The 69,431-nt window shown below is 46.9% G+C and overlaps 1 protein-coding gene across 3 annotated transcripts; it reads right to left on the reverse strand.

The window, feature by feature from the left end:
• Window positions 1-7,681: 7,681 nt before the first annotated feature.
• On the reverse strand, window positions 7,682-57,608 carry CNGA3 (cyclic nucleotide gated channel subunit alpha 3). 3 transcript variants are annotated; one of them, XM_047781498.1, is made up of 9 exons: window positions 57,305-57,608; window positions 38,144-38,280; window positions 30,468-30,581; window positions 28,102-28,281; window positions 24,990-25,043; window positions 16,991-17,059; window positions 15,882-15,989; window positions 14,197-14,303; window positions 7,682-9,436 (listed from the first exon to the last, which is right to left on the reverse strand). In XM_047781498.1, the coding sequence occupies exons 2-9, from the start codon at window positions 38,242-38,244 to the stop codon at window positions 8,022-8,024; spliced, it is 2,148 nt and encodes a 715-aa protein (XP_047637454.1). In that variant the 5' UTR covers window positions 38,245-38,280; window positions 57,305-57,608; the 3' UTR covers window positions 7,682-8,021. The 3 variants fall into 3 exon arrangements, with proteins under 3 accessions (XP_047637454.1, XP_047637452.1, XP_047637453.1); XM_047781496.1 differs by lacking the exon at window positions 24,990-25,043 and having other exon boundaries at window positions 57,305-57,607; XM_047781497.1 differs by lacking the exons at window positions 16,991-17,059; window positions 24,990-25,043 and having other exon boundaries at window positions 57,305-57,606.
• Window positions 57,609-69,431: the final 11,823 nt, after the last annotated feature.

Raw genomic sequence — 69,431 nt, forward strand, 5'->3', positions numbered from 1 at the left:
AACTGACTGGAAGGGCATGTGGGAAACTTTCTGGAGTGTTGGTAATCTCTATCTGGATGAGGAGTGTTGCAGGGTATATATGCTTATTAAAACTCAGACAGCATACACTTAATATTTGTATATTTCAATAGTTCACACATGCATTTTCCTTCAATAGAGAAAAAACTCTATAAACACGGAACTACAATGATATGCATATTGAAGTATTTGGGAGGAATACTGAGAGCTGCAATTTACTTTGAAATATGTTTTCAAATTAGGTGCACTAATGGATGGATAGATGGAAGTTACGTGATAAAATAAGTCTAGTAAAACGTAAATGGTAGAATCTAGGTGGTGAGTATATTGTTGTTCAGCCATACAATGAATTCTATTTTGCTATATGTTTGAAAATTTTCAAAATTTTCAAAATATAATATAAAATTTTCAAAATATAATATAATTTTCTGGGAGATTGACACCCAGAACCCAGACCTTGAAATGGTCCATTGAAATACCTGAATATCTTCCACACTGAACTAGCAATTCTCATTGGGTTGGATATAGAAAACATGATCACAGTAATAAGTAATCATTAGCTTTCTTCTGTCCCAACCATTGGCTTATCTAGTGAACTTCAACATCGTGGACAAGTCCAGATCAAAGATGGAGGTCCAGTGTCCTAGTGTAGTTTCAGGGCTCAGGTTCAGAACACAGTCTTACCTTGTTCTTCATCCTCACTCTCATCCTGGCCCTCATCATCAAACTCAGTGTTATGTTCACCCTCATTTTCGATTTGACCTTCACCCCCAGTGTGACCTTCATGCTTACTCTCATCCTGACCCTCATTCTCACATTGACTTCTACCCTCAACCTCAGTCTCAGCTTTATGCTCACCTAGACCCATCAACTTCATTTATTTACCCTGATATCCTCTCAACTTCACTTTCAACCTTCTCCTGACCCCAACTTTCACTTTCGCCATCATGTTCAAATAAATGAACAAATCTAGATCCAAGATCCAGGTCTCACAGCTCTGTTAAGATCTGAGGTGCAGCTCTACCATCTATGATCATGTCTTGGTCCACATCTGAGGTTAGAGGTCCAGGTCCATGATATGTGTTCCATGATCTGCCAAGGCAAGATCAGATCTTGGTCTAGAACTAGGTTACAGGTCTAATGTCAGGTCCAAGGTCCAGGTCAAATACATGTCCAGCTCCAGGTCAGCAGGGCTGGTCAAGGTAAATATTCATTACCAAAGTATAGAGGAACAGTTCAGCCACAGAGCCCTGAGGACTTTATGCAGGCCCAAAGTCCAAGTTCAGTATTCAAGTCTAGATCTAAGGTCCAGGTCCATGGCTATGACCAAGGTCAGGTCTAGGTCCAAATGTGAGGTTAAACCAAAGGTCTACATTCAAGTTTAGAAGTCCCGTTCTATATTCTAAGTTCTCTGTCCAAGGAATAATAATATCAAACACAAGTTCCATGTCAAACTCATGTCTAAGTCCCAGGTTCAATGCTCAAGGGCAGATCAAGTTTCAGGATGAATTTCCAGGTCTAATGTCATGCCTAGGTCTAGGACTCAGATCTAGGGTCCAGGTTTAAGGACAATGTATCAAGATACATATCTGTAACTAAAGATCAGATTTAAGGTCATATTCAAGGTTAAGGACAAATTCAAGCACACAGCTGAGGTATGGTGTCTGATTTCAGATCCAAGCCCATGTACAAAGACAGGGTCAATAGCCAAAGCCTATGACCAGGTTGACATCTGATTACAGTCCAAAAATCAGGTCAAGGTCTAGGTCTGAGTTCTGGCTTCAAGTCCAGGTTTAAGATTCAGGTGCAAAGTCTAAAGTTTACTTCCAATGTTCAAGTTCAGGGTTTGGTTCAAGGCCCATGACTATTTTTGAGATCTGAGACTCATATCCAAGGTTGAGGTACCAAAGTGTAGGTCAGATTTGAGAGGCTGAGGGGAGACTAGCCAAGATGGCAGAGTGGAAAAATCCTGAGCTCATTTCCTCTCAGGAGCTCACTATAATCACAACTATTTGCACTGATGAAAAAGACTAAAACCTATCAGAAATGATCTTTTACAACTAAAGACATAGGAAGGAAGCACAACTAGACAGGAGAGGTGGACTCGAGATATAATCAAACCCTATATTGGTGGGCAACCCACACACTGGAAAATAATTATATTGCAGAGGTTCTCCCACAGGAGTGAGAGTTCTGAGCCCTAACTAAGGCTCCCTAGCCTGGGCGTCCTGAACCAGGAAGAGGAGTTCCCAGAGCATTTAGCTTTGAAAGCCAGCAGGGCTTAATTTCAGGAGCCCTAAAGGACTGGACAGAATAGAGACTTCATTCTTTCTTTCTCTCCTTCCTTCTTTCTTGGCCACACCTTCAGCATATGGAAGTTCCTGGGCTAGGGATTGAATCAGAGCTGCAGCTGAGTCCCATACCACAGCCATGGCAACACCAGAGCTGAGCCTCATCTGTGCCCTATGCCGAAGCTTGGGGCAATGTGAGATCCTTAAAGCACCAAGGGAAGTCAGGGATGGAACAAACCCGCATCCTCACATCCTTAACCTGCAGAACCACAAGGGCTCTGAACTCCGAGACTTCAGTCTTAAAAGCTGCATACAAAACCTCTCACCTACGCCAGGACCCTGGGCAGAAGCAGTATTTGATAGGAGCCTGAGCCAGACCTACTTGCTGGTCTTGGAGAGTCTCCTGGAGAGGAGGGGTGAGTCGTTCAGCTGTGGCTTACCTGGGCGTCGTAGACACTGGCAGCAATGCTTGGGAGCATTCAACCAGGTGAACACACCTGATAGCTGCCATCTTAGCTAGTTGACCTCAGGGCCTGGCGCCATCCAACCATCTCATTCAACCGCCTATAGGCGCCAGTGTTGGGAAGCCTCAAGCATAGTCCTACCCACTAACAGACTGGCCGCCTAAAGACTTTCCCAGCCCACAGCTGCCTCTAGACACGCCCCTAGAAACGGCCCTGCCTACCAGAGGGCCCAGACCCAGCTCCACCCACTAGTGGGTGGCACCGGCCCCTCCCTTCAGAAAGCCTGCTCTAGCCTCTGCACCAACCTCACCCACCTGGGGCAGACACCAGACGCCAGAAACCCACAATCTAGGCTCCAAAAGCCACTTGCTTTTCTTTGCAGAGAAGAGGCTGCAGAGCTGAGAAGCCCCCCGGAGTGCTCCTTCTGCTTTTTCAGATTCCCTGTCTTGCACCAGAGCCCTCTGCAAACCATCTGTGCCCCAGCGGCGCTATGCAAACCCCATGAGCCTGGCAATTGCATGTCATTTTAAAAAACTTTTCTGGAGGGCTCTGGGAGTGTTGCTGGGCTTCAGGAGTGGTTCTCAGAGGCTTCCCCCGCTCGACGGTGTTTGTGTGCAGTTGAGCAAGAGGCCAACATCCAGCGGGGGGGGGAGTGAGGGTGGGGGTGGGTGGGCAAGTGTTGCTCAGGTTGCTCGCGCGTGATCTTGGAAGGCAGGCTGGACCCGGGGTGCAAAGTGGAATGCTCTTGTTTAAGACCAAGATGGCAGGATGTTTCTCGTTTTAAATAGAAAGGAGAGGGGTGCCCCCGCACTCTTATAACTGCAGGCTACAAGTGTGTCCATAGATTCTGGTATTTAGGGTATTTTCTTTTGTGTATTAAAACAATGCTGCACTAAACATTTGTGCAAGTCTCTGGGTACACAAATGTGAAAGCTATCCTATAATATGGAGCCAGAATTAGGGTTGCTAGGCAACAGGGATCAACTTTACTAGACAGAGTCACACCCTGAACTTCAGAGAAGCATTTTTCTTCCCCCTTTTACTGATCATGAATTGCATTTCTCCTCTTCCTCAGGGTCTCCAGACCCAGAGAAGGAAGCTGCCTTGGCTTCTATTTGATAGAAACATGGCAGGAGAGTCTGAGAGGAACACGTTTGCCTGATGAAGTTACAAGAGATTCCTGGCCCTCCTTAATGTTGGGAGTTGGTAGCCTCAGATGTCTGAGGGCCAGGGCTTCGGGGGGATGGAGCAGGTCTCTCCCATATTGAATCAGTTGAGTTAAATATTTTCAGATGATCTTTATACTGGTTACTGCCAAGGTATCTTTTGTTTAGCCCTGCATGGTTCCTTGAGGTCTGGCTACTTTGGGGCTTTCTAAGCTTGAGGCACTGGAAGCTTCGCCAGCTTGGGTTCCCCAGAGCCAAAGCTCCAGTCTGCTCCTCTGAGGTCCTACCACCTCCCCCTGCCCCCCAACAGTCCCGCCAGGGAACCTGCATCAGTCATAACTTGAGTGGTGCCCACCAACGTTTTCTTCCTTTCTTCTCAGAGACTGAGACACACACACACACACCCTGACCTCCTTGAGCTTATAGTCCCACCAAAAGCACAAAGGATGAGCTGTCGCCCAGCATGGATCCCCATGGCTGAACCCAATGCAGTGGGCCAGCCTCCAATGCCCAGCACGATGGCTGGAAGCCCACAAACTCTGTCTCAGCTTCCAAGACAGTGAATAGGAGTCCAGAAAACCACCTGAGACTCAACTCCCAACAGTCTTGGCAGCTGGAGGCTAATGACATGACATTGTATTCATGTACCCCTGTAGGAAAATAAGGTGATGTTCTCCTTTTCTTTTTTTTTTCTTTTTTTTCTTTTTGTCTTTTTACCTTTTCTTGAGCCGCTCCTGCGGCATATGGAGGTTCCCAGGCTAGGGGTCTAATTGGAGCTGTAGCGGCTGGCCTACACCAGAGCCACAGCAACACGGGATCCGAGCTGTGTCTGCAACCCACACCACAGCTCACGGCAATGCCAGATCCTTAACCCACTGAGCAAGGCCAGGTATTGAACCCGCAACCCCATGGTTCCTAGTCGGATTTGTTAACCACTGTGCCATGATGGGAACTCCTCCTTTTCTTTTCTTTTTTGTCTTTACTGCTGCACCTGCAGCCTATGGAAATTTCCAGGCTAGAGGTGGAATTGGAGCTGTAGCTGCCAGCCTACACCACAGCCACAGCAACAGCAACACGGGATCTGAGCTGCATCTGCGACTTAAACCGCAGCTCACGGCAACGCCAGATCTTTAACCCACTGAGTGATGCCAGGGATCGAATCCACAATCCTCATGGACACTGTGTCGGTTTCTTAACCTGGGTTCCCGCTGAGCCACAATGGGAACTCCAAGGCGATGTCTTCTGCACCCATGAGGTTGAACGGAACATCCCCGTTATACTGTGTTATTTAAAATTTCATTCACAATACCTCTGGGAGGTGGGCAATATCGCTCCCATTTTTCAGGAGAGGAAGGCGAGGTCTAGTGAGGTTAAAGAACTCACTCAAGGAGTTCCCAACGTGGCTCAGTGGTTAACGAATCTGACTAGGAACCATGAGGTTGCGGGTTCAATACCTGGCCTTGCTCAGTGGGTTAAGGATCTGGCGTTGCCGTGAGCTGTGGTTTAAGTCGCAGATGCAGCTCGGATCCCGTGTTGCTGTGGCTCTGGTGTAGGCCAGCCGCTACAGCTCCGATTAGACCCCTAGCCCGGGAACCTCCATATGCCGAGGGAGCGGCCCTAGAAGAGGCAAAAAGGCAAAAAGGCAAAACAAACAAACAAACAAACAAAAAACTCACTCAAGTGGCAGGGTTGTGACTTGAACCAGGGCAGTCCTGACTCCCTGAAGCTCTCATTCTAACTTACCATCCCAACTCCTTGAACAGAAACTTTAGGAAAAGCTGGGGAAATGCTTACCCAGCTTCCTGTGGATTCATGCCTTCCTGAACTGCCTGAACACCCCCATGGCGACCCTAGACAAATGATGCCAGGAAATTTAGCATTCGTCGTCGTCTTCTTTTTTTTTTTTGTGTGTGTGTGTGTGTGTGCTTTTTAGGGCCTCATGGCATACAGAAGTTCCCAGGCTAGGGGTGGAATTGAAGCTGTAGCTGCAGGCCTACACCACAGCTATGGCAACGTGGGATCCGAGCTGTGTCTATGACTTACACCATAGCTCATGGCAATGCCGGATCCTTAACCCACTGAGTGAGGCCAGGGATCGAACCTGCAACCTCATGGTTCCTAGTCGGGTTCGTTAACTACTGAGCCACAAGAGAACTCCTGGAATGCACTTCTTATAACCCCTGAATGCTTTGAATTATTCGCTCTGATAAGGGTTGCATTTTCTTACCTGCTTTTGTACACATTTCCTCACATGGAGCGTGTCCTGTCCTGTTCTTTGTGGGGGAAGCAAGAGTTATTGCCCTAAACACAGACCCCAGGACTGAATCTTTCCTTATGACAAAATATGAAGCAGGAGTCATTCAGTATTTTTAAAATCCATGTCTCTATTTCTCCTGTGCAAACACGAACATAGGCATAATTAATAATTAAGGCTTTTTAAAACATATGCATTTTGATAACACATTGCTAGCTACATTTTTGCCAATGGTACAAGCTTGGAGCACACCTTCCTTTAAAAGGCCTTTTAAATTCATTTTTTTTAAAAAGCTAAAATGGTCAAATGAGCCATTTGAGACCCATGTAAATCCAAAATGCATACTTGAAAATCCAGCACCTTTTGTCCAAACTACATGAGGGCCCAGTTATGTAGCATATAGATGATAACATCAGACCACAGAGGCCAAAGTTGCCAAAGCAAATGGGGCATCTTGTCCGAGAAGAGGGAAGAAGAAGAGGAAGATAAGAGAAAGAAGGAAGAAGGGGAGACAGAGACAAAGACAGAAGCAGAGAGACTGAAGAAAAGTGCAGGAAAACCTGCGTGTATGGCTTCTCTGCATCAGGAGAGTGACTTGTCTCGGAGTTATTTACAATGTGTATTAAGGAAAGGATGGGCCGTTAAGGTAATAATTCACAATCACAGAACCCAAATCTATAGCTAGATTCTAAAATGAAATGTTAATGGAATTCTATTTACAGGATTAAACAAAAAGAGCTAGTTCTCCACTCAGTACATTTTTGGCTAGCTAAGGGCTTCGCCCCAGGAGGTAATAACCCAGGATTGAGAGGCTTCCTCTTCCGGGGTGGAGGAGCAGCCTGCAAAGTTATGGCCCCAAAGTCCTCACACTCAGCTTGTTTGAGGACCCCATTCTGACCCCAAACTGAGAGGCTCTGCTCTCAACAGAGCATGCTGCCCCAGAGCCCCGACTCAAGGACCAGGAGGGAGGCTGCCTTTGAGTCCAGGTGGTGATTTAGGTGGTGTCTCTTTCCCTAATGGATGCTCTTTTCTATGAATCAGGTTCCAGTTCCCCAGGGGTTGGATGGCTGGGAGCCTGCGTTTGCTTCTCAGACTTGAAGTAACATCAGCTGGGGCGACCTGGCTTCAACCCTGTTGTTTGTCAGAGTGCCACCAAAGGCCAGGGTTGCTAGGATCCCAGAGAGCACAGGAGGAGATACCAGAGTCAGAAACATGCCCCAAACTGTCTCATGCATCAAACTTGATGTCCATGAATATTTGGGGTCTATTACATCTCCCTCATCAGAAAGAAGGTGGCGGGTTCAGGGGCGGAAGGGGGTGGGTGACTAAATAATCTTCCATTTACAAAAAAAGTATAAGTTCAGGGAGTTCTCTGATGGCGCCATGGATTAAGGATCCAGCATCATCACCCCAGTGGCTTGGGTCACTGCTGTGGCGAGGGTTCAATTCCTAGCCTGGGAAATTCCACATGCCACGGGTGTGGCAAAAACCAAAAAAAGTTCAAAAGTCTAAATATTCATGGATAAAAAAATAAGAGTTCTGTGCTCACACTTTCATACTCTTGCATTGGGGACATCTCACACTGTACAAAGGCCCCCCCGCCCGCAGCATCTCACATGGAGCTCACAGCAGCCTGCCACTTAACTGGGGACTTAACGAGGTCCCTTTTCTAGATGAGGAAACTGAGGATCTCTCCCAAGGCCCCAGGGCTTGCAAAGGGTAAGGAAATCTGGAATTCAACCCCAGCCAAATCCAGCACCATGGAGCCGGGGCCACACAGCATCACGAGGACGGCTGACTCTGGGAAGCCGGAGACAGAGCTGCATTTTCACTGCTGTTTGGTCTCCGTTTGGGGCTCGTCCCCCTGCACATCCCCAGGCACATCCCCTTCAGGCGGAAGGCTGATCTTCACCTGGCTTTCCAGCTGGCTGAGCCGCTGCTTGACTTTCATCTGGGTGGCGTTGTACTCAGCCAGGAGCCTCGCAAACCGGGTCTGCAGGGTGTCCAGGGAGGTCTCCAGGTGCTCCACCTTCTCCTCAAGGTCCTTGGGGTCCGCCCCGGCCTTGGCCAGCTCCTCGTCGATGAGGTTGTCCTTCATCAGGATCTGCCGCCCCTTCTCCTCTAGCGCCTTCTTGGCCTCTGGGTATTCAGTGAGCGCCTCCATCAAGTCGTCCTTGGAGAGGCAGAAGAGGTCCGAGTACCCAATGCTCCTGATGTTGGCCGTCCTGCGGTTCCCCGACTTGCTGCCCTTGATGTTCAAGATGCTGATCTCCCCAAAGTAACTGCCATCACTGAGCACCACGAACTGGGTGATCCCGTCCTCGGCCACCACGGCCAGCTTGCCCTCCTTGATGATGTACATCTCCCGCCCGATGTCCCCCTTCTTGCAGATGTAGTCCCCAGGGCTGAACACAGCAGGCCGCAGCTTCAGCACCAGCTCCACCAGCAGCCCTGCCTCACAGTCCTGGAAGATACGGACCTTCCGGAGCGTGTCCAGGTGCACGTTGATGGCGATCTCTGCTTTCAGCTTGTCCGGGAGGCTCTTGAGCACCTCCTTCTCATCCACCGTCTTCTTGTTGGCCCACAGGTAGTCGAACCACCGGATCACCCGCGTCTCCAGGTCCTTGGTCACCTTGCGGAACTGCATGTACTGCTTGATGGAGTCGATCTTGGCCTGGAACTCAGCCCGTGAGGCATTCATGTTCGAGATCATCGAGCCCACGTTGCCCACAATGGTGGCAAAAATCAGGACGCCCACCAGGAAGTCTACGACCACAAAGAGATACTCCTCATCTTTGACGGGGGGTGGGGTCTCGCCGATGGTGGTCAGGGTCAAGGTGGACCAATAGAGACTGTAGATGTACTTCCTGGAGAGGCGTCCATACTCCGGGATGGATATGTTTGGGTAGACCCAGGAATCTGTCCCAAAACCAATGAACTTGGAGATGGCAAAGTAGATGCAGGCGTTCCAGTGGATGATGATGAGGATATACAAGACCAGGTTCCCAATTCGGAACATGTTGGGGTAGTTGGTCCTCGTCTCCGTGCGGTCGAAGAATTCAAAGAGCCGGGCCAACTTCAGTAGGCGGTTGAACCTCAGTTCTGGGTAGTTCATGCCCATCTTGAAAAAAGCCAGGTCCGTGGGGACCAGGGACAATGTATCCAGCTTGAAGTGCACAGTCTTCCTGTAGTGCTTCCACAGCCGGTCGGCATCCGTGACCATCAAGCCTTGCTCCAGGAAGCCTAACGAAGAAGACAGATCATGTGGGCATCAAAGAGGTTGCTTTTGCATGACCATGGTCCACAGAAAGGTATTCTACCTTGGACTACACAAGATGCAGTTGTACATATATAATAGAAACAATTTCAAAAACCACACTTACCATTACTACGGAAAATGTATGCTGATATTTTCTAGTCAAAGATCTATTTTTTTTTTTTTTAATGGCTGCACCCATGGCATATGGAAGTTCCTGGGCCAGGGATTGAATCCAGGCTACAGCTGTCACCTACACTGCAACTGCAGCAATGCCGGATCCTTTAACCCACTGCGCCAGGCTGGGGATTGAACTTGTGCCTCTGCGGTGACCCGAGCTGCTACCATCGGATTCTTAACCCACTGCACCAGAGTAGGATACTCCTGATCTAGTTTATTTCATTCAATTAAAAATACGGATCAGGAGTTCCCATCATGGCTCAGTGGTTAACGAAACTGACTAGCATCCATGAGGACGCAGGTTTGATCCCTGGCTTTGCTTGGTGGGTGGGTTAAGGATCTGGCATTGCCATGAACTGTGGTGTGGGTCACAGATGTGCCTCAGGTCCCAAGTTGCTGTGGCTGTGGTGTAGGCCTGCAGCTGTAGCTCCGATTTGACCCCTAGCTTGGGAACCTCCATATGCCGCCAGTGTGGCCCAAAAGACAAAAACAAACAAACAAACAAACAAAAAAAACCCCCAAAAAACAAAAATACAGATCGGTTGGGTAAATTTGAATGTGGATTGGGCATCTGATGGTAATGAGGAATGATTGTTAAATTTTAAGAGATATACGGAAGTTATGTTTAAAAAAATGGGCCCCGGAGTTCCCGTCGTGGCGCAGTGGTTACCGAATCCGACTAGGAACCATGAGGTTGCGGGTTCGGTCCCTGCCCTTGCTCAGTGGGTTAACGATCTGGCGTTGCCGTGGGCTGTGGTGTAGGTTGAAGACGCGGCTCGGATCCCATGTTGCTGTGGCTGTGGCATAGGCCGGTGGCTACAGCTCCGATTGGACCCCTAGCCTGGGAACCTCCATATGCCACGGGAGCGGCCCAAAGAAATAGCAAAAAAAAAAAAAAAAAAAGACAAAAAAAAATGGGCCCCTAGTCAAAGCTACATGCTAATAGGTTACTGTATGAGATTTGCCTTAAAAACCTCCATCCAAGGGAGTTCCCTGGTGGCCTAGTGGTTAAGGATTTGGAATTGTCACTTCTGTGGCTCAGGTTTGATCCCTAACCCAGGAACTTCTGCATGCTGCAGGCACCACCAAACAAAGAAACAAAAACCCCTCCATCCAAGAACAGGCTTGGGAGGATAAATGAAACAAGATTGGCAAAATGTTGATAGCTGTTGGGGCTGGGTGAGGGTACATGGGAATTCTTTTTTTTTGTTGTTTTCGTTTTTGTTTTTCAGGGCCACACCCACAGCATATGGAGGTTCCCAGGCTAAGAGTCCAATCCGAGCTACAGCTCCTAGCCTACACCACAGCCATAACAACACTGGATCCTAGAGCTGCATCTGCAACCTATACCACAGCTCAAGGCCAGATCCTTAACCCACTGAACAAGGGCAGGGATCGAACCCACAACCTCATGGTTCCTAGTCAGATGTGCTTCTGCTGCACCACGATGGGAACTCCTACATGGGAATTCTTAATGCTACCACCTGTTCTGTGTAAGTCTGAAAATATTAATAATAAAATATTTAAAAACAATTGTCATGGCTTAGCAAATTGACTTTATCAGTCACTAACAGGGCACCACCAATTTTTTTTTTTTTTTCCATCTCTTCTAGGGCCGCACTCACGGCATACAGAGGTTCCCAGGCCAGGGGTCTAATTGGAGCTGTAGCCATTGGTCTACACCACAGCCACAGCAAAGTGGGATCCAAGCCACGTCTGCAACCTGCACCACAGCTCACGGCAACGCCAGATCCTTAACCCATTGAGCAAGGCCAGGGATCAAACCCACAACCTCATCCTTCCTAGTCAGATTCGTTAACCACAGTGCCACGACGGGAACTCCACCACCAGTCTTTTTAAAACATTGCTGAGGAGCACAGGCGTTCTTTTTCCTGGCTGCACATTACTGTCACCTAAGTGGCTTTTAAAACATATGAAGCCTGGGAGTTCCCATCCTGGCTCAATGGAAACAAATCTGACTAGTATCCATGAGCATTCGGGTTCGATCCCTGGCCTCTCTTGGTGGGTTGAGCATCCAGCATTGGCATGAGCTGTGGTATAGGTCTCAGATGTGTCTCGGATCTGGCATGACTGTGGCTGTGGTATAGGCTGGCGGCTACAGTTCCAAATCGAGCCCTAGCCTAGGAACCTCCATATGTTGCGGATGTGGCCCTAAAAAGAAAGAAACAAACAAAACTTATGAAGCCTGGGTCCCAACCCCTGGAACTCAGCCTGGTCTGGAGATGAGCTGGTCCGTGGGTGTCCTGAGGCATTCTTACTGGTGAAATCAATCAAATAGGCCACATCCTCTTCTTTTCTCTTTCTTTCTCTTCTTCTTCTCTTCTTTCGTTTTTCTTTCTCTCTCTCCTTCCCTCCCTCCCTTCCTTCCTCCCTCTTTCATTTTCAAACATGCACAAGAATAGACCAACATAATGAATGCTTTTTAGACTTGGGTAGCATCAGAACCACCCTGAGGGCTCTGTAAGATGCAGCACCAGATCCGACCCCAGAGGTTGGTCCCGTGGCACTGGAGCACGTCTAACAACTTTCAGGTGATGCTGCTGGTCCAGGGCCACACTTTCAAGGCCAGATAGAGGTAGGACTGCTTCCTCTGTGAAGAGCAAACATCCAGTCTGCGGTCACATGTTAAGGACTCCCTGGTTCCTGGCCCCCTTTCTCTATTTCATTCTTTGGTTACAGTCGTGTTTATGGGGTGCCTGGATCCTTACGTGGCACTCCTGTGCTTGGGACTCCCCATTACTTCCTTAACTATCTTCTCTCAAGTCTGACGATTTTGTCACTTGGAACATGATCCATGCCCTTTTGGTGTCTGTGCCCACCAGCCCCACTCTCCTCTGGCTTCCTGCTGAATCTGAGGTTGCCAAGGACAGTACCAAGCACAAAAAGGGGTGAGATCAATGTCTGAGTGAGAGCAGCCTGTCCCTGAAGCCTGACTGAGACAGGGAGTCCCCTCAATGAGTTGGTCACCCACCAAGCTCTGGCATCTCCATAGGCCGACCAGGGAGCCATGTGACCATGCATCTGTGTTCTTGAGATTGTCTAAGTTATGGGCACTAACCTGGAAGCAGAAGGGGTGCCGTCTGACCTGCTGGGGGGTCACGGTGGACTTTGGGCCAGCCACCTCGTATCATTTCTAAAGCAGTGTGATGGAGGTAATAGTGTCCACACTTCTTGTCTCTGTGGCAGTATTTTTTGTTTGTTTGTTTTTTGTTTTTTGGCAGCACCCACAGCGCCCAAATGTTCCTGGGCCAGGAACTGAACTCAAGCCACAGCAGGGTCAACATGGAATCCTTAACCTCTAGGCCCCCAGGAACTCTGTCATGCAGCAGTTCCGACGAGAAAACAGGATGTGTCTGGAAAACTTTGCTTGTCATGAAGCTACCTGAGGTTTTTCTGTGACCCAGTGGTCCACAACCATGGCACCATTTTAGCTTAAAAACCTTGGAAATGACAAGCAGGGCCTTTACCAGCTTATGCGATGTCTCTGTGAAATTAGAAAAATGGAGTTCCCGTCATGGTGCAGCAGAAACAAATCTGACTAGGAACCATGAGGTTTTGAGTTCGATCCCTGGCCCCGCTCAGTGGGTTAAGGATCTGGCGTTGCCGTGAGCTGTGGTGTAGGTCACAGACGCGACTCAGATCTGGTGTTGCTGTGGCTCTGGCGTAGGCTGGAGGCTACAACTCTAATTAGACCCCTAGCCTGGGAACCTCCATATGCTGCAGGTGCAGCCCTAAAAAGCAAAAGAAAAAAAGAAGAGGCCTGATGAGAAATTCAGGCCAGGCTTTACTGGGACTCCTGATCCAGCAGGAAGGAGCAAAAGCAAGTAGCAGGTGCTCATGTCTTGAGAATGGGGGAAGCTGGTCTCTTAAATGGGATGAGGGTGGGGGTGGATTGGTGGGTTGGGCTGGAGAACTGGCTTAGATAGTCTGTGCATGCTTGCATTTTTGGTCCCTTATAGGTTCTTTGTATTCTGTTGCTCAAGGAGACATTTGCCGGGGTGCCAGAGCGGGCACTCTGGTGAGGGTCCCGGGTCCTGGCCCATCTTAATCTGAAGGATTCATCAACTGCCTGGGCCCTGTTTCCGATTTTAGTTCTCTCTATACCACAACTCTTCCTCTAAAAGCCACAGGGTAGGAGTCCCCATTGTGCCTCAGCAGTAACAAACCCAACTAGTATCCGTGAGGACGTGGATTCGATCCCCGGCCTTGCTCAGTGGGTTAAGGATCTGATGTTGCCGTGAACCGTGGTATAAGTTGCAGATGTGGCTCGATCTGGTGTTGCTGTGGCTGTGTTGTAGGCCGGTGGCTGCAGCTTTGATTTGACCCATAGCCTTTGAACCTCACTATGCCACAGGTATGGCCCTAAAAAAAAAAAAAAAAAAAAAGCCACAGGGTAACATGTCCTGGTAACTCTGACTGTCCAAGAAGAGGCACTCCAAGGGCTCCCGTCCTAGATCTCCCTGAGCCTTCCCTGTGGCCCCCAGGTCCCCTCCTTCCCATGCTGTGGGGTCTGCCAGCTGGCCCAGAGAAGGCCTGACACACTCACCTGTCCGGGCTCGGACTAGCAAATCCAAGCCGTAGAGGATGTCTGCTGAGTAGTCCAGGACCAGCCAAAGCATCAGGTGCTCAGACTGAAGCTCATCGAAACAGGCCCTAAACCAGTGTGAGAAGGAGGACAGATGGGCCTGGGGCAGGGGCTCATGAGGGCAGCAGCTCTCTGCTACAAACCCTGGCTGGTCAGTCCAACCCACTAACAGCCCTGCCTGCAGGGTTGCACCCCCACGTCAGCACCCCAGGCTCTGATGAGGAGCCTTAGGCTCCCAGAAACTTTTCTGTCCCAAGGTCACAGAGCTCCTAAGAAGAGCTAGGATTGACCCCAAAGAGTGGGCCCTGTTGTCTCAGCAGAAAGTGACAAGACCCCCCAACCCCCAGGGAAGGGCAGCTTTTCCAGGCCCAGTGGTAGAGTCAGAGAAAGGGCTGAGGACTCGCCCTTTCTGGGGAAAAATGCCAACAAAGATACAGTCGTTTCTGAGAGATCAGCAATGGAAGGAGCCACATCTACCCCACAGAGGACAGCTCGTTCTCCACCCCCGTCCTAAAGGTGAGCTTGGGACACCCTGAGGCCCCTCCTTCGCCCTCACAAGAGCTCAGCCTGCACCCTGGACCAGCAGCCAACTTGGAAATCCCAAGCCCACTACCAACAGAGACCCTCTGTCCTGCAGGTCTGCTCAGGAATGGCGCCCTTCCCTTCCCCTGAGAGGAGCAGCAACTCCTCCCTGCATCTTCCTTCTGCAACCCAATTAAGAAGGCTCCATGGGAGTTCCTGCTGTGGTGCAAGGGGACTGGTGGAGTCTTGGGAGCACTGAAATGCAGGTTCGATCCTTGGCTTGGTGCAGTGGGCTGAAGGTCTGTCATTGCCACAGCTGTAACTTGGGTCACAACTGCGGCTTGGATCTGATCCCTGGCCCAGGAACTCCATATGCCGAAAGGTGGTCAAAAAGGAAAAAAAAAAAAGAAGGCTCCTGGGTGCCAGGACTTACTTTCTTTCTTTCTTTCTTTCTCTCTCTCTCTCTTTCCTTCTCTCTCTCTCTTTCCTTCCTTCCTTCCTTTCTTTCTCTCTCTCTCCTTCCTTCCTTCCTTTTTCTTTCTTTCTTTCTTTCTTTCTTTCTTTCTTTCTTTCTTTCTTTCTTTCTTTCTTTCTTTCTTTCTTTCTTTCTCTTTCTTTCTTTCTTTCTTTCTTTCTTTCTTTCTTTCTTTCTTTCTTTCTTTCTTTCTTTCTTTCTTTCTTTCTTTCTTTCTTTCTTTCTTTCTTTCCTTCCTTCCTTCTTTCCTTCTTTCTTTCTCTCTCTCTTTCTTCTTTCCTTCCTTCCTTTCTTCCTTTCTTCCGGCAGTACCCTCAGCATATGAAAGTTCCTAGGCCAGAGATTGACTCTAAGCCACAGCTGTGACCTTCGCCTGATTCTTTAACCCACTGCTCCAGACTGGGGATCAAACCTATGCCTCTGTATCGACTTGAGCCACTGCAGGCAGATTCTTAAGCCACTGTGCCACAGCAGGAACTCCCCAGGACCCTTGTTTTGATCTCAAACACAGGCCCCACCAGTGCCTCAGGGAACCCTGGTGGGCCTCTTTTAGGCCCTCCTGGAAGACAGGGACACTGAGGCACATACAGCTGGCTGGTGGCCGGTCCAGCTGCCTCTCTCAGGTGGAGGCCTCGGCCCACACTCCCACCTGCACACAAGCAGACACCAGTTGTAGAAGACTGGCACGGCGATGACAGTGAGCCAGTGGTAGTACAGGTTGCTGGACGGGTCCACCACGATGGTTTCCTTCTTCTTTCTGGAAACACCGACACACAAAGAGCACAGTGTGTTGTTGGATGACCACAGCTTTGCAGGGGCTTAGAGACACCAGGGCCACAGCAGGCCAAAGCTGAAGAGACGGGACAGGGTCCTGTCGGGCCTAGGGGGTCACGTGGGTGTATGGGTGCCCCCACACAGGCTGGGAGCAAAGGAGACTCAGAGGTCTTTCCTCCCAGCTCAGCTGCCCAGGAAGCCGAAGTGGACTATGAAACCATGGTGATGACACAGGTGATCCACACCCTGCAGGATGCTGGTGAAGAAGAAGGAGTTTGGTGATGTTGGAATTCCCTTGGAGAGCTTTGTGGAAATGCTGACACTCAGGCCCGCCCAGACCCCCTCTGGGGCTGGAGCCTGGAAATGCGCTAAATGCACATTTAGTCACCACCCCAGGTGGTTTTGAGGCAGCTCCTCTCTAGACTGAACTTGGGAGCCCCTGGCCCTCCCCTTGTGGGAGGGGGAGCTCTCCAGCTTGCTAAGGGCATCTGTGCCGATGTGCTTAAGACTCATTTGCAATGAGTACCAGGATCCTGCCTCTCCACCCAAATCTGCTACCGGGGAACCTTGGAAGTAGCGTCTGACAGCACTGAATGGGAGAAATAGCTTAGGAGGCTTTCTGGTTTCATTTTCAGGATTTTCGGAGGATTCGAATTTATAGGCTGTGCTGGAGGCGGGGGATGGAGCAGGCTCCCAACTGTTCCTCGGAAGCCGCAGACAACCCTGCCTACCCGTCCCCACCCCACCCTGTGGGTTCGCCCCCGCTGGGGCTCCCACACTCGCCCTGCGGAAGCATCTTCATACCATCTCAGGAGGCCTGATCCTCTCCTGACACCAACTCCTTTTCTGCAGCCCTAAGCAGCCCCGCTCCTGGGCTGACACTAAGTCCTCATGGCATCGCTCTCCTTCCTCGGAGGGGGTGGGGACCGGGCCTACTGTGTCCGGGGAACCCCCTCTTTGGAGGCGGTTTCTCTCAATACTTACTCCTCTTTTTTGGGGTTTTCCTTTTTGTCTTCTTCCTTTTTCTCTTTCTCCTCCTTTTTCGCCTTGTCACTGGACGACACAGTGTAACATTCAGCAATTTTTCACACACCAAGGTCACTACCATGGGGAGAGGGTAGGCCGCTCTGACACGGGGGAGGGGGCGTGGTGCAGGAAACAGATCTTTCCACCACACTGGGATGAAACGAGATCACTGATTTCATTAATAATAATAATGATATTATTATTATTCCTGAAGAGTGAAGTAAACCACCTCCACCAAAGTATCTGTATTATACATAGAAAGGTACACAGGGATTCAGGCTAATATGCCATGATTTCTGTCCTGTTTTCATAAGCCCTTAGGAAGTCTCAAGCAGCTTAAGATAGACAGCTGCTGGCCTATGCCACGGCCACGTTGCAGCCACACCACAGCCACAGCCACACCACAGCCACAGCCACAGCCACGCCAGATCTCAGCAGCCTCTGCAACCTGAGCACAGCTTACCGCAACGCGGGATCCTTGACTCCCTGAACAAGACCAGGGATCAAACCTGTGTCCTCACAGACACTATGTAAGGTTCTCAGCCTGCTGAGCCACAATGGGAACTCTGAGACTGGAAACGTTTTGAGGCAAATAAATGGGAAAATAAACCCCAATCCACACCTTTAGGACAGCAAAGTCACTGGCAGTTTTGGGAGTCACATGTGAAGCTCTTTGTTCTGCGGCCTTTCCATTGTTCTGGAATGAAATTAACACTTGGCCCTTGGTGAGAAGACTGGGGGACAGAAAGAAAGCGAGACCATCAGGCAGAGGTGTGGGGTATAGGGGCAAATCTTTTTGTCATCTGAGGCAAATGAGCCACACTCAGATGCTTCTAGATTTTGCTGGATGTGATGCTGTGGGTGGGACCGCAGCCCTCTGTCTGCATCTGCGGGAAGGTCCTGCGAGGGCAAGTGTCACCTCAATACACATCTTTCCTCTGCTTCCTCTTCTTGTTTTTTTTGGCTGCACCCATGGCATGTGCTGTGGCTGAACCCACGCCAAGCAGTGTCTATGCCAGATCCTTAACCCACCGAGCCACAGGAGAACTCCTGCTTCCTCCTCTTTATTGCATGTCTTATGGGCTGGACCTGGTTACAATGGTAACCTATTCATAGTTATGGTAGTTTTGCAAGGCAGGCAACAGCTGAGAAACAAGGTGGAAGGTAAAAGACCCTGCAGACCTCAAGTCTTCCCGTCCCCAGTCACCTTCAGGCCCTTCTAATTCCCCTGTTCTATGTCCTGGAGGAAGGAAGGTTGAGAAATAAGTGTCTGCTAATTAAATATTGGTCATAAAAGGATCAATACACTTTACACAGCACTTCATCAGGAAATAATCAGAGATGTGTGCAAACACATACAGAAAAATAATTACCATCATTATTTCTAATAGTCCAAAAGCGTAAGTAATCTCATCACATGACAGAGGAGTTTCAACAATCATGGAATTCTACGAGGCCTTTTTTTTTTTTGGCTTTTTTAGGGCTGCTTCCATGGCATATGGAAGTTCCCAGGCTAGGGGTCCAATTAGAGCCACAGCTGCCAGCCTACACCACAGCCACAGCAACCTAAGACCCGAGCCTCATCTGCGACCTACACCACAGCTCACAGCAATGCCGGATCCTTAACCCACTGATTGAGGCCAGGTATCAAACCCGCATCCTCATGGATCCTGGTTGGGTCCATTAACCACTGAGCCATGAAGGGAACTCCTACGAGGCCACTTATAATGATGTTGTGGCAGAATATTCAGTGATGGGATAAAGTTCCTCATATTGTGCTAAATTTAAAAAATAGACTACAAAATATTTTATAATAGCTGTATTCATTTTCTATGGCTTCCAGAACCAATTACCACACATTTCATGGCTTCGAATGGCCCAAATGTATTATCTTGCAGATCTGCAGGTCAGAGGTCTGGCGGGGTCTCAGGGACATCAAGTCGAGGCATGGGCAGGGCTGTGATCCTTCCTGAAGATGCTAGGGGAGAGTCTGTACCCTGCTCTTTTGCGTCTTTCTGATTTTTCTTTTTTTGGCTGCCCTGAGGCATATGGAGTTCCCAGGCCAGGGATCAGATCTGGACCACAGTTCTGACCTACACTGTAGCTGCAACAACACCGGATCCTTTAACCCACTGCTCCGGGTGGTGCTGCAGAGATGCTGCCATCCCATTGCACCACAGAGGGAACTCCTGTTTCCTGCTTATTTGGATGGTTGGCAAAATTCAGTTCTCTGAAATTATTGGGCCAATATCTTCATTTCTTGCTGGCTGTAAGCTGAGGACATTCCCAGCTTTTAGGGGCTGCTGCATCCTTGGTTCCTGATGGCCTTTCCCCATCTTCAAAGCCAGCAATGGCAGGCTGAGTCCTCAAGACATCATCTCTCTGATTTTCTGCTGCTGGGAAAGGTTCTCCACTTTTAAGGATGTATGTGACTAGAATTGGGCCCACCCTGATGATTCAGGCTAATCTCCCATCTCAAGGTCCTTCAGCTTTATCACATGGGCCAAGTTCCTTTTGCAGTGTAAGGTAACATAGTCACAGGATGTGGGGATTAGGACATGGATGCTGCCACCAGGAGCCATTATTCTACGTAGTACAGTCGACATTGGTCCTCAATGATGGACATCGTCTCTTATGCAAAAAGACCTCATCCCTATTCCAAGATCCCCCAGCCTCATTCCATTACAGCATCGATGCAAAGTACCAAATTATCATCTGAGTCTCATTAGCTCAGAAGTCCCGAATCTCATCATCTAAATCAGATGCAGGCGGACTCTGGGGGTGCATCATCCTAGGGCATGAGTCCCCACTGCCTGTGAAACTCTAGAAGCAAATCTTCTGCTCCAAAAACACCAGGCAGGGGAAGAAGTGGGATAACACATGTAGATATTCTAGTTAACCAAGGGAGGAGATAGAAAGACAAAAGGAGTAACTGGTTCCAAGCAGTTTTGATATCCAGCCGGCAATCAGCACTATCCTCAAGGCAGGACAATGATGCCCTGAAGTTCATGGCTTTGGCTGCCCAAGGCATCCTTCCTTTTTCCTAAAAGGAAGCATCTGTTGGTTTGTAGCTGAGTAGTTTTATCAGCCTGCTTCCCATAAATAGAACTTAGGGGTCCAACAGTCTTCCTTCATTTGTACTATTTTTGTCTTTCAGGTCCAATCTGGCAGTGTTTCTGCTGGTATAAATCTTCCAGAACTTCATGAATCATGTATACTAGAGGACCACTCAGCTGGCCAGGAGGATCATCCACTGATATTTCTGGAAATCTCTATTTTTGGCTTCTGCTGAGATGGCTAAGAGTAGCCATGCATCCCACCCTCCATTTCTTCAGAGGGTCTTTTATGTGACTGAATATTTGGAACTTTTTATCTTTCTAAGTTATTAGCTAAGGTGCACACTCATCTTTTTTCCAAAGGCATGCTTTCCTGACAGTGAGTTCTTTTTTTTTTTTTTTTTTCGTCTTTTTGCCTTTTCTAGGGCCGCTCCTGCAGCATATGGAGGTTCCCAGGCTAGGGGTCTAATCGGAGCTGTTGCTTCTGACCTACACCACAGCCACAGCAACATGGGATCCAAGCCGCGTCTGCGACCCACACCACAGCTCACAGCAATGCCGGATCCTTAACCCACTGAGCAAGGGCCAGGGATTGAACCCATAACCTCATGGTTCCTAGTTGGATTCGTTAACCATTGAGCCACGACGGGAACTCCTGACAGTGAGTTCTTAAAACTTACTATCTTTTGCCACTTGAGCAGGCGAGAATTTCCCAAATCATTAAGTCTTGTTTCCTTTTAACAGTTCTGCCCTTAATCTCTCTCCTTCCTCTCCGGTTTTATCATAAGCAGCAAGAATAAACCAGGCTGCACCTTCAATACCTTTGTTTGGAAATGTCCTCAGCTAAATATACGAGCTCATTGTATACAAGTTCTGCTTCCTGCATATTTGGGAGACATAACCCTGCTAAGCCTTGAGCCACAATATAAGAATCCCCTTTCCTTCAGTTTCCAGTAATCTCTTCCTCACTTCTGTATAAGCCCGCACCAGCAGCATCCCTAAGGTCCAGATTTCTATGAAGTCTGTTTCAACCATTTAGGTATTAGTTATGTAGGCAGTTTGAATTTTCTCTGTAATGCTCACCATTTCCTTCTGAACACTCACCGGTAGCGTCTTTAACATCACATTTCTTTTAACAACCTATTCAAAGGCTTTAAAAAAAAAAAGGTCTCCTTAAAATTCTTTGAGATCTGGCCTGATGTTCAATTCCAAGGCCATTTCTGCATGTTAGGCATTTGTTACAGTAGCACCCTACCTCTGGGACTGAAAGCTGTGTTATTAGTTTCCTACACCTGCTGTAACAAACAACCACAAATGTAGTACCTTGGAACAACCCAGATTTCTTATCTTACTCAAATCCTGGGGATCGGAAATCTGGTATGATCTGACTGGATGGAAATCAGGTTGTCAAAAGGCTGTGTTCCTTTCTGGAGGCTCTGGGGTTGCCGGTAGAATTCAGTTCCTTGAAGTTTCCGGCCAAGGTTGCTGTTTCCTGCTGGCTATAGGTGGAGGGCTATTCCTGGCTCTGGGGCGGGGACTGCAGCATCCAAGGCTCATCCCAGCCCCTACCCTGCTTCCTCCATCTTCAAAGCCAGCAATGACTCTCAGGGTTTCTCTCATACCTCGAATCTCCTCACCTCCTTTCATTTCATATCTCTGACTTGCTCTCCCTTCCGTTTCTGCTTTTTTTTTTCTTTTCCTTTTTGGTCTTTTTAGGGCCACACCAGCAGCATATGGAAGTTCCCAGGCTAGGGGTTGAGTCAGACCTACAGCTGCCAGCAACAGCAACACCAGATCTGAGTTGCTTCTGCAACCCACACCACAGCTCATGGCAATGCTGGATCCTTAACCAATTGAGTGAGGCCAGGGATGGAGCCTGCATCCTCATCGATACTAGTCAGGTTCATTACCACTGAGCCATGACAGGAACTCCCCACTTCTGCTTTTAAGAACTCATGGGACTACGCTGGGCCCACCTGGATAATCCAGGCTACTCTCTCCAGCTGAATGTCCTTCAACTTAATCATATTTTCAAAGTCTCCTCTGCCTTGTAAGGTAACCTCCTCATGGGTTCCAGAGATTAGGATGAAAACGTCTTTGATGGCATTGTGGGCATGAAATTATTCTGGTTACCACGCTAGGCAATATTTACTGATTGTTTACTATGTACCAGGCACTGCTGTAAGCACTTGATGCATATTAGAACAGTTAGTCTTAACACAACTCTGTAAGCAAGACACCAATTATAATCCTTGTTTTACAAGTCAGGGAAACTTATACACAGAGAGGTCAGGTAGTTTGCCCAAGGTCAAAGCTCTTAGGCGGCTGAGTTGGAATACAAATGCTATTAAGTATATTAAATATATTGCATCTATCTATCTATCTTTCCAGTATATATGCCTAGAGAAAACTTGGAGGGAAATTTGCCAACACATGAGGAGGGACTGTCTCTAATAATGGGGTTCAACTGTTAACATAAAGTGTTCTTTTTGTGGGTGTATTCCCATGGGTGCTTTTCTGTGTTTTCAAAGTTGTTGACAATGAGCATATTAATACACTGAGTAAGAACAAAAAGTTATCAGAATCGTTGAATAAGAAATCCTCTGTTCTCTTGAATCTCCTGCTCTGCCACTAAGTCTTAATGTCAAAACACCAGCAGAGGGCGCTGCCCACAAGCTTATCAGGCACACTTGGCCCTGCTGGGAGTTGAATTAGACCAGGCTCTGCCACCCTTGGTCAGGATTTGTGTCCCCAGGCTACAAGCCTTGGCCTTTCCTCTGTCTATCAACATACTGAAGGCCTAACAATGACCCTGCGCCATCCAACTGCGTCCTGGAGTCCACCCAGCTCTGCCCCAGCGGACCTACACAGACCTGAGAAACAGATGCTGGTTTTGCCTGGGAGAGTTTGATTGGGAGAAAGAAATTATTTGAGTCACACAGGACTGAGTGAAAATGCTAGAAATGTGGTGGGGAAATGGGGGAGGGTGTCCATACTTTTGTGTCTTTGTGCTAGGTGGCCCCCTTTGGGGATAGTCCCAAATTTTGTGCGTGTGTGTGGCGGGGGGGCGGGGGGGGGCACTTGCAGCATATGGAAGTTCCTGGGCCAGGGATTGAATCCGAGCCCCAGCTGAGACCCGCCCCAGATGCAGCAACACAAGATACTTAACCCATTGGGCCACAGGGGAACTCCCAGTCCTCAATTTTGTCCATCAGCCCTTGGCTGCAGCTGGGCCCAGGATATGAGCCCATCTGAAAAGATTTTCAAGAGCCTGATGGAGCCCATGCCATCCACCTCATCCCTGACCACATCCCAGCTCTGGGATAAAGAAGCCTGGAGACCCACCCACAGAACTTCTGTCCATGACTTCTGGGGCCCTGACCCTTTGTCTGTCTGACTCCAGGACTCAACACCAGTTTCCAAGGTGTTTAATGCCAGCTTTGCCTTTAAATCAAACATGTATCACAGATGTAGCTATCATTTCACAGATTACATCATTTCATTTTTTTGACTATTGGCATTTAGGTTTCTGGATTTGATGTCCAAATTCATGTGAATGGGAGTTCCCATCATGGTACAGCAGAAATGAATCCAACTAGGAACCATGAGATTGCGAGTTAGATCCCTGGCTTTGCTCAGTGGGTTAAGGATCTGGCATTGCCGTGAGCTGGGGTGTAGGTTGCAGATGTGGCTTGGATCTGGCATTGCTATGGCTGCGGCATAGGCCGGCAGCAACAGTTCCAATTCGACCCCTAACCTGGGAACCTCCATGTGCCACGGGTGTGGGCCCAAAAAGACAAAAGACAAAAGACAAAAAAAAAAAAGAAAATTCATGTGAACAAATGCAGCTAAGAGGGAAGGGTGGGACAGGGATGGACTGGGAGTGTGGGATTAACAGATGCAAACTAGTATGTATTGGGTAGATAAACAACAAGGTCCTACTGTGTAGCACAGGGAACTATCTTCAATTTCCTGTGACTAAACCATAATGGAAAAGAATATGAAAAAGAATATATAACTGACTCACCAGAAAGCAACAGCACATTGTACATCACCTATAATTTTAAAAAATTTAAAAAGCAAAAATACCCCAAAATGCAACCAACGTTCATAGACACAACAAGTTCTGTCCGAAGAACAAAGAGTCATAACAAGAAAAAGCCTCAGCACATTTCTCTTTCAACTGGAAGCCAAGAAATTGGCATTTCTTGCTGATACGGATGGTTTCCCCCTAAGCTCCCACTGAGGCCCCCTCTCCTATGTACCCCCGTGGCATTCCATAAAGGGAGGCTGGAGGACAAGGCACACGCGCATACGTGCTCACAGACGCATGTGATCACACGCACATACACGCACACTCCCTGCCCGGGCTCCTGGGTGGCATGGGCCAGAATCACACATCGAGCTGCTCTGCTAGCTCAGCATCGGTGGTAGGAGTAATTACAGGAGATCACAGTCTCAAGAGGCCCTTCTCTGGACATATTTAAATTTCCTCCTTCCACTGCCCTCATTACACCCTCCAGATTGGTCCGAATTGGCCTTAAGACAAGGGCATTCCGCTGGCACAGAGGAGCTCGAGGCTGGAAAGGGTATTTTCATCATGGAGGAGGTTATTCACTGCTCAGTCAAGGGGCTCCAGCTTGGCACCTTCAGACCTACGGCAGCAGGGGGTGGGAGCCCTGAAAACGACCCCTCTGCTTTGCAAAAGAGAGCAACCCGAGACCCAGAGATCCAAGTCACACAGACCACACCCCTCCTGGTTTGTCCAGGGGGCTGGGTTTCCAATGAAAGGAGTGGGATTCTACAGCAGTCTAGCGGGGGGTACCTAAGGGGGAGGCAAAGCTGGGGGGTCTGCCGGGAGGAGGGCAAGCGGGGCCCTGCTGGGGTGCAGAAGTACTCACTCCTTCTCTGTGTTGTTGCAGGCATTGGTGTTATTCCTGGCCAGGGGCCAGTCACTGCAGGGCAGGGGAGGCAAAGAGCACAGCTGGGGATCTGAGCTCATTTCCAGGTGGGGACCCCTTGCCCCCACGTGGTTCTTCTTAGGCTCCCATCCCCTGTCTCCCCGGCCCTTCACGCAGCTGGAACAGAGGGAGCTGCTCTTGTCAGAGACAAACCTTATTGGTGACTAGTTAGTGCTGCTGAAAGCCTTGAAGGGGAAGGAGGATGAAAACCTGGGTAAATGGAGGCTTCTGATTACATGAGGAGTAACTCTCTGAATCCCAATGCAGCACCTTGGCCTCAAACACCTCTTAATTTCCTCCAGGTTAAGACCGGAATGGACAGAGCCCCTCCCCAGGAAATCCCATCCCAGGGGCCACTTCCACAACTTCCCAGGGCCAAAAATAGACCCTGGGCAGAGCTGTCCCAGGTTCCAGCCTAGCCTTCCCCTCCCCCTGCCCCCCATTCATCTTACAACTTGAGGGCCTCCTGCCCCGGATATATGTGAGGATCTGGTAGAAGGCAGGGGGCTGGTTTTGCATCCATCTTCGTTTATTGAAAGCTGGATCGGGCAGCGCTTGCTGCTGTACTTTAGGAAAAGGCACAACCTCCCTGAGCTCAAATGCCAGTCCGAGTTTTGACAGGGTTTAAGAAAGCCAGCGTGACCTCTCAGAGCTGGAGGGTGGCCTGCCTCCAGTCACTGCAAACCATTCACAGCACAAAAGACCTCAGAGGCCAAAGCCAGTGGCTGGTGAGCTCCAGCCTGGCTTTCCTGGCACCTCTTCTATGATGATAAACATCCAGCCAAATGCCTTTTCAATACTTCTGCTCGCCCTGCCCCAACCTCCCTCTCTCATCTGGGATGTGGCTCTAATTGCTCGGGTTGCAGGATGGGTTTGGGGCGTCTGAAAATCCCCTGGGAAGTCATGACTGTGAGATTATAGAGGGAAGTTTAGCTCTCTAAGGGGTGGCCTGGGTTTGCCACACCCCTGCGCTCATAATCTTGCCAAGGCCACACCCACAGAAGGACTAAGACCCCTCTCTGCATACACTTTGCTTTGCGGATGGGACTTGGCCTTGAAAATTCAGTCTTCCTCCTACAGGAAGCCTCCCTGATGAATCAGCTCCCATCCTGCACTGTTGCATTCACCTGCCCACTCTGAACCTCCCAGCGAGGGACCAGGCTATGGTGGTATAGTCAGGGCCCAGCCCTGATGGGGTCTGAGTTCAACCCTCCAATCATCTGGTTACAAAGGGAAATGGACAGAATCGAACGTTCATCTCCATTTGTCTAAAGTCGTGGACAAGACAGTTTGATCAATTAAGCCAAGGAAGTCTTTGCTTGACCAAAAGGATGTGAACCTCTGAACCAGCCCGGCTGGCTTGCTAGCACACCTTTTCCTCCCCCACTCTTTCCCCCTTCTCTATCTTCCCTTTGTCCTTATCTGCCTTTCTTCCTGTCTTTCTGGCCCAGCGGAGAAGACTAATGCAGTCTCTTAATATGGTCACCAGCAAGAAACTTCTCTGAACACTCATATTTTATCTTAAATACATTTGTACATTTTGCAATCTATTGCAAAATCTATAATAAAAATACTCCCCCCAATAAATACAGAAATAAAATGCAGAAGTCATCCCGTTTTTCTCTGAGGCTTCTCTTGCCAGGGGCACTCTGCCTCTCTGAGGCGCCCACGTTGGAGTCCTCCTGGTTTTTTTGACACAGAAACAGATGGCATTTTCTCTAGCAAATTATATAGGGGCCATCTGTTCTGCAACAAGCATGCTTATTTTCACCTTTAGATTTTCCAAATCCTTGAATTACCTAGGGAATTCAGCCCGCAGAGCATTTTCAAGCCCCCGTGTTCCATTCCCCGGGTTCTGAGCAAGAGTCCTCCCATCTGTGAGGCTGAGACATGCAGGTTGGCTTCCCCTGCACACGTTACTTCTTGTCCCCTACCTGTCCCACGGGTCCTAAAGAGACCCTCTGCTGTTCAGGGACAATAGGCTCAACCTGTGGTAGCCCAGAGGTCTTCCTGCCCACAGGCCAGGGCGACTTCTCCAGAGCAAGAGGGGGAGGGGACGCAGCAGCCCCATGGTGGGGGGGCGGGTGTCATGGGTCCAGCCCCTGCAGATTTCTTGACATGTCCCCCCTGCTCTCAGATGGTACCAGCCACAAGCTCCCAACAGGGTAGTGGGCCAGGCAAGTTGTCAGCGCCCTTACTGTGCAGCCTCTCCTCCTACTGAACAGCCAACACTCTCCCCACCCCCACCCTGATCCCACCTGCTATGGTTCTCAGCCTAACCTGGGACAGGGATGATTCCCCTTGAAAATGCTTGCCCACCTTTGGGCTTTCTTCCCAGAACATTGAGGTATGTAGCCCACCCATAGAGCTGTGGGCATCACTTAGGCACTCCCTGAGGCTTGTGGTACAAAAGCCCCAGGTTTTTAGCAAGCTGGGTCCATGTGCAGTGTACATGAGGGTCCTCTGATGGAGAGACTGGTGAGGCTATTGTCCCCAGGTGCGATTCTTCTTTTTTTTTTTTTTTAGGACCGCACCTGCAGCATGTGGAAGTTCCTAGGCTAGGGGTCCAATCGGAGCTGCAGCTGCCGGCCTACACCACAGTCATAGCAACTTGAGACCTGAGCCACATCTGTAAAGTATGCTGCAGATTGTGGCAACACTGGATCCTTAACCCACTAAGTGAGTCCAGGAATGGAACCTGTGTCCTCACGGAGTTAGTAGTTGGGTTAACCGGCTGGGCCACAATGGGAACTCTGCCAGGTGCAGTTCTAAGAGCACCAGTTCCAGGAGGTGCTAGCGGGAGCTCCGTGAAGAACAAGGTCACTGGTCAAATGAGGTGGGGACTCCAGTTAAAGGGTTTCCTCTCCCTTGGGGCCTCTTGCACTCAGGCGGAGACTCAGACCTTGCACGGTCCCCCCTGCTACAGACCCCTCTTTAGGGAACAGCTGCGGGGACCAGGGCTCCAGGCTACCAGGGGCTGGATCCAAGCTGGATGGAGAGAGCAACAGATACTTTCTGCCCTGTCTAGTGCAGGTGGCCTTGCCAACCTTACCTTCTCCCTCTGTCTGGCGGCTCCTGGCTGCCCATGTTGGATGGGGCATGGCTGTCTCGGCTGGACACCTCCTTGAGCTCGGCTCCGTGGAAACTCTCCAGGAAGGAGTCCGGCCTCTGATCCTCACGGTGTAAGTGCCTGGTTGCCCAGGCGCGCAGTGAGATGATGAGACGTGACAACCTGGAAGGGCACAGACAGGCAGGGAGGGCAGAGGGGAGGGGCGGGGCAGAGGCAGAGATGCCGGCAGGAGGCAGGCCCCAGCCCCCCTCAGGTCTGCACCGTCACTCGCCATAGCCTTTTCTTCCCTCCCCTGGGACAGTGCTTCCCCCACAAGGGACATTGTCTTCATTATGGCTTTGTCCCTTTAACAGCTAGACTCCATCAGAGGCCTGATCCTTTCACTGGGGCATTAGCCAGCTTTTCTGCTCATCTTTCCTTTTGCCCCACGCAGAGTTCTTTGTTATGACTACTAAGCTTAGCGACAGTTAAAAAAAAAAAAATACAATTTGTAAACATTGGTAAAATTCAGAGCAGGGTGTAAAGGCACAAGCACCCAGATACAACTTAGGTTCTTCCCCAACTTTTGTCATAGGAACTACTTCTTATACAAACTCGTGTTTTCTCCCCAGGCTTGTGCAGGAGTTCCTTGGCAACTTGTTCTTGACATCTCTCCTGGACCCAGACCCCTCCAAGCACCTGAGCCTGGGCATCCACATCCCCAGAGGTCATCTTAGCTCCAGTTTTCTATGAGAAACCCTCCCTCAGCCCTGCCTCCTGACTCCTCATCTTGGCCAGGGCAGTGGCTCAGACACAGGAAGAGAGACTCCACTCTTGTTTCTTGGCATCTGGTTCCCCTGAGTTGGCATCTCCAGGGACCGTCACTGCACTGTCCCCACTAAAACCAGTTCTGAGCAAACTGGCACAGAGTCAGGAACTGTCACAAACCTTGATCCCCATCACCCCCTTGTGACCGTGACTATATCATAGCAAAGGAACAGCCAGAGAACAGGGAAATAGACATGCTTACAGCTGCTGCTGCAGAGGAATGCAGGTGCCTGTCCCGTCCAACCTCTCTGCTCCTGACACGGACCCCCCACCCATATCCTCTCCCTGCTAGTGGGTGGACCCAAGGTCATGCTTTCTGATCCAGCCTCTGCCAACAGGCTTGGGGTTGGATGGTTGACCCACAGCAAGTCACGTAAGCCTCTGAACTAAAAGCCACCCCAAGATGGGCTTGGGTGTTTCAACTCAGGATCCTAGGGCGAAGGCCATTTTCAGCCTGTGCCTGCTGAGGTGCGAGCAGAGAGCAGAAACGGAGGAGGCCGGCAAGAGAGAGCACAGAGATGATGAAGTGCTGAGAGAGACGGTGGCAGCCTCCAGCTCCGTTCACCAGCCTGACCAGCTCCATTTCCACAAGGGGGACTGAATCGCAGCTTGTCCCAGCCACTGCCCCAGCCTGACCCCTTCAGTGGGAGCTGGCTTCAAGCGTTCCTTACCATCAACAGGACTTAAGACGGTAATTTATTAGTCTGGCAGAAACTCTGGAAATCACTTCTGTGCCCAGCCACCAGGGGCTAGTGAAATAACTCATTCTCCCCAATGAACAGCCTGAAGCACAACTAGATAAAGTAATTTTTTGCAATAATCTTAAGCCGAAACTGTTGAACCCATATGTGTATGCAACTGTGGCTTTGGTAACAATGTCAGTGAAAGGAAATAATGGAGCCCAGCATTTGCTGCGTGCCCATCGTGAGTCATCAGCAGGCTCCCCTGCCACCCTCGCATTGCAAGAAGCATCTTTAGAGGAGACCTGAAAGGTGAGTGACTTCCTCCAGGTGCCATAGCTACTGAAGCCAGAGGACAGATGTCAGAAGAGGGTAGGGGCTCGGAGCCTAGTTAATCTTTCAAATGCTTTTGCAGGGACGTGGGCTATGAAGTCTAGACACCAACAAGTGAGGACCTGCCAGAGGCTGTTTCAGAGAGACCCATGACTGCCATCTACCTGGTGCCGTGTTCCACCCAACTGTCTCCCACAGCTGGCTGGTCTTTTTCCTGAATTCTTTTCTGAAACTTTCTTGGTTGGCTTTTTTTTTTTTTTAATGAATTCTTGCAGAATAGAGCAAGTACCTCATGATCATTTTTTTACTAGAGCAATTGCAGATAAAGGCAGTTTAGACTTTGCTGAGCTCCGAACACCGGACCCACCAGAAATTCCTCATGGATAGATTTCTGGCTGCGTTTTTCCTCCCCCTTTCTTCTCCAAATCTGCATCCCCACCTGAGCCACCAAAGCTTCCTGACACTTATCTACCTTCTCTCTGACTCCGTCTCCCCTTTCCCAAGCTCAGGGCTGAGATGGTCACTTACCTGGCTGGCCTCTGACTGGTGAAGGAGCTTCGCCTGGACTCAGCCAGTCCTCTGGTCTCCATGGCGATATCTTCCTGCAGTTCTGCAGATATCTCCTCGCCTGGCGAGTGGGTCCTGGGGAATCAAATATGAAGCAAGTGAAATTGATTTCAAGTGCATCCACCTCCTGGTTTCACTGGAGACTGAGTCAAGCAGATGTCCTGCTTAAATAGTGCCGTCCCAGATCCTCACCCCAGGCCTCTCCACTTGAGTCATACCTCAGGGGGATCCAGCAAATACCGACTTTTAGGATAAACATAGCCTCTCCCTCATGGCAAGCCTGACCCATGGCCTAGGTCGAGCGGCAGGAAATGGTCCTTATTAGAGCCCCTCCCCCACACTGAGGTAGGGGGAGGTCCCCTGCCCACATCTGAAACCAGAACAGCTATTTCCATACAAGGATTCTGTTTCCAAAACATCTCTGCCTACTGAAATCCTATCTTCTAAGGCTGGATTGAATGCCACCCTCATCAAGAGGCCTTCCCTAGCCCTCTGTCCCAGTGTGTGGGTGCTGGAGGAACCCACTGGTTAAAGAGGAAGGTCCTGGAATATTGCATGGAATTGGCCTAGTCCTTCATGTGAATTTGTCTAGTGCTTGCTTGCTTGCTTGCTTTCTTTCTTTCTTTCTTTCTTTCTTTCTTTCTTTCTTTCTTTCTTTCTTTCTTTTGGCTGTGCCCAGGGCATGTGAATTTCCTGGGCTAGGGATGGAACCCATGTCACAGCAGTGACAATGTTGGATCCTTAACTGCCAGGCCACAAGAGAAGTCCTGTTTAGTGCTTTCAAATGAAAGTCTACTTCTGCCATGCCCTTTTGCTAAGCCCTAACCTCTGTCCCCTGCAATGCAGAGGTACCTGGGGCAGGGACCTCACCTGTGCTTCAGGGCAGAAAGCAGGAGCACATAGAAGACAGGGTCCCACTGCTCAGCTGAGCAGCAGCAGAGCCTGGTATTTGTTGAGTTTCCTGGAATAAGACCACTGTGCTAGGGCATATTTTCCTTTCTTTCCCTTTCTTTTAAAACTGCCTAGGGCTGATGTTTGATCAGCCAGATTAAAAGCCACCCAGGCATTGGCCTCTAGGGATTTGCAGTTCATTCTGCAAGTCTTGAAGAGCCCAGGCAGGACAAATTAATTCTATCACGTGATCCATTCTGACCTAATCAGCCTTCTTAACAAGGTGGCAACACAGTCGAGGAAGTAAGCAAGAATTAATGTCAGGGTCAAGGCTCTCTCCCTCCCCAGTGTGTGATTAGATGTCAGAATCCCACATCCCAGCTGCTGCCTCCTCCTTTCTGCAACATCCCAGCCATCTCCAGCAGTGGGGAGCTCACTACCAAGCCATTTCTGCACAGCTCTGACAGCCAGGAGCTTCTCCCCGTTAGTGTTCTCATATCCAGGATACTTTTTTTTTTTTTTTTTTTTTTTTCTGTTGGAACTACTCAGAGCCAGGCAATCTCATCTTCTAAATGAGCACCTTCCATGGTGGGACAGCTCTCACACCTGTGCTGCCTCTCATCGTCATCTTTCCTTATCAGGTTCAAGTTTCTTCCTCGTCATGGTCATTCTCCAGTCAGCAGGTTTCTGTTTTCTTTCTTTTTCCCTTTTTAGGGCTACACCTGGGGCATATGGAAATTCCCAGGCTAGGGGTCGAATAAGAGCTGCAGCTGCAGCCTATGCCATAGCCACAGCAATGCCAGATCCGAGCTGCATCTAGGACCTCCACTGCAGCTGGTGGCAATGCCAGATCCTTAACCCACTGAGCGACACCAGGGATGGAACCCACATCCTCACGGAGACTACATCAGGTCCTTAACCCACTAAGCCACAAGGGGAACTCCGGTTTTTGTATTCTTGTCTGACTGGGAACAGAGACTGAGGCCACCATACTGTTGCTGGAGCCCAATCCCTGCTCTCAGTGAACCTGTTACCAACTCCCATTATCCCAAACCCAAAGTCTTATAACACGCACTGCTGCTAAGCCAGAGGCCCAATCTTATGCACGTACAACTGATTTGTTGGGAGAAAATGTTGGACCCTCCTATTTATCTGAGTCACTTGATGTTTTGGGACACTTGGTATGCAGGGTCTGTCTCAATCATAGATGCACAAGCTATACACCATTTGATTGCTTACTGTATGCCAGCTGTGTACATTTTATCATTTAATCTGCATCACAACCCTATAAGAGAGGGCACTGAGATTCAGAGAGGTTAAGTAACTTTTCCAAGGTCACACAGCCAAGTGGCAAAGCCAAGATTTGAATGCTTTTCCATTGCATTTTAAAGCCTGCTCTAACCCACTCCATAAATCCGCCTTCTGTATTTTCACATATGGCACTAATTAAAGCAAAGGTTGAATAGAACATGGCTGGGGACTGAGACCTGTGGCATTCCACAAGAGATATCCATGGCTCTTATTGCCCTGGCTGCACTCTGTGGGTATGTTCTGTTCTGTTTTGTTTGCTTTTTAGGGCCGCACCCACGGCATATGGAGGTTTCCAGGTTAGGGGTCAAATCAGAGCTCTATCTGCTGGCCTACACCACAGCCACAGCAACATGGGATCCAAGCCGAATCTGTGACCTATACCACAGCTCACAGCAATGCTGGATCCTTAACCCACTGAGCAAGGCCAGGGATTGAACCTGTGTCCTCATGTTGTGTTGGTAATCTGCAGAGCCACAACAGGAGGTCCCTTTTTTTGGAGGGGGGCAGATGTGGCTTTTTATTTCCAAACCATCTAATTGAATTCTTCCTCTAGACCCATAAGAGACCACTCACACTTCATCCTTATTCATCCAGATTTTTTTTTTTTTTTTTGCTTTTTAGGGCTGCACCCACAGCATATGGAGGTTCCCAGGCTAGGGATCCAATCACAGCTACAGCTGCCAGCCTATACTACAGCCATAGCAATGCAGGATCTGAGCCATGTCTGCGACCTATACCACAGCTCACGGCAACGCCAGATCCTTAACCCACTGAGCGAGGCCAGGGATCGAACCTGCAACCTCATGGTTCCTAGTCGGATTCTTTTCCACTGCACCATGATGGGAACTCTTGTTATTCATCCAGATTAGAGACCATGTCAGAGGCCCTGCTGCATTTAGGAGGGCACAGTCCCCCTGCCCTTCTAATATCCTGCCTACTACAAAGGTGGGATGCCTGGTACAAGGCACCCAGGTAAATGACAGGAGGAGGCCGCAGGGGAATGAGGGAGTCCATCCCTCCAGCCCCGGGATCCACGCAGCTGGCTGGTGTGGGGGTGGGGAGTGGAAGTGGGAGGTGGTGACTGACAGCTGGCCTGTTGCTCTGTCACATGGGTGTCTGGCAGCTCTGGAGGCAGTTCCAGGATGCAGGTGTTCTGTCCCCACCAGTGGCTCCTCAGGGAGCTCCAGGCACCAAGCAGTCGGCCCAGCACCACTGCTGAATCTGGTTTCTGTTAATTATGTGAGGGCACATCCTGAGACCAGATTTATTTGCATCAGCGGCCAAGGAATCAGGGCCCGTGGCATCAGGGCTTGTGGTAGGTGGCTTGCAGGGGGCAGGATTCACCCAGGGTTTCAAAGAAGGCCTGCAGCTGGCAGCAGTGAGCGAAGGGGAGGCCTGGATTCAAATCCCTTCCCTAGCACCTATTAGCTCAGTGTGCTCTGGGCTGCTCACTGACCCTCCCTGAATTTAAGTTTCCTGGTCTTCAAAAAAAAGGAAATAAAGGAAAAATTGGTGACTTCACCCTGATTAAAGTATTGTTCAAACACCCAAGTCCAGAAAGGCACATGTAGCCAGGAAGAAGAGTCTTAAGATAAAGTAAGTTCAAGGGCTTTTCTTCACTCATCTCCCACCACTTGTTTCTTTTCTTTTTTCTTTTTTTTTTTTCTTTTTTCAGGCTGCACCCTTGGCATATGGAATTTCCCTGGCTAGGGGTCAAATGAGAGTTGTAGCTTCCAGCCTACATCACAGACACAGCAACATGGGATCCCAGCCACATCTGCGAGCTACACCGCAGTTCACGCCAATGCCGGATCCTCAACCCACTGAGCAAGGCCAGGGATCAAACCCACATCCTCGTGGATACTAGTCAGGTTCATTTCTGCTGAGCCACAACAGAAACTCTTGATACCTTATTTTTCTTTTCCTCCTCCCAAGCCCTGAGGAACTGGAGTGACAGGCAGGTACTGCCCAGGCCACCTGTGACCAGGGAACTGAAGTCACTGCATTTTTGTCTTTGGCCTGTGGGAAGCAGGTTGAAAATGGTTTTCTTTTGTGATAATTGCTTTGGGCTCTGCTCAGGGAGCAGCATGAAAAAGTCTCCTCTTTGGTAGGACTCCACCCTATGCCCAGAAGCTCACCTAAAATAGCTACACCAGGAGATTGATCTAGGGTTTGGGGTACCCTCAAATCCTGACGGCAATTTTATGTAGCAGATTCTGAGCTCTTTCTCTACTGCCTCATCTGCAAAAATATGCCAGACCGCTCTTAGATACCTGAGTCAACAGATCAGAGCGAAATAGAAACAGCAAAACTCAAGACATTTTGATTTCTGCTACTTTCAAGGGGTAAACAAATTTTTTGGGTTCAAATGAAAAAATTTTCACCCTTCCTTATGACTCTTCACTAGGAAAATGTGTCCAATTATTTATTTATTTTATTTTATTTTTTGCTATTTTAGGGCCACACCTGAGGCATATGGAGGTTCCCAGGATAGGGGTCTAATGGGAGCTGTAGCTGCTGGCCTATGCCACAGCCACAGCAATGCCAGATCTTAATCCACTGAGTGAGGCCAGGGATCGAACCCGCAACCTCATGGTTCCTAGTTGGATTTGTTTCCGCTGTGCCACGACGGGAACTCCAAGCCCAGTAATTGAAAAAGAGAAACAGAAACCTGGGTCTCTCATTTAGTGAAAGACCTGGGAACAAAGATGTATCGGGGAAGGGGGGGCATCTTCCTTCTTTGGGGCTCCCAGCAAAGGACCATACCCACACGCAGGTAACCAGTACAACACTGGATATCACTGAGAATAAAGAGTGGTTAATATTTGAAGACGCACATTCACAATTATTTCTCCCAAAAGCTTTCTAAAAGGAGTGGACTATCTAGGCAAAGATTTGTGCAAACACCATTTCCTCCCCCCAAATAGCAATCTGAAACTTTAAAAATATTATGTTGTATGTGCCGAAGCCCTTTGCTTAAAGAAATCTTACAGGGAGAACCAGTCTGTGAAGAGACAGATGGTTGGTTGCTCTGGGACACAGAGGAGAGGCCTGGACCCAAACTCGGGGCCAAAGGCTGCTCCACCTCCAGTCTGAACTCAATTCGTGGTGATGCTAAGGAACCATTCTGGAAACTTCTATCTGTTACTCACTCCTGGCTGCATGAGATAAAGCACATTTCTCTCATGAAGGAAGCATTTTTCCATGGGACTATGTACTAATCTGGCAACCAGTTTTGTTTTGTTTATTTTCTGGGTTGTTTTTTTTTTTTTTTTTTTTTTTTTTGCTCTTCAGGGCTGCACCTGTGGCATGTGGATGTTCCCAGGCTAGGGATGAATTGGAGCTGCAGCTGCCGGCCTGCACCTCAGTCACAGCAATGCCGGATCCCAGCCACATCTTCGACCTACTGCCTACCAGGGGCTGTGCCAAGAGCTTTACCTGCTCTGACCTCACTACTGCCCTCTGAGGTCAGGATTAGTATGTTTGGCAGATGAGGAACCTGAAGCTTGGAGCTGGTGAGCAGCTTATCAGAGCCAGTTTTCTTTTTCTTTTCTCTTTTTTGCTTTTTAGGTCTACACCAGTGCATATCAAAGTTCCCGGGCCAGGGGTTAAATCAGAACTGCAGCTGCCAGCCTAGACCACAGCTCATGGCAATGTTGGATCCTTAACCCATTGAACGAGGCCAGGGACCAAACCCTCATCCTCACAGACACCATGTTGGGTTCTACTGAGCCACAACAGGAACTCCCTGCCACTGCATTTTTGGCCATTGGATAATATGCAGTTTTCATGGGAGGGAGGAGTTTACAGTATCATATGTGTGGGGTGACAATGAGGTAAATATTGGGAATAAAGTTTCTTTCCCTTCAATTCAATCGACTCACTGAGAATTTGAGAAACATAAAAATGTAAGTGTGCGGTTTCCCTTTGTGGCTTAGCGATTAACAAACACAACTAGGATCCATGAGGATGAGGGTTTGATCCCTGGCCACACTCAGTGGGTTAAGGATCTGGTGTTGCCGTGAGCTGTGGTGTAGGTCCCAGACACGGCTTGGATCTCAAGTTGTCATGGCTGTGGTGTCGGTCGGCAGCTATATCTCCAATTCAACCCTTAGCTTGGGAACCTCCATATGCCTCAGATGTGACCCTAGAAAGCAAAAAAAAAAAAAAGGAAGAAAAAAAGAAAAATTTAGTGCATTGCATTGCCTCTAATAGGTTCACTTCCATTTCCTCACTATTATGCCAGCAACTTGGAAAAGAATGCTGCTCCATTTTTTTTTGTCTTTTTAGGGCTGCACACGTGGCACATGGAGGTTCCCCAGCTAGGGGTCTAATCGGAGCTGCAGCAGCTGGCCTACGCCAGAGCCACAGCAACACCAGATCAGAGCCGAGTCTTCGACCTATAGCACAGCTCACGGCAATGCTGGATCCTTAACCCACTGAGCGAGACCAGGGATCGAACCCGCAACCTCATGGTTCCTAGTCGGATTCATTTCTGCTGCGCCATGATGGGAACTCGGAATGCTGCTCCATTTTGCAGCTGAAGAAATGGAGGCATGGAAGGGCTAGTGAGTTTTCCCAGGTCTACTGGTACATTAGGAAACAGGGCTCAATGTAGAACCCAGGGCCCCAGATTTCGATGCGGCTGCCTGTGTTGGGGCATAATTGATGGGGCTAATGGCTGTGCTGGCAAGTCACGGCTAGCTCCCCAAAGGTCCATGAACCTGGCAGGAATCCTGGCCATCCCCTGAAAATGAGGGACAGTACATCTGATTTGGACTCTGTCCCCAGTGCCCAGGACAGTGGTTAGTGCACAGACAGAGCCAGTAAATATTTGATATGTATGTGGGAAAGTGTGAGAATTTGGGAATGTTTTTACAGTAGAATCTAATTTGCTGCATTTGAATCTTCATTTTCTTGCCTTCCAGAAGCTATATAACTTTTGGAGCCTCTTTTCCCCAGATCTCTAAAGTGAGAATAAAAGGAGTTCCCATTATGGCTCAGCAATAGTGAACCCGACTAGTACCCATGAGGATGTGGGTTCGGTCCCTGGCCTTGCTCAGTGGGTTAAGGATCTGGCGTTGCCATGAGCTGTGGTGTAGGTCGCAGATGTGGCTCAGATCCCAAGTTGCTGTGGCTGTGGCCATGGCTGGCAGCTGCAGGTCCGATTCAACCCCTAGCCTGAAAACTTCATGTGCCACGGGTGTGGCCCTAAAAAGCAAAAAGTACAATAAAGTAAAACAAAATGAGAATAAAAGCTACTTCCCTGTGGGTTATGAGGAGTCAGGGACATGAAATATGGAGTGAGGAGTGCTGTGAACAGCCCCCGCACTCCAGCCTGTGCCTGTCCACAGGCTAAGGAGTTCTTTCCCCCGTCGTCTAGAGGAGCTATGGGAATAACCCATTCTAGACATGAAATTAAAAGCTTTTCGTACCTGCTGAGGCCATTTTCAATGTGATCGAGATCTCTGTCCGTGGTCCTTACCGCGAGGTGGTTCCTGGTGGGGTGGGAGTATTGGGTGCTAATCTTCGCCATGCTCTCGCTTTGTCACATGCAGCCCAAAGGTGGTTGCTGAAACATGAATACCAAGCAGATGTGTCATCAGGACCAGGAAGTGGCTGCAGACCCAGTGCATATGGGGGGGGGGCGACTCCCCCAGGCAAGTCCTGGTACACGTGCCCTCCTCCGTTTCCTCCCATGGTTCCTGCACACTGTGTTTTAATTGGATCCCTCTGGGCCCTTCTTCTCAGCCTGAAGCACAGACAAGGCCTTTCCCTCCTTTGTATATGCTGCTGGCCAAGATCTGCTCGAAGCTGTGTGCTGAACCAGCAAATGACCAAATGAGTGGCCAAATGGACGTAAGAAAGCTAAACCCAGAGTTCCCGTTGTGGTGCAGTGGAAATGAATCTGACTAGTATCCATGAGGATGCAGGTTCAATCCTTGACCTCGCTCAGTGGGTTAAGGATCCAGCATTGCTGTGAGCTGGGGTGTAGGTTGCAGACACGGCTCAAATCCTGTGTTGCTGTGGCTGTGGAGTAGGCCGGCAGCTGTAGCTCTGATTGGACCCCTAGCCTGGGAACTTCTATATGCAGCAGGTGTGGCCCTAAAAAGCCAAAAAAAAAAAAAAAACCCTAAAACCCTCATGATTCTCTTTGATGATGCAATGTCCCTCTTGACTCTAGTCTCTTATGCACTTTATTCTTAGCTTTTAAGTTTGCACATGTTTTAGTAGCTCCCTCAAATCTTGTTTGCAAACAAAGCATAAAGAGAACATATATGTACAACTGAATCTCTTTGTTTTATAGAAATTATCACAACCTTGTAAGTCAGCTATACTTCAATAAAACTTTTTTAAATAGCATAAAAAGCCTAAATACTTGACATTTATAAAAACTTTATAACATAATGTTAATCCCAATACACATTTCATCTAATTTAATCCTCACAATAAACTTAGCAGATATTTACAAAGATTTTCTCCATTTAAAGCTGGCTAAATTGAGACTCAGTGATGGCAAAGAAATAGATTTAAAAAAAACCTGCTGATGGCATGATTCTGGTGTTAGAAATCTGACCCTGAGTACTGTCCCTTTGGCAAACTTTGGAAGGTGTTCCTCTGATTGATAGGAAAAGAGAGCTTATGTGAGTGCCCGGCTGGTGTGATGGAGGCAAAGACAGGCCAGTTGTATGAGTTCTGACCAAAACCTTCCAGGAGGAAGATGAAGTCTGAGGACAGTTTCTCTGAAACAAATGCACACAGGTTCCCTTGAGCATTGGCTTAAATGTGTGAGAAGTCAGTAGAGACCACTCCAGAGAAAGATGGCAATTTCCAAAAATAGCCCAGTGACTCATTCCAGGACTAAATTAATTTCATATCAAAGGAAGGTCGATGCAAAGAGCTCAGAGCACTGCATCAAATACCCAACGTGGATCTGGTCCCTGCTCAAAATGAGTTACTCAGGGAGGGGCAGCTATGGCTCAGATGGTCCCTGTTCATCTCCGATGTCTGATAGTTTAAGATTTATTTTATTTTTTTTCTACCTATTCTATTCTATTCTATTCTAATTTTTCTTTTTAAGGCTGCACCCACGGCATATGGAAGTTTCCAGGCTAGGGGTCGAATTGGAGCTGCAGCTGCCAGCCTGTGCCACAGCCACGGGATCCAAGCCATGTCTGTGACCCACACCACAGCTCATGTTAATTCTGGATCCCTGACGCACTGAGGGGGGCCAGGGATTGAATCTGAATCCTCATGGATACTAGTTGGATTCCTTTCCGCTGTGACACAATGGGAACTTCTAAGTCTACCATTTTAAATTTTATAATTTTCTCAATAGGTAAAAAATCATTTTGTTTTTTAAAACCTGTATTCATTTATGTAAGTTAGGAAGTTTCTGGCTGACCACAGGAGATACAAAAGAAACATTAGACAAGATCTGTTCTCAAGGATCTAAAGTCTAGTGGGACAGATGATGGATACCAGAGGGTCCTGCAGGTGGTGTCAAGGGGTTTGGGCTCTACTCTGAGCCCAGCAGGGATGTGGTTAGATGTGTAAAGGCCACTTGGGCTACATTGGGGTGGATATATTCAAGGAACACAAGAAGGTGTGATGTGAGCCCCCAAGTGCTGCAGGATCTCAGGGGAGAGAGAACAGTTGCCTGAACTAGGTTTGTGGTGGGAAATTAAATAATTCAAAAACTAGCAAATGGGTGGACCCACAGGACATGGTGAGAGGCCAAGTATAAGGGGTGAGGAAGAGGGAGTCATGCTGCCATGAAGGCTGGACTGGGTTGGGAACTGGAGGAGGAGCAGGTCCGAGGAAGAGAATGGTTCCAGTTTGAGATGTCTGTGGAATCTTTGAAGTAAATATATGAAATGAGTCTCCCATCAAAAGAAATACCTCAATTTGAAATCATCCAACCAGTGCATTTTTACTGAGCACTTACTGTGTGCCAGGCACTATGCTAAGAGCTAGGGTTTTATCACCAAATAATATGAAGCTCTGTCCTCAAGGACCTTACAGTCCGGTGGGATCAAGACTCTTCTTTGTATCGAACAGAAAAAGTTCATTGCCTCCGGTCTGTGCTGCTTCCCTCAGCCTCCTCAGCTGTCCCCTCCACCCTGGGCACAAACTCTGGCCCCAGGTGCCACCAGATGGAGGCAGCATTTCTGGCCCTATCATAGACCTGTCATTGTGGAGGCTCTGACACGCAAGGCACAGAGTGGGTGCTTGCATAATATTGCCTCCTTTAATCCTCGCAATGGCCTCCCCTTCCCTTCTTCTTTCAGTGAAGAAATTTGAACAGTGAGCAGTCCCCGGTATGGCTTTGCATACTGAACCAGGGTTGACAGAGATCTGTGTGACTCCAGAGCCTGATCATGTGAAGTCAGTGGGTAGAAAAGAACTGGCATGGAGTTCTTGTCATGGCTCAGCAGTAATGAACCCGACTAGTATCCATGAGGACGCAGGTTCGACTCCTGGCCTTGCTCAGTGGGTTAAGGATCTGGCATTGCCATGAGCTGTGGTATAGAGCTCGATCCCGCTTTGCTGTGGTTGTGGTGTAGGCTGGCAACTGTAGCTCCAATTCAACCCCGAGCCTGGGAACTTCCCTATGCCGTGGGTGCAATCCTAAAAAGATTAAAAAAAAAAAAAAAAAAAAAGAAAGAAAGAAAGAAAGAAAGAAAAAAGGAAATGGAAAAGAAAAGAACTGGAATGGCTTTGGCCTGAGCACTAGGGTTTCCAGCCTGGGGAATGCTTTAGGGTTGGGGTAAGGGTTAGGGGGACCCCAGTTCCAGCCATTGCTCATGAGACCAAGGGCATGTGACCACCCAGAACTCTGCTCCCTGCTCTAGACTATGATTTGGGTGCCCAGAACTCCCCCCCCCCATTCTCTACCCAGGAGACTGTGGACTAGCTCTACAGCCTTCCTGGGCCTCTTCCCAGGTCCATCTTCCCACGAGGTCATTGCGGGGGTGGGGGGTGCAGGAGGAGCTGCTTGTGAGGGATGAGTGAATGGACCTTGGAGGTGTGGACACAGTATCCCCACGCACATGTGAAAAGCCCCCTGTGACATGGGGTGTACCCAGGGCTGGGAAGAGAAGGAGGCAGGCCATGGATGGGGGACAGAAAGCAAATTTCATCAGGCCCCCATGTTCTGAGGCTGAACTCAAAGGGGCTGGGAAGACCCATTTTGTACCTGGCCTCCAGGCCACTGTGAAAGTGATTTGTCAAGCTAGGAGGACAGGGCATGTGTGGTTTAGCAGTGTGCTAGCGTGGTCCCTGTAATGGCCATCTTTAGCCCTCTGCCTCACGTCCTGCCTGCCCATCTGTCAGTCTAGCTGTTGCTATGGTAACCAGAAGACTTCACCTTCTTCCCTGGGGCTTCCCATCCCCCAGGGAACAACTACTAGGACCATGGCAGCCATTTTGACTCATGTGCAAACACAGAAGTGCTTGAGGACTAATCCCCATTGGGTAGCCCTTGACTAACAGAACCTGGAACCATGGGTAAATACTTCCCTCAGGAAGATAATTCAAAGGTATGTTAGGAAAAGTCCTAGAAAAATCAAACCAGTTGCCCAGAGCGCTGATCAGTTGGGGGTGGTTTTTCCTTCTGCCCTTGTTTTCTTTGCCAAACCCCTTTTCTTGATTTTTTTTTCTTTTTAGGGCTACACCTGCAGCATATGGAAATTCCCATGCTAGGGGTCCAATTGGAGCTACAGCTGCCAGCCTGCATCACAGCCACAGCAATGCCAGATCCAAGTCACGTCTTCGACCTACACCACAGCTCACAGCAATGCTGGATCCTTAACCTACCGAGCAAGGCCAGGGATCAAACCCGCATCCTCAAGGATGCTAACTGGGCTCTTAGCTAGCTGAGCCATGACAGGAACTCCCCAAATGCCTTTTCTTCCTTGGAACCACTCCCCAGAAAACCCTGCCTGCTGACCTGTCCTGGCTTAAAGTTCTGTTTTGTGTGTGTGTGTGTTTTGTTTGTTTGTTTCTTGGGAAGAGGGGATTAGCTCAGCTGAGATTGGTTTTTTTTCTGTTTTTTAGTTACTAGACATGGTAAGTGGGCCCTGTGCAGTCTCAACCAGGCCCCTCAAGGGTTACAAGTAATCTAATTCCTTTTAATTTTTTCATTTTTTTTCTATGACCTTTATCCAGGAGAATGACATTGGGTAGGAGAGAGCAAAATGCACATCATGAAAGGAAAAGTTTAGTTTAAGATAAATCATAAGATCCCCCCCACCAACTGTTTCATAAACATCATAATGGTTATCTTTAAAATAATTTAAAAAAATCAGGATCCAAGTAGGGTCTATATGTTCTGACTGGTTGATACATTTTATTGATTTTTTTTGAATCTAAAATTTCTGTGCATTTCTCTTCTTTTTATGCAAGAAACATAATTGTGTCATAGAGTTTCCCACAATATGGATTTTTGCCATTTCCCAGTTTTACACTGTTTCCTCTAAATGGGCAGTTGTACTCAGGGCTTGGCCAAATTTGAGTTCCATCATTTTTTGCAAGTTTTTTGGGGTGATTTTAAGCAGCCATTGCTGAATACTGACTGGATCTGTTGGTTCATGAGACATTGCAAATGGGTGATATTCTCTCATTCCTTCAACACCAGCTGAAATATCCTAAAAAAGAATTTTTTTTTTGTCTTTTGTCTTTTCAGGGCTGCACCCACAGCATATGGAGGTCCCCAGGCTAGGGGTCTAATCAGAGCTACAGCTGCCGGCCTACACCACAGCCACAGCAATGCCAGATCCAAGCTGCGTCTGCGACCCACACCACAGCTCATGGCAATGCCGGATCCTTAACCCACTGAGCGAGGCCCAGGATCAAACCCGCAACCTCATGGTTCCTAGTTGGATTCGTTTCCTTTGCGCCATTGTGGGAATTCCCAAAAAAGAAAATTTGAAATTTTCTTATTATTTGGCTGCTCAGTGGTCCAGCTCATATAGGAAAGGCAGGATAAACACTTAATTCTTTCCCTTTATTGACCAGCTTTTAAGCCATTTCATCCTAAGTGATTCCCCAACTGTCCTGAGTGTTTTCACAACTCTTGGCCCCACAAACCCTAGGAAGACTCACAAATGAAATAATGAAATTATAATCAATGATCCTGAGCCTCTGTTGAAAAGGAAAACTGCCATCTAGCCAGGGTCCCCTAAGTCTGAGGCACTTGCATATCCATTACTCTTTTATCTTCAGGAAGCCCAAGAGGTAATAGTGATGATGATTTTGCAGATGAGGAAATGCAGGCTAAGGTCTGTCTGACCCTGAGGTCTGGGTTGTGGTTTGTTTTGTTTTGTTTATCATGCCCACCGCAGGAAATTGGAAGGGCACAAATGTAACTTTAATTTTCAAGCATCCTACTAACTACAAGGGTGACCTTGATGTCAATCCCAAGTGCGAGAGGTCTATGAGCATCTCCAGATGAATATGTGTTTTCTAGGGGAATTAAGAACACACCATTTCAGACAGTTCTCATTTTCTTTACAACATCACTAAACCAAACAGGTTTTCTTCCCACCGGCACACTTGCTGACTCTATTGATGTCCCAGTCATTGCACCTGGCTCTGAGGATTTTGAAGATGAAGAAGGCGGGTCCCTGCCTTTGAAAGCACAAAATCAAACACAGGGAAGCAGGCACGTCAGCACCAGGGGGAGGAAAGAGAGATGGTGAGATAGAGACAGAAGCCAGATGAAGAGCAATGTGGATGGAGGACACTGAGGTCTGAGCAGGCTCCTCACAGGAGGAGCAATCACAATCATTATTTTATGTTATTCAGCATTTACCATGTGTTAGCCATTGTGCTGTGCACCTGTAAGGATTTGACTGTCTTCTGTGCTCTGGAGCGTATCTTTACCTCTCTATACTCTTCTTGGCCTGGACCCCTAAGGAGGCAGGGATCTACCCAGCTCACCTGCATTCCAGTTATGCTTGTACTCTTCTCATTCCTTTATTTTTTTAATTATATTTTTAGTATTTATTTATTTGCTTTTTAGGGCCACACCTTCGGCACATGAAGGTTTCCAGGCTAGGGGTCAAATCGGAGCTGTAGCTGCCACCCTACACCACAGCCATGACGACTTGAGATCCAAGCTGTGTTTGGGACCTACACCACAGCTCACGGCAACGCCAGATCCTTAACCCACTGAGCAAAGCCAGGGATGAGACCTGCATCCTCATGGATCCTAGTTGCATTCATTTCTGCTGAGCCACAATGGGAACTCCTCATTCCTTTATTAACTCCAAAAGCCTCGAAGGCAATAATTGCTTCCTTTTACTTAAAAAAAATTGTCCTTTAAAACACTCAGCATGTACACATGGTAGGTAACAAAAAGTGAGAGGCATCATTGGAGGAGGAACAGGTGAGTAACTGTAATGATGACACTGATGATGACAATGGTATATTGGGAGCAGGAGACGGATGAGTCCCATGCTGAGCAACTGTCATCTAGTCCCTTGGGACAGATAATTTCAGGATAAAAGCTGCATCTTGCTAGGATAAAACAGAGACCACCCATTTCTCATTCTTGAGGTCAAGGAGACCTCAGGAAATATACACTCCCAGAAAGGCTGCTCAGGGGTCTGAGAAAGGAGGGAGACCAGACCACAGCACATCCTGCCAACTTCTCAGAGACCCTTGTGCTAGAATCCATCCTGATATAAGATGGGCGAGCACTCGGGGGAGGGCCCTGAGCCAGGCCAATGCCATGTAAAGCAAAGTGACGGGTCAGAGGAAGCCCAGAAGGACTGTCCCATACAAGTCATTTAAAAGACCTCCATAGCATGTGTTGCCCTCTTCCTCTCTTGCTCTTTCTCTCTGTCTTTCTCTCTCCCTCTCCATCACCCCCCAGCCTGCCTATGCTTGTGCTTTCGCTACACCTGTCTTCTCTCTCTTCTGTCTTTAAATAAACTTTTACTTGCCTCACTGAGGCCCTCAGTCTCTCTGCCAAGTTTTTTCTCCAAAGGCACAAAGTTTTGGGGACCATCAAGTGGTTAGGGTTCAGCATTCCCACCCAACAGCCACCCCACAACATATTAACTGAACATTTACTCTGCCTGGTACTGTTCTGAGAACGTTAAAAGTGTGTTAACTCATTTGATTCTCACAAGGCTCCTGGGAATGAGTCACACCAAGCATTTCCATCCTACTTAAAAAGAGATGGAGGGGTACCCGTTGTGGCTCAGCTGGTTAAGAACCTGATGAGTATCCATAAGGATGCAGGTTCGATCCCTGGCCTTGCTCAGTGGGTTAAGGATCTGGTATTGCTGCAAACTTCAGTGTAGGTCACAGATGCAGCTTAGATCCCATGTCGCTGTAGCTGTGGTATAAGCTGGCAGCTGCCACTCTGATTCAACCCCTAGCCTGGGAACTTCCATATGTTGCAGCTGCAGCAGTGAAATAAATAAATAAACAAAAACATAAAATAAATTAAAAAAATAGATGGGAATTTATGAGGGAGAGAGCAAGTAAGTAACAAAGGAGGTCAAAACACATAAAACCCTTTCTTCTAAATTGAAATGTGCTTCTAGAAAAAAAAGACTTGGTCCCCACATATAATGACTAAATTTCCAAAAAAATATTGTCCATGTTCTGCCCTCCTTTTTTTTTTTTTTAGCTATGGCCTAAACATGAAAACAAGTCCTGGTTCAATTTGTATCATTTGAAACATAATCATTTTCCAAACCCTGAAAGTAGCTCATCAGTACAGATGCCTTCACTAATTATAAAAGAAATGCAAATCAAAACTACAGTGAGGTACCATCTCACACTAGTCAGAATGGCCATCATTAACAAGTCAACAAATAACAAATATTGGAGAGGGTGTGGAGAAAAGGGAGCCCTCCTGCACTGTTCGTGGGAATGTAAATTGCTACAACCACTACGGAAAACAGTATGGAGGTTCCTCATAAAACAAAATGTAGAACTACCATATGACCCAGCAATCCCACTCCTGGGCATATATCCAGACAAAACTTTCCTTGAAAAAGATACATGCACCCATATGTTCATTGCAACACAATTCACAATAGTCAAGGCATGGAAACAACCTAAATGTCCATCGACAGATAAAAGGATTAAGAAGATGTGGTACATATACACAATGGAATACAACTCAGTCATAAAAAAGAACAAAATAATGCCATTTGTAGCAACATGGATGGAACTAGAGACTCTCTTACTAAGTGAAGTAAGTCAGAAAGAGAATGACAAATACCACACGATATCATATATCTGGAATCTAATATATGGCACAAATGAACCTATCTACAGAAAAGAAACAAACTCATGGACTTGGAGAACAGACTTGCGGTTGCCAAGGGGGAGGGAGTGGGATGGACTGGGAGTTTGGGGTTAGTAGATGCAAACTATTGCCTTTGGAATGGATAAGCAATGAGGTCCTGCTGTATAGCACAGGGAAATATATGTAGTTACTTGTGATGGAGCACGATGGAGGATAATGTGAGAAAAAGAATGTGTATATATGTGCAACTGGGTCACTTTTCTGTACAGCAGAACCTGACAGAACATTGACAATCAACTATAATAAAACATTTTAAAAATAAAAAATGATATGAAAAATAGAGAGGTCCCTGCAGCCCAGTGTGATGCCAGTCTAACCCACTGCAGGACTTTCTGAATTATCATTGTCCTGGGTTATAACGGCAGCTGACAGGTCCAATTAGTGGGGTACCAACTCTGGACACAAAGCCATGCCAATCAAATGGAAAGCGCATCAGAAAACAGCCTGAGGTCTTGGTGGATGGGCACCCTTGGCCCACATGAGATGGACCACTTTTACCACTTAGGGTCTTTGATCTTCTCAGAAGTAATCTCTCTCTGGGTTTCATCCATTTTAATCCTCCACCACTCAATTTTTTTCCACATTGCTCGAGGCAAAAGCACTCAGCAAATTCTCAGTAAGTGTGAGGTTGGACGGGCTCCCTTTGTCAAATTAAACTCCAGAGATAACTCCATAGCTCCCACAAGGTCTACATGCCTTGGAACTTTTGTCTCAAGCACACTTCTAATGGGCCTTTCCCTTCCCCCCTTCACCCCCACCTTCAACTTCAGGGCAGGAGGGAACATCTCCAATGCCAAGCCACTGAAGCACTTTAAGACCTGGGAATCCTGGACAGAACAAACACAAGGGCCAGAACAGACATGACTCCACTGAGCTAATGAGGAGGGCTGTGTGTTTTCAAGCAGTCCCCTGAGTAAAATACCTTTTGTTTGAGACGAACAACATTGGAGAGACAATATAGGAGGTCAAGGGCACTGCACTGAAAGGAGAACTGGGCTCCTTTCTCAGCTTTGCCTCCAATTTGGGCAAGTGACATGGCACTTTAGTTTCTTCATCCAACGATGGACACAGACTTATTGCAGATGAAATCTTCCACAGGAACCAAATGCACAAAACATTCATTTGTAGTATTTAATTTAAACATATTTGATAATTTTTATAAAGACAACTAGTGGGACATAAGTTAATTCTGACCATGATATCCAGTAGAGTAAAGTTTGGTATGGAACAGATGTCAACCAATGCTCTCTTTGTGGATTGGATTTTGTTTTGTTTGTTTGTTTGTTTGGTTGGTTTTTTAGGGCTACATCTGTGGCATATGGAAGTTCCTAGGCTAGGGGTCACATCAGAACTGCAGCTGCCAGCCTACGCCACAGCCACAGCAACTCGGGATCCAAGCCACGTCTTTGACCCACACCACAGCTCACAGCAAAGCTGGATCCTTAACCCACTGAACGAGGCCAGGGAATGAACCTGCATCCTCATGTATACTAGTTGGGGTTGTTACCACTGAGCCACAACTTCAGATTGGGGGATTTTAATATTTAAATATACATCTAAAAAAGCCTTAAAGTACGTACAGAATACCTTAGGAACCCTGTGGAATAGAGTTAAAGTCAAGACCTAGTTGTTTAATTTAAAGTTCTTTCCATTCCAGAAGTTCTAAGATGGGACAAAACTCTACAGTACAAATACTGTACCTGAGGGTCCTCTCCTACTTTATATGAATGTGCTCCTCTGTGGAGGAAGTAAAAAATATTCCAGAGGTTCAAAAATGAAAAGGGAAAAAAAGTATGGAATGTGAATATTCGTTGGACATGGTATAAGTATTAACAGCTTGAATATCAGAACTTATATGAGGGGGCATTTGGAAAATTATATTAAATACAAAGAGATTCAACAAATACTAACAAACCAAACCTAGCTTCATATGAAAAGGACTTTATACTGTGAGCATGTGATATCTATCCTAGGAATACAAAATTGATTTATTATCCTAAATCAATCCACATAATACACGCTATTAGTAGAATAAAGGGTAAAAACCACATGATCATCTTAATGGAAGCGAGAAAAGCATCTGACAAAATCTAACATCTTTTCATGTTGAAAGCAATCAATAAGCTAGGACTAGAAGGAAATTTCCTCAACCTGATTAAAGGTGTCCATGAAAAGCCACAGCTAACATCATACTTCATTGTGAGAGACTGAATGCTTTCCCCCTAAGATCAGGAATAAGACAAAGACATCCATTCTTACTATCTCTGTGCAACAGAGTTTGGCTAGCCAGAGCCATTAGGCAAGAGAAATAAATAAAGACATTATACTGGAAAAGAAGAAGTAAACTATTTCTGCTTATAGATGACATGACCTGGTAAAGAGAAAGTTACAAGGAATCCATTAAAAACCTAATAAAATTAATAATTGAGTTTAATAGTATTGCAGGATACAAGATCAGCATAGAAAAATCAGTTGTGTTTCTATACACTAGCAATAAATAACAAGAAAATGAAATTAAGAAAACAGTCTCATGGAAGTTCCCATTGCAGCTCAGCAGTAACGAGCCCAACTAGTATCCATGAGGATGTGGGTTTGATCCCTAGCCTCGCTGAGTGGGTTAAAGGATCTGGCATTTCCTTGAGCTGTGCTGTAAGTCACAGATGTGGCTCAGATCCAGAGTTGCTGTGGCTGTGGTGTAGGCCAGCAGCTGCAGCTCTGATGTGACCCGTAGCCTGGGGGAACTTCCATATGCTGTAGGTGAGGCTCCCAAACAAACAAAAAAACTATTTTAAAAAAAAGTCTCATTTTTAGTACCAGTAAAAATAATAAAATACTTAGGAATCAATTTAACCAAGGAAATGAAAGACTTGTACACTGAAAAATATAAAAATTGTTGAAAGATGTTAAAAACATAAGTAAATGGAAAGATATTTCCTGCTCAGAGATTAGAAGAATTACTAGTTAAGATGGAAATACTTCCCAAACTGATCTAGGGATTCAATACAATCCTTTTCAAATCCCTTCTGGAATTTTTGCAGAAATTGCCAGGCTGATCCTAAAATTTACATGGAGATTCAAGGGACCCAGAATAGCTGAAACAAACTTGATAAAGAAGACCAAAGTTGTAGAACTCTCATTGTCTGACTTCAAAACCTATTACAAAGTGACAGTAATCAATACAGAGTGGTACTGGTATAAAGATAGATATATAGATGGATGGAATAGAACTGAGAGTCCAGAAATATATGTCTATAGCCAACCAATTTTCACAAGGGTGCCAAGATAACTCACTTGCAGAAAAACAAATGTCGCTGGGATAACTGGACATCCACGTAAAAAAGAATATACACCAAACACAAAAATTAACTCAAAATGGACCATAGACTTAATTCTAAGGGCAAAAACTATAAAATTCCTAGAAGAAAACATAGGAGTAAATCTACATGACCTTGGGTTTGGCAATGGTTTCTTAGATTTGACATGAAAAACATGAAGTGACTAAAGAAAAAATAGATTGGACTTCACCCCCCCAAATTTTTTGTTTTGCAAAAAAACCCAAAAAACCCTTTGTGCATCAAATGACACCATCAAAAAAGTAAAAAGGCAGCCCACAGAATGGAAAAAAAACTTGAGACTATGTGTTGGTAAGGGAGTGTCTCCAGAATATATAAAAAACTATAACAACTCAATAGCAAAAAGACAAATGACTCAATTAAATAATGAGCAAAGGATTTGAATAGACATTTCTCTGAAGGAAATAAACAAATGGTCAACAAGCACACAAAAAGATATTTAATGTATTTAGTCATGGGGAAATGCAAGTCAAAATCATGATGAGATACCACCCCACACTGCCTACACTGGCTGTAATTAAACAAACAAACAAACAAAAACAGACAATGACAGGTGTTGGTGAAGATGTGGAGAAACTGGAATCCTCATACACTGCTGGTGGGAATATAAATGGTACAATCACTCTGGAAAAGAGTTGGGCAGTTCTGCAAAATGCTAAAAATAGAATCACCATATAACCCAACAATTCCACTCCTAAGCATATACCTAACTAATGAAAACTTATGTCCATACAACAACTTATCTTTTCTATCTTTTTTTGCCACACCCATGGCATGTGGAAGTTCCTGGACCAGGGAACAAACTGCACCACAGTTGCAAATCTGAGCCACTGCTGCAGCAATTCCTGATCCTTAACCTGATGCCCCTCAAGAGAACTTCCAATCACTTATATTTCAATGTTCACAGCAACATAATTTATAATAGCTGCAAAGTGGAAACAACCTAAATGTCCATCAACTGATAACCAGATAAACAAAACGTGGTATATCCAGATAATGAGATGTTATTCAGATGGAATGATATTGGCAATTAAAAAGGGTAAAATACTAACACCTGCTACAACATGGTGAACCTTGAAAACTTTATGCTGAGAATCCAGATACAAAAGGCCACATATTGCATAATTCCTTTATATGAAATGTCCAGAGTAGGCAGAAAATAGATTAGTGGCCGCCAGGGGCAAGGATGGGGAGGGGAGTCAGAAAAGAAAATGTCTGATAGTGGGTACAGGGTTTCTTTTTGGAATGTTGAAAAGTTTAAACATTATATTGAGGTGATGGCTGCACAGCTGTGAATATACTAAAAATCACCAAAGTGGACGTACCTGTTGTAGCTCAGAAGGTTAAGAATACGACTAGTATCCATGAGGATGCAGATTCAATCCCTGGCCTCGCTCAGATTCAGTGGGTTAAGGGTCCAGGCGTTGCTGTGCTGTGGTGTATGTAGGACAGCGTCCCCTAACCTGGAACGTCCATATGCTGCAGGTGTAGTCATTCAAAGACAAAATGTATACTTTAGATGACTTTCATTGCATGTGAATTATATCTAAAAAAAAAAGAAGTAATGTTAACTTTTATTTTAATTTTTGTTTTTTAGGGCTGTACCTGTGGCTATGGAAATTCTCAGGATAGGGATTGAATTGGAGCTGCAGCTGTCAGCCTACACCACAGCCACAGCAACACCAGACCCTTAACCCGCTGAGTGAGGCCAGGGATCAAATTCCCATACTCATGGATACTAGTCAGGTTTGAAACTTGATGAGTCCCAATGAGAACTCTCAAGAAGTAATGTTGAATTTTAAATCAAAACACTTTAAATTGCAAAACTCACAATATTTGTTATAAGGAACTCACAAAACATAAATGTACTAAAGAGGAGAAATGGCAAAATATCACAATAATAATAAAAATGATAATGATCATGTTTTGGAGAGTTTATACGATGCTAGGCACTGCTCCCCATGTATCAACTTATTTAATCCTCACAATAACCCTATGAAGTAAATACCACTATTATCTCTATATATGAGCAAACTGATATACAGAGTTCGTGCAGCCAGGACTGCAGCAGACGATCTAATTGTAGAGCCCGTAAGCACAATTCCCTGCCTCTCAAGAAGAAAGGCCAGTTTCTGGGAACAGAGGTACCAAAATTTCCTCTACCCGTCTAAGAAATGTACAAAAGTGTAGCTCAAGTCCTAGACCATGAGCATGTGTCCAGTTGTGCTCAGAAGTGAGCTTCCAGGTTGATGAAGGGGAATGGAGGTCAGAATCTCAGTTCTCCCTTTTCTGTGGGGGCTGGGCAAACCCAGGAATGCCGTTTCACCAAGAGAGGACGAATGAGTCTGGAGAGTTGGGTTTTGTTTCCCAAGGAAGGCTCTGGCTGTGAGATGGAGTTCTCACTCTTCTGAACAATGTGCATTTTTATAACACTAGCAAAAGGAAGCTCGCACACACCAGCTGTGGATTTTCAGTTCCTGCCTGAGAAGAAAAGCTAACACTGTTCCCCAGACAGGAAGAGATTTGGGGTGGAAGAGGATATACTGAAATTGTAACAAAGTTATCAATTATGTTACTCAACCACCAGACAGAGGCTTGCCTCATGCCTAGAAAGTGTCTTGGTCTTCCTTAAAGATAACTCAGAATTAATGGCACCCTGGTTTCCTCAGCTTTAAGTGCACTCAGTTTTTAAATGATGATGTTGCAATAAGATTCAGCTGCTCTGCTTGAGATTCCAAGATGAAACTGCTTTCTAAAAGTTGCTAGAGTTGGAGCACCCAGATATCTGTAGCCATCCCTTTAGATGCGCTCCCCAGAATTGAATTTGCTCCCCCATCTCCCAACACACACACACACACACACACACACACACACACACACACACACACAGCAGAGTCAATAGCCCCAGGCAAAGGACCTCCCTTCCTTCCTCAAGGACATTTTTCACCAAGCCTAGTTTCAGGCACAGGAAGCAAAGTGTTGTTGTTTTTTTCCTGTAATTAACTTTTGGGATATGACTATAAAAACAATAAATGTATTATAGGAAATAAGATGGTCATATCCAACTTTTGGCACTTGTCATGCCAGGCACTCCAATTGCTTCATTTACTCCTCCCAACAATTCAATGAGGCAGATATTATAAACACTGCCGATTTATACACGGAGAATTGGAGACACAGACTTGTTCAGAGTCACCCAGTGGCAGGCCTGGGGAACAGAAGCCTATTTGGGTTTAATCCCTACACTGCGTTATTATAAGAGAAGGTGGAATGTGTAAAGTTCCTCAAAGATAGACAGAACAACTGCTCTGGGGATCAGATGAGGTCCAGGGTACGGGCCCTGGAAGGGTGCACTATAAACAGGGAAGAGCTTTCACTGGTACAAAACTGTTTGAAATGGCACTGTCCCAGCTGCTCCAAAATGTGCTCTTCCTCCCCCTGTCCCATCCTGGTTAATGCCCCGTGAGTGACACCCAGAGCCAAGTGATCACCCAGCCACCACTGGGCATAAGCTTCCCCTGATCCTCTTAGTTACACCACCTGCCATATACCCCCTCTGTTGCCTTCCACTCATCCACTCACTAATTCAGAAAAGGGACTGAGCCCTAACCACGTGCCAGGGCTCTGCCAGGTAATGGGGGTGTGACAGTGTACAAGCCAGAGGCAGATCTTGGTCTCCTTGAATTCTGCTCACAGCTTTGTGCAGGCCCTTGTCCTCCTCGCCAGGGCAGTTGAAACAATTCCCTTTGCTCATCTTCCACATTTAGACTCACCTCTACACTCCACCCAAGGCCTGGCACTCAGGAGATGCTCAGTGAGTATGAAACAAAAGAATGAATGAATCATATACACTAACACCAGGGGCTTCCTACATGGTAGTTCCAACCACGTCACTCTGAAACTTTCAGAGGTTGCCTATCTTCTCCAGCATGTGGTCTTAGCCTGACATTCAAGATTTTATTTATTTATTTTTTGTAACCTGGATCATAGCAGCCTAAAAGGGATGCTCATTTAAACAAAATTATTTACTCTTTCCTTACAGGGGGCATGAACTTCCTCACCCCACCTATTGGCAGAGATTGCTCACCAAATCTCCCCTGTGCTGGCTGTATTTCTCAGTTCCCCTTCCAGGCCAGCTGGAGGCTTCGTGACAGGCTCTGGCCAGCAGACTCCCCCAGGGTGCAGGGTGCCCCCAATGCCTCAGAACCCCAGGCATTGCATAAGCCATGGGCTCAGTCACTGAGATGTTCCTGGGTCTACATGTTACCACAACAGGACCCATCCTCACCTGAGTAAACTCCCGTTTTTGTTCCTGCTAGTCCCTCTTCCCAGAGAGATATCTTCCCACACAATCACCAGTTGAAATTCCTTAGTTTCAACTTCAACATAACCTCTCCTGGGAATCTGTCATTCCACCTCTCTCTACTCTCAGGGCACTGTTATCACCTCTACTGCAGCCCAGAGTGGAGGCCATCTCTACAGTGCAATGTCCAGAGGCCAAGGACTCTGTTTCTTTAGCTAATTCTGTCTCCCACAGGGCTTAGCCTTGAGAGTTGTACTCAGGAGTAGTCAGAGTGCAACTGATGTGAATTAGGTCAAAGGGAAAATTATTTACCCCAGCCTCAGTGTAGCAATTGGGGGATGGAGATAAAAGCTTGACCCATCCCAACCTGGAGGCTTCAGGGATTAGCAAGGATTATAAAGGGTTTCAGGTGACAGGCTGGCTGGGCAGTATGGGGGTGGGGTGAAGTGGGCCCTCGGCACAGAATCTGATCATTGCCACCCCTCCATCAAAACCTCAGGAAAACTGCAGCCTGTGCAAGATCTGGAGGAGCTACTGAAGAGCCTTTGCAGCCTCCAACTGTTTACCTCCTGGGTACCACGGTGATGGGAGATTGGTCACCATGGCAACCTCATTGTTAACCAAAGGCAGCTACTGAATGAGGACAGAAAAGTCATAAACACAGGCGCATCAAAGGCAAGAGGCACACAGGGTCCTGGCCAAAGTCCCACCTAAAGCGATCGAGATCTTGTGCTGACCAGTCATTCATCAAGAGAGCCACCAGTCACCCTCTGCTGGCATCTGGCGCCTGGCGTGCCCCATTTACCACTGAACAGAGGCGGAAGAGGAAAGGTACCTGTGCGTGGGTATTCACGTGAAGTAAGGGAAGTTTCTGTCTTCCCCTCCACACTCCCTCCCCGCCAAAGGAGTTCCCATCATTTCAGTGAAATCCTAACTAGTTTCCCTGATCCAGCAGAATTTTCAAGAATCCAAGACTTTGGCGTACCTAGCTTAGAGAGCGGCTGTGACAGCAGTCATCTCCCTTTTCCCCGCCCGACTTGCCATCGCCTCTTCCAGGGATTTCTCACTCAGGGAGTGCATGACCCCATGTCTCGTACCATGATATCATTGCTCATTTTTATGAATGAAAGTGTGCGTGTGCGCGCGATCGCGTAGTGAAGAATGGGGGTGGGGGGCACGTCCATAGCGACAGGGGTCTGGGCTGAACATTCCAAGATAGAACCCAAACCCAGGTAGGGGGGGCCGATGCCCCCAAGGTTTGGTCTGAGGTACCAAGGACGGCGCCCACCCCAGCTTCGCCCCTCTGGAAGATTTCGTGAGGAGCGTCCACCGCCCCGGGGTTGCGCGGTTTCCAGGGGTCGCGCTGGTGGAACAGCAAGCCGGGAGAGGTCTGAGCAAGCAAATTGCGTGTCCCCGGCACAGCGTCCACTACCTGAGAGTCCCAGAAGCGGGCTCTGGGTTCTCTCTGCTCTTGCCCCCCAAACCTTGGCCACATGCCACGTCTAACTAGAGATGCCCATTTCAGAATGGCAAAGTTTAAAGTCTCAACAACAGCATAAAGTAGGGCAGCTGTGAATTGGGGAGTTACACGGAGAGCAAAATGAATCGGCCCTTGTATCCCTACCGTCATCTAGCCCTTGCCCAGGAAGGCAAGAGGGCGAGGGGTGGCGAGTCCCTTTGGGGTGTCGGGAGCAGGGGTGGGGGCTAAGCTGGGGAGAAAGGCCAGAGGATGAGGACAGAGAGCCGGTGTGATTATCTGGTTAGGGGATTGCAAAGGATCAGAGGGGCCCCTGCCTGGGGCCCACGCCCCTTCTCTCGCTCCTGAGCACTAAGGCCGAGCATCCAAAATCGCAGATGATGATTTTTACCATAATAAAAAAAAAGAGTGCTCACTCCCCAAGAGAATTTTTAATTCTTTGCCTCCTCCTTAGCCCATTTGTCTCTTTGGATCCTCAAGGTTGAGTAGGGTCGGGTGGGGGCAGGTCCCTCTTCCCCGACCCCTGCCCTGGTTCCCCTCGGCTCCTGCTCCTTCCCAGCGGTGGACACAACTCCCGCACGCTCTGCGGGTACTTGGGGAGACTCTGCGCAGGACCCCGACATGGAGCCCGGGGAACCAGGGGGCCGGGAGCTTCCTCCCAGAGGAGCGGCTACGGAGGCACAGAGCGCGGCCTCCGGGTACAGGCTATCTTGGGAGATGTCCCCAGGGTAGCGCCGCGGTTGGACATCCTTGAACTGAACGAGCCCAACCTGTCTCCTGCCCCGACGGCTCAGTCCGATTCGGCCCAGCGCAGCTGCGGGACGTGAGTATAAGTGGGTGCGATAGATTTAGGAGGCGCAGGGGGTGGCTTCTAGTCCTTTGATCCCGGCTGGAGGGGCTTACGTGTGTGCCGGGGGTGGGAGCAGATGCCAGAGCTGGCTCTTGTTTCTGCTTTCCTTTCCTGCCGTTTCAGCACCCGGGGCTGCGGACAGCGCCGCGCCCGCTCTGGGGCTCTGCCACCCACTCCTCTGCGCGGACTTCTTTAATCCACCTCCTGTCTGGCGTCTGCGTCCCCCGCGCAGCCCCCAGGGCCCCAAGAACGACCAACTCAAGAGCCCCTAAAATCCTTACCGTTCCAAAGTTTGGGCTCTCTGTGGCGCGCCTGTGTCTTGAAGAGCGTCTCCTCCTCACTCCTTCCCGGTTCTGGGCAGCAGCTCCGGCCTCGCTCCCTCCCACAGGCTCCGGCCCCAGGACCCTCCTCTGCGGGGCGGCGGAAGGAGCTGGCTGCCTCCCTCTCTCTGGGAGTCAGGTGAGGCTCTGGAGCCTCAAGGGCGGTCCCGGAAGAGACAGAAGCCACTCGTTTGTATCACCATGCCCTCCAAAGGAAGAGGGGCAAACCAGGAGCAAGCAAGCAAGCAAGCAGGAAAGTCCGTTTTTCAACTCTGGACTCTATCCTGCCCCGAGGAACAGCCTCCTTGGACTCTTTCCTGGCATGTTTTTATCAGTAGTGTAATCCGTACTGCATGAGGACACAGCACAGACCTGGGAGTTTAAAGGTGGGACTATATATCCCCTTAAACAATTGCAGGTGGAGGGTTTTAGAAACAAATGTGCCTTAGGGATATTGTGATTCTCTTTGCAGATTTTCTGTTCCCTTTTATCATACCAGACAACACCAGGTTCCCTGAACCAAAAATTAAAAGTCATCAATCCAGCTATTATTCACTGGCCTCTATGGAAACCAAAGGAACTTAAAATAACTTTATTTAACTGAAGTCTCTATATTTCTCCAAACTCATTTTCTCCTATATATTTAAGGATACACACACACCTCAAGAATAAAGACCTCATCTCACTTGCCTTCTGCGCTCTGGTTCTGGATGGAAGGAAAAGGTCCCTGGAGGAATCCAGCCTTTTTTTCAGGACAAGAAGCCTCTTGGGTTCCAGATTCCCATGAGTCTCACTCTTATGGGAAGAAACTCTGAAGGAGTAGATGCCCCAGCAGATTGAAAACCAGAGGCCTCTCTGAGGACTTTCCTATCAAATTTTCTACTCATGGAGCAGAGAGTCTTTAGAAGACTTGAGTTTTCTTCTTTTTTTTGGTCTTTTTGCCTTTTCTAGGGCCACTCCCACAGCATATGGAGGTTCCCAGGCTAGGGGTCTAATTGGAGCTGTAGCCGCCAGCCTATGCCAGAGCCACAGCAACACCGAATCCGAGCCAAGGTCTGCAACCTACACCACAGCTCACGGCAATGCTGGATCCTTAACCCACTGAGCAAGGCCAGGATTTTAACCCATAACCTCATTGTTCCTAGTCAGATTCTTTAGCCACTGAACCACAACGGGAACTCCCTAGAAGACTTGAGTTTTCAAGTTCATGCAACACCTGAAGGGAGAGATGAAGTTTACACTGTTCACTGGAGAGATAATTAGAGTGGCACACACTCACCCCTCCCCCATGAACACACATTTATTTTAAAGAAGGGAAGTAAGGCCTAGGAAAAAATTTCGCTGAAGAAAAATCGGATGAAGTGTTCCGATTCAAAGGGTTCTGGTTCTGGTAAAGCAAAGGAATGAAAGTGGTGAATCAACAAAAAGTTGAGGCCATAGAAGTTGGAGGAGAGGAAAGTTCTTGTTTTATCATTTGGGTTCCTGAAAGAAACCCGAAGTGAATTTAACACAAGAGAAAATATAATTCATGAGACCATGAATTTATGAGACCTTTCGTTTCCTTAATTCAGGGAGTCTCCAACATATGTCAATTATCCTGTGCAATTTTTACTTGCTGGGAAATGCTGTATTTCCTCTAATCCCCATAATTTACAAGTTAAAGCTGTTTCCTGCAGGCTTGTCCTCAAGGAAGATAGGAAGCAGGTGGTTATTGTCTGTTGCCCAGAAACATTTCAGAGCTTCTAAAGAATCTCAAATGCTGATTTTGGAGAAAGTAGTAGTTAACAAGAGACAATTTCAAGGCATAATACTAAAAATGAAAAATCCATTTGGACTGTTTTTGAAATGCAGACTGTCTCTGAGAGGAAAAAGAAGACCTTATAAGGTTCACTGTGAAATGGAGGTGTGCACTGAATCTGATGAAGTAAAGCCTCTTTTTAGAACCTAGCATATAACTGGCCTGCAGGAAACTATGTGGGTACTTCTTCTACCACTGAAGAACTTACGGCACCTGAAAGGTGGAAGCAGATGAGCTGAGATTGGAAACAAGTACAAAGAGACCAGAGAAGGTGTATCTGTGAATTTGCCTGAAAGGCGTCTGGCAGCAAGATCCTGGGCTTCCAGGATGGAGGGTCCAGGTATGGCCAAAGACACACCGAAGTGGGTGGCCTCTGGGTACCTGTCCTATTGCTTAAGCTTCATCTGAGGTACAACCAGCTGTGTAGGGCACAGTGTGGAAGGGACAGCAATCCTTTGTCAAGTTGCAGGACACAATCAGCACTAGACAATCTGAGACGAGTTAGTAGGATGTCCTAACAGGTCCATGGTATCCAGAGACCCAGCAGAGGGTTCGTCAGAAACCCAAAGCCTTGTGCCAGAAGAGGGAGACCACAGTGCACAGGTTGCTATGGGAAAGGTATCGCTCCCTCATTCTTTTTTTTTTTTTTGCTATTTCTTGGACCGCTTCCGCGGCATATGGAGGTTCCCAGGCTAGGGGTCGAATCGGAGCTGTAGCCGCCAGCCTACGCCAGAGCCACAGCAACTCGGGATCCGAGCTGCATCTGCAACCTACACCACAGCTCACGGCAACGCCGGATCGTTAACCCACTGAGCAAGGGCAGGGACCGAACCCGCGACCTCATGGTTCCTAGTCGGATTCGTTAACCACTGCGCCACTATGGGAACTCCCGCTCCCTTATTCTAAAGAAATGAGGAAGGGTCTGGGGGAAAAGGATGGCATCCAGACCAGCACCTGGGATTTCAGTGCCAGGGAAAGGAAAGGATAAATACTAGCCATGCCCAGAAGTATTGAGTCAGAGCATGAGCCTGCACAGGTGTGGCTTAGGGGACTCCCTAATGATATGCAGTTTTGTTTTAAAATTTAGAAGTAGTGTGATTATGGTGTATACAGTCTCCTGGGATTTGCTTTTTTTTTTTTTTAAATTGGAATTGAGTGTTGTCATTGCTCGTAGCTATAGGTCTTTCTGTTTTACTTTGTAAATATATAATTTGTTACAACTGTTACAAACTTATTATTGTATAATTTGTTATTTATTCTGGGTGTACATGATATACTCTGATTTTAAAAATTGGGGAGAGGAACTACATTTTTGCCATTCGAATTATGTAAAATCCGCCTAGTCCAAACAAATTTCAGACATACTGGGGACCCGATAGATATAGAGTTAGGGTTGAAAGGCACATAATTCGTTTGTGCCCATAGGTGGACAGCTAGGCAGCAACTTCTGCTGGGGGCCATATGGTGTCCACTGTGTTAAAGAACACACAATCTGATAAGGAGATCAGCCAGACTAGCAGATGAGAAGTAGAAATGCAAACAGATAAGCCCAGTTATCACTAAGGGGGAGGGCGTGGGCCTGCCCTGGCAGATGGTCTCCATTCTTGATAAATGATAAAGCAATATGTAGGAATGGCTTTTGGGAAATAAAACATTTATGCAGAGTCAGGCAAGGCTCATGTGAGAAGCAATTAAGCATCAATTTCCCTAGCAAAAATTCTCCCAGTCAGGGTAACTTGTCTGGGGGAAAGGTCTCAGAAGTAGGGAGAAGTCGTTTTTAGTTTTTGTTGTTGTTGTTTTGCCTTTTATGGCCGCACTTGGGACATATGGAAGTTCCCAGGTTAGGGGTTGAATTGGAGCTGCAGCTGCCAGCCTACACCACAACCACAGCAACACCAGATCCAAGCCACATCTGTGACCTATGTGGGACCCTTAACCCATAAGCGAGGCCAGGGATTGAACCCTCATTCTCATGAATACTAGTCAGGTTCATAACCCACTGAACCACAACAGGAACTCCTCATTTTTAGTTTTCAAGGCCCACCTTTCCTGCTTCTTTTTCAGACAACAAAGATGATGGCATATGTTTCCCTCTTCTACTTGGCAGTTGAAAAAATAGAAGGAAAATAAAATTAATGAAATGTGAATAGTTATGAATTCTATCCAAATAGTAAGAGCCTGAGGAGGACTCTGGTGATGTGGATCGAATCTACCTTGTCCCTGGAGATGACCCCTTCAGGTTGGCCTTGCAGGCAGGGAACAGTAGCGGCTGCCAGAAGGGCCCTGTGTGGATGGCAGCCTTCCCACCCCATACAAATCTGTTCTGTTTGACCACCAATGCCCTAAATTCCACCCTCAGAATTTCATCCCTCTATTTTCAAACTTTGATTCCTTTTTCAATGCAAATAACTCCAGGTGATGGAGTATGGATAAATAATCAAATTAAAAGTTCTGATGGAAAGAGAAAGACAAATATACCATACAATATCACTTATATCTGGAATCTAATATATGGCACAAATGAACCTTTCCACAGAAAAGAAAATCATGGACTTGGAAAATACACCTGTGGTTGCCAAGGGGGAGGGGGAAGGGAGTGGGGTGGATTGGGAGCTTGGGGTTAATAGATGCAAACTATTGCCTTTGGAATGGATTAGCAATGAGCTCCTGTTGTGTAGCACTGGGAACTATGTCTAGTCACTTATGATGAAGCATGATAATGTGAGAAAATAGAATGTGTACATGTATGTGTAACTGGGTCACCATGCTGTACAGTAGAAAAAAAATCTGTATTGGGGAAATAACAGTTAAAAAAAAATTTCTGATGGAGTCCCCGTCATGGCACAGTGGAAACAAATCCACCTAGTATCCATGAGGTTTCTGGTTTGATCCCTGGCCTCGCTCAGTGGGTTAAGTAGCTGGTATTGCTATGGCTGTGGTGTAGGCCAGCAGCTGTGACTCTGATTAGACCCCTAGCATGGGAACCTCCATATGTTATGGGTACGGCCCTAAAAGAAAAAAAGAGAAAAAAGTTCTGACAAGACAGACAGCGGAGAACATCTGATGATGCTGGAGACCAGTGAGGGTGGGATGGTGTGGATGTCATGGCTGGGCAGGGGGTGTCAGAGGGGACAAGGGCCTAGGTGACAGACACACAACAAGGAGAGCAAACTTGGCCCCTATGACAACCGAGCCTGGTCCTGGCCCAGGAAAAATCACTTGAGCTTTCCTCTAAGCCTAAAGCCTTTGTTTTCCATCCACAAAGAAAGGCAGTCATTTTGAATGAAAGATTTGTCCAGATAGATGCCCAGGAGTGGGACTGCTGAATCATAGGGTAGTTCTATATTTAGTTTTCTGACGAACCTCCATACTGTTTTCAATAGTGGTTGTACCAATTTACATTCCCACCAACAGTGAAGGAGGGCTCCCTTTCCACCACACCCTGTCCACCATTTGTTATCTGTAGACTTGTTAACGATGGCCATTCTGAAAGGTGTGAGGTGGTACCTCATTGTAGTGTTGATTTGCATTTCTCTGATAATTAGTGATGCTGAGCATTTTTTCATGTGCCTACTGGCCATCCGCATGTCTTCTTTTAGATACATGCACCCATATATTCATAGCAGTACTATTCACAACAGCCAAGACATGGGAACAACCTAAATGTCCATTGACAGATGAATGGATTAAGAAGATGTGGTACATATGTACAATAGAATACTATTCAGCCATAAAAAAGAACAAAATAATGCCATTTGGAGCAACATGGATGCAACTAGAGACTCTCATACTAAGTGAAGTAAGTCAGAAAGAGAAAGATACCATATGACATCACTTCTATATGGAATCTAAAATATGGCACAAATGAACCTACCTATATAACAGAAACAGACTCACAGACATAGAGAAAAGACTTGTGGTTGCCAAGGGGAGCTGAGGTCGGGGGAGTGGGATGGATGGGGAGTTTGGGGTCAGTAGATGCAAACTATGACATTTAGAATGAGGAGTTCCCGTCGTGGCTCAGTGGTTAACGAATCTGACTAGGAAACATGAGGTTAGGGGTTAGATCCCTGGCCTTGCTCAGTAGATTAAGCATCTGGCATTGCCATGAGTTGTGGTGTAGGTCACAGATGAGGCTCGGATCCTGTGTTGCTGTGGCTCTGGCGTAGGTGGGTGGCTACAGCTCCGATTAGACCCTTAGCCTGGGAACCTCCATATGCTGAGGGTGTGGCCCCGGAAAAAGATTAAAAAAGAAAAAAGTAGAATGAATAAGCAATGAGATCCTACTGTATAGCACAGGGAACTATATCCAGTCTCTCAGGAGAGACCATAATGGAAGATAATGTGAGAAAAAGAATGTACATATATTTTCACATGTATATGACTGGGTCACTATGCTGTATTACAGAAATTGACTCAACACTGTAAATCAACTATATCCTAATAAAAAATCAATTTGATTAAAAAAAGAAGGGCAATCACCTGTGCTAATTGTTTTCTTTGTTTTGTTTCATTTTCTTTCTTTTTTTTTGCTTTTTAGGGCCACACCTGCGGCATATGGAAGTTCCAAGCCTAGGGGTTGAATCGGAGCTACAGCTGCCAGCCATAGCAACAAGGGATCCGATCCTTGTCTGCAACCTACACCACAGCTCACAGCAATGCAGGATCCCCAACCCACTGAGCAAGGCCAGGTTTCAAACCTGCATCCTCATGGATACCTGTTGGATTCATTTCTGCTGTGCCAGTGACACGACAGGAACTCCCAAGAAATAGCCTATCTTGGTGCATTTGTTTCCAATGCTTTTTGGTCATGGCTAAGTCATTTATCACTGGACATGATCGTGGTTAAATGAATTACATAGTTAATAGAATTATTTACACAATTATTGACTTTCTTATGCACATTTAAATTATTTCCCATGTTTCAGTCCTTTAAGTGACCACCATAAACACATGCATAGAACTTTTTCCTATTTTTTGGTAATTATTTCCTTAGGTTATTTTCCCAGAAATAGGAATACTCCAGCAATATCAACATCTGAAATTCAAGAGAAGTTTTAGCAATTTCTATTGCCATCAATCATTTACCAGTTCCATCATTTTTTTCCACCAGCTTTCTATTTTATTTTTCAAATTTCATGCATAAGCTGTACCCTATTATATTTTTAATTTGCATCTCAATAAGAGGTGGTAAAGTTGAACATTTTCTTATGTCTGTTTATTACTTATGTTTCCTCTTTGTGAATCATCTATTCAGGTCTTTGGCCCATTTACATTAAGGTTGATGTTTTTCCCTTCAATTTTCATGAGCTTTTTGTACAATACTGAGAGAGACTTCTCCGTGGTTTATTTGATGAAAATATTTCCCCTAGTTGGCTTGCCTTTTTATTTGAGTTATGATAATATTTATTCTACAGACTTGCAGACATTTCCCACTGAGATTCATTCAACTCATTGAAAGCCTAGAATGCATAATTCTGCAGCCCATATGATGTCTACTCTTTTTTTGATGGTTTTGTATGTTTTTATTCCTACTATTAACTCTTCAATAGAACTGGACTATTTTGACAACGTCTAGAATTTTACTTAAAATCTCTATGACTTTGAGCAATTAATTTAATGTGGGACTTCGTTCCTCAACTGTTTAAAAAAAAGCACCTACTTTACCAGGGGGGGAGGTAGGAGGGATGGATAGGGAGGTTGGGATTGGCATATGCCCACTATTGTTTATGGAATGGATGGTCAACCTTGCCCTGCACAGAGAAATGTACCCAATATTCTGTGATAACCTATGTGGGAATGGATGTGTGTACGTGTATAACTGAATCACTTTGCTGTACAGCAGAAATTAACACAACATTGTAAATCAACTATCCTTCGATAAAATTAAAAAAACCCTCCAAAACGAACCCAAATAAACAAAGAAATTCTATTCCAAGACCCTCCAGTAGAATACTGGGTGGGTCAAATACATGATTGCCCAGGATACTCCATTCTTCAACAATGCTACATGAGTTATCAGTTCATTACCTCGCAGCTGCCCAGTATCACCTGCTCCATTTAAGCATTTGTTCTTGATAGAGTGCAAGACATTAAGCTTTCCCAATAGAGGAAGCAGGGAAGGACTCTCCTGCTACTCCTGGAGGTCGAACCATTGACTGGCAACGAAGGTGTGAGAATGACCCCTAGGGCTCTGTCCCCACAATATGCCCAGAACACACAGTTCCCTGATGGTGCCTCAGCCCCAGTCTGACCTGGTGGTCACCTTCCTGCAGCTCTCTCAGCATGGACCCTGGATGCTACAGTCCCACCTGCTTGTACCAGTACTCCACTCCAGCTCCATTTACCGCCCCCTCCCCTGCTGGTCTCCTGGGAACTTCCAGTGCTACAACCCTTCTCACACAAGCACCATATCTCCAGGTCTCCTTCTCACACTGGTGGCACCACCTTCTTTGCACTGGTGGTCATTTATGCCACCTACATCCTGGGAGCTGCTTCCTGCTGGCCCAGCATCTGCAGATCAGCTCAGGCCTGTGCAAACCATTGAACTTCTCTGTCATTCACTGGGCAGCAATTTTACCAGATCCTATGCTAGCTTTGGGGAGGGGGTTCCCATTTTAAATTTGTTCTTCCTTGGCTACCCCCTTCAGCCCTGGGGTGTCATGTAGATTCTTTTATGTCTTACAATTACTCTTTAATCATAGTTGAATTTATCTTTATATTAATGCTGTTTAAATTATTGTATGGTTTCTGTCTCTTGATTAATCCAAACTGATATATATGCTATGCACCAGGGTATGTTTTATATTTTTATCTAGAGAAAGGGTCAGAAACTTTTTCTTAAGGGACTAGATAGTAAGTAGTCCAGTTTTCAGGCCAGATGGTCTCTCTCATAGAACTCAACACTCATTCATGTTTTTTTTTTTTTTTTTAAATCTCTTAGCAAATTATGGCTAGAAAGGAACTTCCTCAAGTTGATAAAAGTCATCTTATAAAAGCCTATAGTTAATAGCATACTTGCTTTGGACACAGATCAGGAACAAAGCAAAGATGTTCACTTCCAGAACTTCTATTTGCCTCTGTACTGAAAGTCCTAGCCAGTACAATACAGGAGAAAAAAAAAAAGGGAAATAAACAAGTGGCATAAAGATGAGAAGAATGTAGCTGTCATCATCGAAGACAGCCTGATGTCTGTGTATGCAGAAAATCCTATTTAATCTACAAAAATATTAGAACTAATAAGTGAAATTCATAAGATTGCAGGACACAAAGTTAATACACAAAAGTCAATTGTACTTTTTTTTTTCTGTCATTTTTTAGGGCTGCACCCATAGCATATGGAAGTTCCCAGGCTAGGAGTCAAATCAGAGCTACACCAGCTGGCCTACACCACAGCCACAGCCATACCAGATCCTTAACCCACTAAACAAGGTCAGGGATTGAGGCACAATGGGAACTCCCAGTTGCATGTATATACATATTCTAGCAAAAAACAATGGAAAATGAAATTTTAAAGATACCATTTACAATAGCACCATAGACATAATTACTTAAAAATAAATCTAAGACTATGTGTAAGAATTATTAAACATTGCTAAGAAAAATTAAAGAAGATATCCATAAACGTAAATATATACCATGTCATGGTATTCTCAATAATTTAAAGATTTCCCCCCTCCCCAAGTAATCTATAGATTGCATGTAATACCAGTCAAAACCCCAATAGGCTTTTTTTTTTTTTTTTTTCAGGGCAACACCTGTGGCATATGGACGTTTCCAGGCTAGGGGTCAAATCTGAGTTGCTATGCCACAGCCACAGCAACACTGGATCCTTAACCCACTAAGCGAGGCCAGGGATCGAACCTGCATCCTCATGGATACTAGTCAGGTTCTTAATCAGCTAGATTTATTTATAATAGCCCCATACTGGAAACCACTGAAACACCCATCAATAGATGAAGGGACCAACAGATCGTGATTTATTCAAACATAAATTCAGCAATGAGAAGCCAGGACCACTGAATCAGGCAATAGTGTGGACGGAAGATTCTCAAAATTATTATGTTGAGGAAAAGAATTCAGACACAGAACACAGTGCAATTCCATTTACATGAAGTCTTAGGATGGGTGACAGTGATCTGTGGTACAGAAAAATCAGAACATTGGTTCCCTGGGGTCAAGGAGAAGGAACTTTCTGGGGTGATGGAGATGTCCTCTAACTGGTTTGGGGTGGTGTTGTCCTTGGTATGTACAACTGTCAAAACTCACTGAACTGACTCCTTAGGATCTGTGATTTGATTTGATTTTTGAATTTTATTTTTTGGCCCTGGGCCATGGCCCATGGAAGTTCCCAGGTAAGGGATCGAACATCCATCATAGCAGTGCCCCAAGCCACTGCGGTGACAACACCAATCCTGCTGCACCATGAGAGAACTCCCCTGTGACTTAATTATATACAAATTATACCTCATTTAAAAATTGTATTGTGTTTAAAAAAATGAAGGAGTTCCCCTGTGGCCTAGGGGTTAAGGATCTGGCATAGTTACTGCTGTGAAGTGGGTTCTATCCCTAGCCTGAGAACTTCTACATGCTGCAGGTGAAGCCAAAAGGAATAAATAAATAATTAAAATATTTAAAAAAATCACCCTCGACTAAAATGGGAGTGGAATGGGATGAAAACGGGATGTGTTTGGTGCCTAGGGGGAAGAAGACGGGAATTCTTCCCCAGAGTTTGGTCCCAGCCTTTCCTTCTTCCATGACTCACTTCCTGGGAGTGTTATGATGCTAAACGCCTCAGGGCCTCCTTCTCCAATTTGGATTGCATTACTAAAGATGTTCTTCTTTATGATAATGTCAACCTTTGAAGCTCAGGACTAAAACAGACATCTCTGACTCCTCTATTTCTTTTATAACCCACAGCCACTTCTGTAGCAATTCTCGCCTGCTGTACCTACAAAAACAATCTGGACTTGAAGACTTCTCATTACCCCCAATGTTATTTGTGCCATCTCTGGCCTGGATCACTGCAATTGTCTTTTAACTGGTTCCACTCCTTCTGCCTTTGCCCCTAATCGGCTACCTCAAACAGCCATGCACGTTTCTGCCTCAGGGCCTTTGTACCTGCTCCTCCCTTTGTCTGGCAAGTCAGCCCTGTGGCTCCCTTCCTCATTTTTTTTTTTTTTTTCTTTTTACAGCCCCATTTGCAGCATATTGAAGTTCTTAAGTCAAGGGTTGAATTGGAGCTGCACCTGCAGCCTATGCACGATACTTAAACCACTGATAGAGGCCAGAGATTGAACCTGCATCCTCACAGAGACAACATTGGGTCCTCAACCCTCTCAGCCACATGTTTTCACTCATATACAAGTTCTCAAAAAGGCCCTTCCGGAATATCCTATTCAAAACTTCAAGACCTTTGAAGGCCTTCCCGCCCACACTCCGGATCTCCATTTCCTGCTTTGTTATTCTCCATCGCATTGTCCTCCGACATAGTCTGTAAGCACCATGAGGATAGGGATTTATCTCCTTTGCTTATTACTGCATATCTGAGTGTCTAGAATCAAGTCTGGCACGTAGTAAGAACTCAATAAATACTTGCTAAAATCAATGTGTGAATGTGTGAATCCTAGCTTTGGGTATCAAGCTTCAGAAATGCTGGGAGGGGGAGGAATTTTTCCCTACCACATAGAAAACAGGGATAATATAGGTCAAAATGCTCCAGTTCCAGTGACTGCCGCTCTGGAAGAAGGTCCTCACTTCCCCGACACATCAATAACCACCTTACTTATTTCTTACCCTGCAGATGTTTTATTATCTTGCCTAGATGTTCAAATTCCCAGGGGACAGGGTCTAGGTCTAACTTATTCCATAGGACAATGAGGTGGTCCCCAATACTAGAGGCATTTGAAAGGTTCTGTTGAGGGTAATGTGGTTTGTTTTGACCCTTGTGTCTCTTAGAGTAACGAGGCAGTGTGACAAGAAGCCCCAGGCACCTAAAATTTCCACCCCTGACATGGGGCTGAGCTGATGAAGTCAAGGTTTCCAGGGGAAGTGATTCAGACCCTCTGGAAGGACTTCACGCAGTTGATTATTCACAAGCTCTGGGTGACATTTAAATTAGGCAAGTGTATCCTGCTTTTCACAACACACCTCTGCGTGGCACAGAGCACTGAACTATGTCTTTTAGAGGAGACAGGGGTATTTGACATCTCCCTTTGACTCTTCGTCAAGGGCAGCTTTTGAATTTTTATTCCCTATTGAATTCTGATTTCCTACCAAGTGACTATATAA

The sequence above is a fragment of the Phacochoerus africanus genome, chromosome 5 (genome assembly GCF_016906955.1).
Source record: "Phacochoerus africanus isolate WHEZ1 chromosome 5, ROS_Pafr_v1, whole genome shotgun sequence".
NCBI lineage: Eukaryota > Metazoa > Chordata > Mammalia > Artiodactyla > Suidae > Phacochoerus > Phacochoerus africanus.

What these genes read in the sequence shown, in the direction of transcription:
- CNGA3 (XM_047781498.1), bottom strand. Translation starts at nt 38,244, where the DNA reads ATGGCGAAGATTAGCACCCAATACTCCCACCCCACCAGGAACCACCTC. An exon ending in TGCAACAACACAGAGAAGGA is followed by an intron (nt 17,060 to 24,989) that starts GTGAGTACTTCT and finishes TGTGTCGTCCAG; the next exon opens with TGACAAGGCGAAAAAGGAGG. An exon ending in TGGTGTCTGCTTGTGTGCAG is followed by an intron (nt 14,304 to 15,881) that starts GTGGGAGTGTGG and finishes ACACTGGTTTAG; the next exon opens with GGCCTGTTTCGATGAGCTTC.